Raw genomic sequence first — 72,089 nt, forward strand, 5'->3', positions numbered from 1 at the left:
GGGCATGGCCTGATGCAGGAACAAGGGCCAGAGCTGAAACGGAGCCCCGAGCTGGAGGATGGCCCTGGCTGGCATCTCACCACCCTGGCTGACACAGCTCACCCCACTTCGTCCTGCTGTCAGCTATGTAGCATCACCCTTGCAGCCCCAGCCTGGGGCACAAACAGCCAAGCCCCCATGGGGCTGGGTTCTGAGTGAGGGCCCCACACCTTTCATTGGGGAAGTCTCAAGCCTGTGGTTTGTATTTGGAGAATTTAATCTCTCCAGCCCCACTTCTGTTAGGAATCTAATGAGCTCTCACTGCTGTTGTTATCACATCTTTTCATTGATGTTTTCTAGTATTCCCCAATGTTGCCATCAGCTAACAATATATCCTGTATGTCTGCCTAATAAATGGTGCATTAAAAAATACCATTTTTTTCTGACTGTAAAGTTGCAACTTTATTTTTGTTTTTCGAAGTTTCTTTTTTTGCCTTCCAGTTTTAACTTGTTCATGTATGTTCCCTGAAGGCTTTCACTCCTTCTTTTCACTACTATTTAGGAAAACCACAAATACCATACTGTATGATGCTGTCTTTGTAAAAGTGCAATTAAGCCTGTCAGTAGTACAAATGAAATTGTTACCGATGGACCATATATATGAAAACATCACAAGGATAATTCCCTGCAATGTCAGCTCTTACGCCTCAGTGACAAAGCACTCTAATAATAGTTATCTACAGAGACATATTCTATACTCCAGTGAGTTAACAAATTCTAACCCACAGACCCTAAAATATAAGAATAAGAGAAAGAATTTTCTCCATCTGTTGAACTCTCTTCTGCTGCTTCTATTAACTATTCATTTGCTTTGAAACAACTATTCCCACTGCATCTTGTGGAAATATCACATCAGCAAATATCACCACTCTGTTTTCTTTAATAGAAGTTTAAAAAGCATTTTGAGGTGTGTCCAAGGCATATTTATTTCCAAGTTAGGATTAAACTGTGTTAAAACTTTCTTAAGGAGCAAAATTATCATTATCAATATCTACTCATTTTGCCTCTGTTTTAAATTAACAAAATTCTGGAAATAATTAGTGAGACGCAGCATGACTCAACTAGCAAACTCTTATTGAGTAACAAGTGCAGATATGGAACTTCTACACTTTTCTGTTTGTTAATTAGTTTATAAATCAAATGGTCTTCAGAGAAACATTACAAAAGTTTTAAAGAAATGAAATAACAATATGGGAATAAACACAGCAAGTGCATATTGAATGTTATTGTGCATCAAAATTCTGAAATTCATTGTGCCACATGATATAAAGATTTGGATATTCTACATTTAATTTTCTAAAGTAAATGTCAAGGTAGTAAAAACTGCAAAAGGTTCATAAAGAACTCTGAATGATAAACCTACTATGGTGAACATCAGGATGACCTCTACCTACACTGATTATCAAAAGCACGAGAAGTAACTTCATAACAGTATATAAGTATCCTCACACAGAAAGAACACTAGATACCAAAGGCTATAAAATCTGTCAAGAAAGAAGAAATAAGTAATGGAAACTTAAACTGAATATGTTTAAATATCAAGGTAAAGGATGATTTTTTAAAAACAGGAATAATAAATAATTATAATAAAATGCCCAGAAAAGTGTTAGACCTTTACATACTTTGATGTCCCAAGAACTGGATGCATTTCCAAAAGATATGCTCTGGACAAATAAAAGGGCAAATTCTATGGCCTGTGATATATAGAGGATGCCAGACAGAATTACTGAATGTTCCCTATTGTCCTTTCACTTTATGAAACTGTTTTATAGTCTTGGTGAGTAGGGCTCTGCAAGGTGCAGGAAGAGCAACTATAGAAAAGGCAGAGAGAGAAAGAATAGATAGATAGCTATGGTACTTGAATGCTGCAAGTTACTATGCATAAATAAAGAAGGTGACAATATCAAGGAACATCAGTGCACACTTCTATTCCTAACCTGTATTTACTATGATGCATTTAATTGTATTATAATGTTGTTTGGTTGTTTGCTTTGGGGTTTTTTTGTGGTTTGTTTTTGGTTTTGTTTTTTTCACAAGACTACTGCCTCATTTACTGTGCACAGAAAATTGTGAATGAAATAGCTGAGCTACTTAATTTAATCCTAATTGTAATGGGCTGTTCTCTGCCTTTTGTGTAGTTTATCAGCAATCCGCATGAAGAACACTTTAAATTGTTCTCGTAATATTTTCAGGTTTCTACTGTCTTCCTTATTGATCAGATATGCTTCAAATGTTCATTATGGGAAATGCAAATAATATTTGGACAAAAAATTTATAATGGATCCAAAGGATTATTTCAGATTCCTATGAAGTGAGTCTCTGTCTAACATATTTTGCTTATTATTCAAGTTATCCACTCCATTAAGTAGGGTCTTGTGGATTTATTTTGTTTTTAAATCATATGCATAAAGAGATTTTGAAAACGAGTGCAATAGATTTAACCTAAACTGATTAATTCCCTTATCCCATAAGACTGCAATGCAAATACAGTAATGAAATTTTGGCTAACAGTTTAGAAATGTCTGTTTATTGGCTGAACATATACATTATAGTTGTACTAAACAATAAGGGAGAGAGAATATAGTGAGTACCAGCAATGGAAAACAAGAAAGTGACGGAGAATATCTCACATGGATTTATCAAGGCAAACCATGTCTGACCAAATAGCTTTCTGTGACAATATGACTGGCTTTGTGGATTAAGATAAAACAGAATACTGTTAACTTTGTCTTAATGGTGCAATATGGTTTAGATAGGTGAACTATACAACAGATGGAAGTTGTTGTAGTGTGGTACAAAGTCCATGTAGGGATTAATAATGAACAGAATTCCAGTGAAAGAAATGGTCACTATTCAACTGGATCTTGACAGTCTGTAGAAATAGTTTGAGAGTAATTTAAATTTCAGCAAAAGCAAATGTAAAATTCAGCTCGGGGTATGGAATAATCCCAAACTTCTTCATGTGCCAGACACAAACTGAATACAAAGAAGCTTTTCAACTGTCCAGGTGGACAAGGTGAACAGGATTCAGCAATGTCCCTTTGAGGTGAAGAAAGCCAACTTCAGACTCAGCGAGTGTAGTAAGCAGGGCTTACTACTATAAGTTGGCACTTGTGAGACCACATCTAGAGAGCTGTGTCTAGAATCAGGCTGCCCAGTAAAGGCAGAGGTTTACAAACTGTGGTGAGATCAGTGAAGGGTTACCAAGGCGAATGGGGGCCTGGAGTCCATAATGTGTGTCTGAGAGCTAAATTCAACTATTCTTAAAAAGAGAATCTCAGAGAGGAGGATCTTATTGCTGTCTTCAGTTACCCAGTGAGAGGTTGTAGAGAAGACAGAGCTGGACTCTTCTCTGAGTTGCATTGAAAAAGATACAACAAGCACAAGGTACAGAAAAAAAAATTCTGATTAGATGTAGCAAAACCCAACATTCATAGTGAGGGAAGTCAAACACTGTAGCAGATGGCCCAGAGAGGCTGAGGAAGCTCCATCATAGGAAATTTTCAAAACCCCACTGGAAAAGAACAGTATCTAGTACTGATCTAGTCAGTCCTTGTTTGAGTGGAGATTGCACTGGATGATCTCCAGAGAGCCATTCCAGACTGAATTATTCTGTGATTCTGTAACACTCAGAATCATGGAACATGGTCTTCAAGTGACGATCTCTGACCTGGTTCAGCTAGGATACGGTTAAGTTTCCCCAGCAGGGGGAAGGGATCTCCAGCCAGGTTATTCATACCATGCTGATGTCAAGTCCGGTATTAGAGGGCAGGAACCCTTTCTTTTGTGGCTTTTGTAGCGGGAAGCACACACAGCGGGTTGGCTGTGTCCATTGCAGTATTTCTCTGTATATCTTTTGTCTTGTTTACTGTTATTGCTGTTTATTGTTGTTATTATTGCTATTGTTGTTGGTCAGATTGTTATTTGTTACACTGTTGTATTAAGTCTTTCCTTATTTCAACCCTGAGGTTTGTGCCCTACTAGGTTTGAGGGTGGGGGAGGGACAACAGCAACATGGTCTCTGGTCCCGGCAGGGCCTAAATCACTACAATCTCCAAGAAACATTCCACTATTTTTATTTTAAAAGACAGTAAAATAGGAGAAAACCCCCCAAATTTTAAAGGTTTATCTTTCAGAAGTTTAGCCAGAGATTGAGTAACAAGCTTACTTTTTCAAGCATTTAGTGAGGGGCATTTTTGAATTTTATTAAAGTTTGAGGTAAATTTGGGAAAAATAGTTGAACTGGAATATTTTAGTTGTTTGCTGTTCAGGAAGTAAGGCTTCATATGTGTGATTTGCAATTAAATAGAAAATTGCTTTGGTTTTAATCAAAAGCACATTGTTCATATTGTGGTTGGTAATTTCTGACAGGTAGGAGGAATTCAGATTTTGCAGTTCCTTTCTTTCCTTATTGAATGCAGAAAGAACCCAGATTGTCATCTAGCAGTCAAGATTTTCATAGTCAATGAACTTACAGAATCACAGAATCATTTGATTGGAAAAGACCTTGAAGACCATCCGGTCCAACCATTAACCTAACACCGACAGTTCCCAACTACACCAGATCCCTCAGCGCTATGTCGACCCGACTCTTAAACACCTCCAGGGATGGGGACTCCACCACCTCCCTGGGCAGCCCAGTCCAACACCTAACAACCTGTTCTGTAAAGAAATGCTTCCTAATATCCAGTCTAAACCTTCCCTGGCACAAATTGAGGCCACTCCCTCTTGTCCTATCGCTTGTTTCTTGGTTAAAGAGACTCATCCCCAGCTCGCTGCACCCTCCTTTCAGGGAGCTGTAGAGGGCGATGAGGTCTCCCCTCAGCCTCCTCTTCTCCAGACTAAACACCCCCAGTTCCCTCAGCAGCTCCCCGTACGACCTGTGCTCCAGACCCTGCACCAGCTCCGTTGCCCTTCTCTGGACACGCTCGAGTCATTCAATGTCCTTTTTGTAGTGAGGGACCCAAAACTGAACACAGGAATCGAGGGGCGGCCTCACCAGTGCCGAGTACAGGGGTGAGATCCCTTCCCTGTCCCTGCTGGCCACGCTACTGCTGACACAAGCCAGAATGCCATTGGCCTTCTTGGCCACCTGGGCACACTGCTGGCTCCTGTTCAGCCGGCTGTCAATCAACACCCCCAGGTCCCTCTCTGACTGGCAGCTCTCCAGCCACTCCTCCCCAAGCCTGTAGCGCTGCTGGGGGTTGTTGTGGCCCAAGGGCAGCCCCCGGCATTTGGCCTCATGGAAACTCCTCCAGTTGGCCTCAGCCCATGGCTCCAGCCTGTCCAGGTCTCTCTGCAGAGCCTCCCTGCCCTCGAGCAGATCAACACTCCCACCCAACTGGGTGTCATCTGCAAACTGACTGAGGGTGTGTGAGAGACTGAAATGTCATATGATTGTCTCAGAGCTTGCTTGTGTCTGTGCAAACTTCAAGGACAAGTTTCTGCAACATGTGGTTTGCTCTGGGGAATGTCACCCACAGACGCTTGAATGTATTGAAGGATTCACCCCCCACTTCTTTGCAGTTGTATTGTCGGACTCCTTAGATAAGCCTCAAAGGGGCAGAAGTGTACTGATCTGGCCCTATGGTGTAGCCATTTGTGGCTCTATTCTGTACCCAGACACCATGCATGCATTGCTAACAAACTGATAAGAGGTAAGGCTTTCTGCCCCAGAAGCCAGATGCAGCAAAAAACCTGTGGGATCAGAGAAAAAAAAAACCTAAAAGTGGGCAGATATGCTAATCAGCAGATACAATGAATTCTAAAGGTGACAGAAAACTTTGCTCCATGTGCATCTACCATCTAAGCCAGATCCATGCGCCCCCACCACCAAAGAACTGAAGACTGAGGACCAACAGGATGCAGTTGGATCCATGGTGGTGACTATTCTATCCCACATCCTTGCTTTACGCCTGTCTTTTCCTTCCATTCTGTCCTATCACTAACACTCTTCACTTTTTTAATAATAAAAAACCATTTTGGGTATATGGCATTTGACTTCTTTTGTGTCTTAGTATTGATCTTGGGATCATATCGAAACTTCAACATGTCGTCCCTGTAATAATCTTCAGTATGCTGAGGTGTTGAAACCACCAATGTTATTATCATTGTTATTATATGTAAATTATATTATTTCATTCAGTAAGATTATTCTCTTCTAATTTTGGTCATCTAGATGTTAGAAATTCTCACTGAAATTCCTGTGTAGGAAATGTAGATAAACAAGGACTTTCAGAATGGAATTAATCTTATCTGCCTTATATATTTCCTTTAGACTTACATTAATTACCTTTGGAAGATAATTATCTAAGCCTTAGAGATCAAACTTTAATATTTCTTATCAATGAATCCTACTTGCTGGTTCTTTGTATTCCCACAATATTTTATATCCTTTGCCATATCTTCTTTTTCTTGTACATGGTTCCAAGATGATAATATAAACAAAATAATCACATTTTTTCAGAAGACTAGCTGTATCTTCTGACAATATAATATGTACAATCACTGCACACACTAAAGAATTTCAAACATTGGAACAAACTGCCTGCTGGAATGGTGGATTGAAGTCACCATACTCAGAAATCTTTGCTTGTTGGTCAAACAAATTTTTGGGCATAGTGCAGGTGTAAATCGATGAAGGTCTATTGTATGGGATGTCAAGACTACATGATTAATTTTCCCTTCCAGCTTTAAAATGATGAATCTTTCTTCATTTCTTTTCACTTCCTCCTTGATACTTAAACTACTAGACTGTGAAATGTTCTTTCATCATTTAAAATCCTTTTAAATCTTGCTTCCTTTTAAATCTTTATGAGAAAGAGCAGAGAGATGGAAAAAGGTGGAAGATTTGCAAGATTCTTTTAACTGATTGCCACTGAAAAATACCTGTAGATGAAGTCCCTCGTACTGCTTCCATAAAAGCCTTATGTGAGATTTATTTCACCTAACATTACATTTTAAAAGTGATAAGCTAGTTCTTCAGAATCCCTTTGTCAGTAAACTTGAGATCTCTCCTGAAGGTGATGTCTCTCAATAGCTAGATGAAATATATGACATATCATTCTACCTTTGTCTTCTATTTTTTATTCTAAATAGAGCAAGACCAGACAAATGGCTGTTCTAAACAACGGCCGTTATTTTTAAAACTCCTGCACATAAGTCTTTGATCTTGACAAAATTATTGTTTTTCACTTGTTTTGCAACAACCAAATTCTAGTTATCATATATTATCATGATTTCAATTAAAATCCTGTAAAATTGCAAAATGTCTTATACACTACAACAAATTTATCTTAATGATGTAACATTCTGATTGGGTAAAATAAGAACTGTGTATTACCCCTTGGTTTCTAGTGAACTGAAATAATTCCTTTAAAGAGATGTCTCTGTGGTCTAGAATTTCCTTGACTTTGATTTAAGGGCTATTGTGGCGGCTGCCAAGCACCCACCATGTTGCTCTGTCTCACTTCCTCCTCAGCAGGACAGGGGTAGAAAATAAGATGAAAAAGAGCTCATGGATTGAGATAAACACAGGGAGATTTCTCACCAATTGCCAGCATCTGCTTCTCTGTGGGCTTCTCAATCCATGGGCTGCAGCCTGCTCCAGCACAGGCTTTCCACAGGGTCACAGCTTCCTTCAGGGTATATCCATCATCTCCATCATAGGGTCCTTCACAGGCTGCAGTATCAATATCTGCTCTGGTTTGGTCCTCCATAAGCTGCTGGGGGACAATCTGTGTCACCACGGTCTTCTCCATGAGCTGGCTGTAAGGGAATTTCTGCTCCAGCACCTAGAGCACCTCCTCGCTGTCCTTCTTCACTGACCTTGGCCTCTGCAGGTTTCTCTCACATTTTCTGTCACTCCTTTCTCTCACAGCATTTTTTTATGCTTTCTTAAATATGTTATCAAAGACACACCACTAGCATCACTGATAGTCTCAGTTTTGACCAGTGGTCTGTTTTCATAGAATCATAGAATCACAGAATGGTTTGAATTGGAAGGGACCTCAAAGATCATCTGGTTCCAACCCCCCTGCCATGGGCAGGGACACCTTCCACTAGATCAGGTTGCTCAAAGCCCCGTCCAACCTGGCCTTGAACCCTTCCAGGGATTCCCATCCATAGCTTCACTGGGAAACTTGTTCCTCTGTCTCACTACCGTTACAGTAGCAAATTATTTCCTTCTATGTAATCTAAATCTACTCTCAGTTTACAGCTGTTATCCCTCATCCTATCACTACACTCCCTGATAAAGACTCCCTCCCCATCTTTCCTGTAACCCCCTTTAAGTACTAGAAGGCTGCTATAAGGTTTCCCCAGAACCTTTTCTTCTCTAGGCAGAACAACCCCAACTCTCTCAGTCTATCTTCAGAGGGGAGATGCTCCAGCCCACTGATGACCTTTGTTGCCCTCCTCTGGACCCACTTGAGCAGGTCTATGCCTTTCTTATGCTGGGTGCCCCACAGCTGGACACAGTACTCCAAAGGTAGTCTCAGAAGAGTAGAGTAGGGGGAGAGAATCACCTCCTTCAACCTGCTGGCCACACTTCTCTTGATGTAGCCTAGGATCTGGCTGACTTTCTGGCTGAGAGAACACATTGCTCTCTCATATTCAGTTTTCCATCAGCTCCAGTATTTGGAGATGGCTGGAACAGGCTCTGTCTGACACGGGGACAGCTCCTGGTCTCTTCCCACAGAGACCACCACTGCAGTCCCCTCACTACAAAAATCTTGTCATGTAAACCCAATTTTGTTGCTTTACTAAAAAAAAAACCCGAAACAAACAAACAAACAAACAAAAAGAAAACAAACAATTTATTTTCTAGTGTGCTTTGTTATAGTTTTCTTATTTGTCTGTAGTTCTAATTTATTTAATTTAAAATTGTATATTTGCCTTATTTTATGAAAATCATCTCAAGAAAACAAAATACTGAGCATTTAGGAAAACTGGACAATAATTAGATTGTCTTCTCATGTATTTGGTTTGTTGCTGAAAACAAGGTCAATTTCAATGTGCTAGGAGATTCACATGTACAGATTAACATTTTTAACTTTTAAAGAAGATTCTCATCATTTTGAAGGTGTTTTGAAGTTCAATTTCTTTATCAGTAAGGAAAGACATTTTAGTGTATTTCATACCTATCTTATTTTAATTGGTTTGTTTGGTCTGGTCCCAGATCCTTCAGCCACGTACCAACATGGGTGGATATGTACCCACATTTGGGTTTCAAAAACAACCAAGTCTGACATGATGTCCCTGGCTTCTAGGATTGACAGTCATAATCCCAGGTTTCAACCTTGTATCTAATTCCTTTTGTAAGCCAGTCAGATCCTAATAAGATGTGAGAGTTCCTACTTCTAACAGATCAATGATCATTTATGTGGTTCTGGTTCATGAATGCAGGGTCATCACTCTAGTGCAGAAAAACAGTGAGTAGAGCAATGGAGAAAAACAGTGAGTGGAGTGAGGTGATGTAAACAGACTATATTATGAAGTAAGAATAAACAAACAGACTGGAAAACTATTTTTATTAAAACCAAACGTGACGCAATTTCAAACTGAGACAGTACTATGCGACAAAATAAAAGGAGAGATTCCAAAGTTTATTCAGCTTTTCTATATTTCTACAAGTAAAATGAAGTGGTATATTCCTTAAAAATTCACTCCATTTGGGAAAATGACAGGTCCATAACTTTGTCAAAGTATATTCCATCAGATCACAACATACATCTTTCGTCTTAATAAAGACACAAGAGTTCACAATAAACAGAGGGGGACTGCTTTAAAAAGTTAAATACAATATATCTAAGATGTTCACTCCAGACTACTTAATAAGGCGATGACATAAATCACCAAAGCATCAAGAGTTATCTTCAAAAGCTGGTAGCAGATAGGGGGATATTCCGTGTAACACAGGAGGAGGACAGCCCAAGATGTACCTCTCAAATCAGGATAAAGGAAGGAGCAGGGAAGGAGGAATAAAGCATTGTGACTTTCTTAGAAAAATCATAGGGGGAAACCTTTAAACAGTTTGCAGAAAGCTAGGTGATAATGAGCTGATTAGGAAATGCCAGCATGGATATATAAAAAAGATCATGTCAAACTAGATTAATTTATTGCCCTGACAGAATACCTAGTCTAGTGAAAAAGGGAAACAGTAAAGGTAATTAATGTATCTTGACTCTAAAAGGCTTAAGGAATTAATGAAATCTCCCAATAGCTGAAAACCTCTTCTCTAACATCTGTCACTTTCTTTTACTCTGAAATTATGTTTTGAATCCAGATAGGTCCAGAATTTAATAAAGAGTAGAACAGACCGGTATATTTGAGAGAAAAAAAGAGTGAAAATACAAAGCAAGGAACAAATGGCTAGGCAGGAGTATGGCAAGACCCCCTCCCCAACCCCCATCCCAAAAAAGCCAAATCCTAACAAAACAAACTTTCTACTACATCACAACATGTCAATAAAGTCACTTTTCAAAAAATAAATTTTCATTCTGCAATGTGAATATTATCCATTAGACAGAAGAATTACTCTTCTCTGGCTTAGTGAGTCTTCAGCTGAAGTATGTAATGAGTTCTCACATTTACGAAAGAGCATAGCATAACTGGTGAGAGAATAGCAGAACAACAATAATGATAAGAAGTTAAGAAAACATGGTCTACAGTGGGAAGTGAGAAATTGGTTTTGTTCAGTCCAGAAAGTAAAAGACTATGGTGATATATTGGTGTTTCAGTTTAAAAATTATGTTTATAAAGATTTAAAGTCAATAATTTCATTTTCAGCAAATATTTATATTGATTCATAGAAGAATCCTACTTACTACAAGGCAACTAAACCCTGAAATGATACACAATGGGATCAGGTGGAATATTGTTCCATCTTTATTTCTTAAGGAAAGACTAAATACGCACATGACAGGGTGGTTTATCAGCTTTGGACAAAACTGTCCTCCATGAACTTCGGATATTTCCTCCTTCTGATATTTCTATGATTTTGTAATTCTATAATTGTATAGCTCCTCACTGACATCGTTTTGTAGAAAGGTATGGTTTGGTCTTCAGTCGCTGCAGCTAGTCATGGTCATGGGGCCTTGCTTCACTAAAGGTGAATCGAAGTATGTGAAAGGAACTTATTAGAAATGTGAAGACTGAGGAGTAATAGCTTTTTGAGAAAATAATTACAGAATTAATTTAGAACCAAATCAGATCCATAATAACAATTAGAAGAGCAGAGAACTACCAAGAGATTATTCATAGTAAAAAGCTAAATTACTTGCAGCACAGGATTCGAAACAATCTACATTAAAAAAAAAAAAAAAAAAAATTATAAAATAAAAAAAATAAAATTCTACGATAATAAAAATAGCAATGAAAAATACAACTTCTTTTTAAGGAAGAACCAGTTTTAAAAAAAAACCAAACCAGCTCATTTTCATTAAGTTCTAGTAAGTTCACAAGTCAAACTTTTGACAAATGCTCTCTATCACACTAATGTTTTATCAATTAAGCTTTGTCTTCTGGGAGCCTAGAAATTGCTTCTAATGATGTGAGGCAGCACTGTCTCTTCACTCACAATAAAAGTAGCTTTTATTGGCCTTTGCTAATACCAGTGAGATCTCTCTTTTAGTTAAAGAAGAGAAGGGAAAAGCATTCAATGGAAGTTATTGCTGTAAAAGCCCGAAAAACAGACTGCCATCGTTCCTAAATTTTAATTGCATTTACACAAACTGGTGCCATTTTTCTGTCTTGTTTCACGCACTATGATTTTAAAACTATTTGTATTTAAATATTTTCTTTATTTATGTTCTTTTATTGACATTTTTTAAAATGTAAATACATACATGCAGGAATGACTATTAGATTTAACTAAACAATAATTAGTCTTGTTTTTCTTTCCCCCTAACAATGTAGATATGCAAAATCTTAAAATATTATACCTTAACACAATGTGAATTACAAACAGTAATGATTTGTGTTAAATCAGCAGTGGCAAGCTAGAGAAACTGGCAAAAAACTCCCACTTAGCCCAACCCAGCTGGTTCAAGCCCAGGCAAAGCCAACAGTCTTCAAGGAGTTTCTACATTATAATTAGCTTCCACTGACCTCTCTAAATTAAACTGTCCTAGTTGTGGTCTAGTCTAATGTAAAAATCCTCCTTTGATAATATAAAGGCAAAAATGAGATTTAATTGCTGTTTAAAGGTGGTAGAAATTTCTTTTCCAATAAATTAAATATAGTAATAGTGTGGATGCCATATAGGATGGGTGTTCCCACTTAGTGCTCTGGTTTGCAAGCTCATTATATATTTCTTTAATACAGGTGACTGTGATGCAATTAAAGTTTAGTTTAAATAAGGCTGGGAGGAGGGAGGGATAAAGTGTTTGGGAATAATAACAAGAAAAAGATTGCTTAAACTTGCAAAGCAAGACAAGTGAAGTACATCAAGATAAGCCGTCCCAAAATAAACTTCCAGAGGATTTACTGGGAGACTTTAGGTCTCTTTTACATTTTGTTTAGAGTTTCTACTATATAATACATATGGCACAACACAAAAATCTTAAAACGTAGACAAATATTTGTTTTAGAAACACAAAATGATACGTTTTCACTCCCTCACAAAATCATTAGTACAAGATTTTGACAGTGTCCATGGTTCCTGCTGCTGTTCCTAATTAATCGATAGATTATTTGATGCTTTGAAGAGACAGAAAAAATGAAGCTAAATGAGTACACGAAGTCTATGCCTGCAAGCCAAAGCCATTAGGAAACAAAAACAGCCTTAAGATTTATTCCTTGTCAATCACATCTTTATATTAGCTAGAAAGTGCACTCTCCCCTTAATAAGTTACTTTTCTAAGTAGTTACTTTTACTGTAGTTACAGGGCTCAGTTTGGATGTCACTGTGAGTTTTAGTTCCATATTCCCTAAATATAAGCCATGAAACATAGACTCATGGAGTCAGGTAATTTTTTCCTGCAGGTGAGACAACCAAACTGGGTCTCCTAACAGGAAGTGCAAACTCCCTCTGCTAAAATAGTTAAGGAAATATAATTACTATTTTGGTTTTGTTAGAGCCAAATAATAATTCCTTTGCACATTTGTGTTTGTTTAAACATGCTATTTATTAAGAAGATATTCTGTTCCAGATTTAATGATAGATAATAATCTATAGTTAGAGTGCAGCAAACATTTTATGGAATGTAAACAGCACTACATATCTGCTCAAAATAACTAGTTAATCCCAAACTGGATTTTTAATTCAATTTCCTAAGTGAAGGAAGCTTACATAATAGCTCTGTCTTTTTGTCCATCTTTACTTCTGTCAGTTTCCTTTAATAACTTTCGATCTCTCTGGGCATTTTCCATCAGATTTGACAGGTGAATTAAGGTCTCAAAGATGCTAAATTTCGAAGTGTGCTTGAGGGCTGGGAGAGAGGATGCAAATTAACACCTTCACTGAGAAAATGAGTGCAAGAGTTTTCTGGGGTTTTTTGGCCAGTGTATCTCCATATTAATTTCTCCTAGCCAGCTGCAAGACTTCCTCTCTTTCAGGTAAGCCGGGTAGAAAGAGAATTGAACGGGACAAAAGGAAGGAGGGAGATGGAGATACTTGTAAATTATTCTAATTAATAAATTTTTAAAGCAAGAAGATGGGAGAACAGCAGGAACAGTAAAGTTGAAAAAGATATGTTGAGGAACCGGAGTTCTCCGCAGAGCGGAAATAGACAGCAGATGCCTGGGACAAAACAAAACAAAACAAAACAAAGCCGTTTTCTTTCTTTCCTCTGTTCACATACGTTACACATAATGGTTTGTTTTCTGATGTAGTGTAGAATATATATACTGTCATTTGACTTTGACTGTACCAAATGTTTATATGTAGTTATATTTGTGAAACTTCCACAGGATATGCAAAAGTGTAGATATTTTTCCTCCTTGAAGAGTGTGCATTGCCCAACTTGGATTTCTACACAAATGCTCTTTTTAAACGGAAGACATCCCCTCTGAAGTATAAGCAACAGAGAACACAAATAAGATCTCACCAAGACTTTCTTATTCTTTAAGTGCATCAGTGCAAACAGCTAAAAAAGTTGAAAAAAAAGAGCATAATGACATAATTTTAAGAGTTTTTTGTATTATTTTTCTTTCAAATGATGATTACATTGTTGTAGTATTTTATTATATTTGAAAGTATAGTCTTTATTCAGAATTATGTACTTCTTTATTACAATGTAAGACCATTATTAGAATGTAAAACTATTTCCACAATATGTAGATAATTCCAGTTTAACATTTGAAAACTCATAGACTTAGATAATTGAATATATTACAGAATGGGCACTGCTTCCTTCAGTAACTGGTTTATTCACTGGTACTGGAACAACCAGTTCCAGACTGGGTTTGACTCTGCTAGCTTCTCTGATTGCTGGAAAAAAAAGCTTGAACAATTGTGACACTTTTTGAACCCAACAGGAATCCTCTCACATTTAACAGCAATTCTACCTATATATATCACTAAACAATAAAATTACATATTGATTCAGCAAAGAATATTTATTAGGGGGGTTTTCAATGCCAGTGAAGTGCTTCCTCAGTATGACACACATATTTGAAGATGCACTGCACACAGAACATACACAGGTGATATACAATGCACTACAGAACTGACTTCACTACAGTGCCAGAGCTCTTCAGGTTTACACTTCTCCGTAACCTTACTGTACTTTGTCTTTCATCTGTCTTTATAGTAAAATCGAGTGTTTTAACAAATAGACAACTAATAAAGAGGGTAAACTGTCATTTGCTTTTAATTTTTTTTCTTTTTACCTCCTTCACTCTACTGTCTTCTGACTGCTTTGGTTCTGCATTCTGGTTTATAACCTTCTGACAAATTTAGTATTTTGCAGCAGTTCAGGGGCAATCAACAGAGCAGGAACATTAGAAAAGTACAATTAAAATTATATAAGTACTCTTGATCCTTAATGTTCAAAAGTAAAGGGTCAGATCTGCAAAATAATGGGATAGTTAAAGTATTTAAAAATAAATAAATAAAAAGGAGGTTTGGGATTATATATTTATAGGATTACATTAAGTTAAATTTAAGTTTTTCACTGATTTCTTAAGACCTATTTCTTCCTTCTAAAGAAATATAGATATTTATTCACCCAGATATCTTGAGACCTCAGGCTTTAAAAAGAAGACGCACCAGCTTCTGTGAGATTCAAGATATATGTTAAGCAGGAAAATCACACTGCACATTCCGAAGGAATCTTTTTCAGTACAAAATATTTTGTGTTTGAACAGAGGCATTCACATTTTAAACTATTCAACTCATGGATGCTCTTGACAGATTTAGCCACAGTGGGAGCTGTGTAAGTTTCTGATTTGTCAGAAATCAGAAGTGTCAGTACTATCACCTTCAGTTGAAATGTATGTGACTCATCTAATTTTAATTAACTAAAGATTAAACATATAGTCTAAGTTTATCTTCAAATTTTTTTGCCTAGATAAATATATATCTAAGGAGCAATATAGATTTTAGGATGGTTGAACTTTGATGTATAGTCAGCAACAGAAGTGATAATGAATTTTTTGTTCCCTCCCAAGCATCTTAGGATATCTGAAGATAAAAGTTCTTCCAGAGCTAAACTGAGAAAGAGATTTAGGTATACATAAATTTAGCAACATAACATCTCCCTTTTAAGGTCCTAATTTCTGAAATATGTACATAAACTACCTCTATTATTCATAAAACAAAAATGATAACTCACAACATCCAGCATGACTATGCAATCAGTAGGGAAAAGAAAGTAGTGACTATAATTATGCACCCCTGATGCCCTCACAGCTCAGATGTCTCATCCTCAACTGGGGAGGAGGATTGGTATCTGAGGGATGACGAGAGGTGAGTATCACACACTCATTCTTTTTTTTTTCTTTCTACCAAGGAAAGATCTAAATATGTGTAATTAGTAAAGTATATATAAAAAATAACAATCTTGAGAGCAAAAAATGAAATTCTGGTCTTCCTCTTTCAGGTGAGTTAATTGCTTGCTTACAGGATAGAGTTGGTTCTCTCTGCCGCAGTGAACCTCAAACTCCTGTACTGAAGCACAGCTTCTGTTAGAAATATCTCCATCTTGAGGCAGTTTCTACTGGAAGATGGAGAGCTAATGAGGGAACACCGAACTGAACTTTTCCACATCTTTGGTGAGTATAATTCTTACCAGTTTTTAATGGAAAGATAAAAGGTATGGGCTGAATTAGGTTTCTACAGAATACAGTGCTGCTTATGTTTTAGGTGTCATCTACTTGCATGTAAAATATTGGATCTTTAAGTCAAAGAAACATTTAACCTCAAGGTCCTAACTGGACTTACCCATAAGTTCTGAGGTGTTTGGTGTAGGTGGTGTGAGTTCTGGGCTGTTTTGCAAACAGAACTGTTGTGCTAACAAAACTGTGAAAATATGCACATCTGTGGGATGATACAGTGCTTCTGAAGTCTTTAAACTTCAACTTTGGCATCTATATCTGCCAAATTTCATTTTAATCTCCTAAATCCTTTTGTGGATGTCAGTTCTTTACAACTGTTGTTTTGAAAAAAACTGGTCACTGCTTTTTTCTGGCCACTTTAAACTATGCTGGAGATGGTAAAGTGCCTTCAGTACTGTCACGTAAGAGCACATGTTACTTACATAACAAATATATATATATATATATATATGAACTCAAGATTTTCTTAAGGAGCAACAGTGATTCAGTGGGTATGTTGTGCCAGAAAGAGGCTAAGACAGAGACAGATACATGCTGTATGACGAGGAACCCAGAGGGTAAGAAGGAACTGACTGCTGGATTCTCCTATTCAAAAGTACCTTCTGTGAGTTAATGAGCTCATCAGTATTTACTCCAGAGTGGTTCTAGGTGACTCTGTAGTTGGCTACTTAGAAAAGCAGTCTTCTCACCTACATCTCTAAAACATATGTAGCCTACTCTATAACAGCCTATGTCTCATCACTGACCCACGGGATGAGTGATGTAGAATGGCATGGATTGCCTCCATGGTGGCAAAATCATATTTTCTCCCCAGTATAGAATGATGTCCCAACTATCTAGTAAGAATGGTCTCTAGCACATGCTGTTCCCGGAACTAGACTGGGGAACACCAACTGATCTGGGTAAAACCATGACAAGGAGCACACTAATATCTGCAGAGTACTTATATCAGACAGTAGCCAAATCAATGTCTTGGCTCTGTGCAGATGAACCCAGTAAGACATTTTCCTCATTGCATCAGATCCAAGGTTAGAGGTTGTTTTGGGTTTCTTATTCTGGCATCTCTTGGCAAGCTTCCTAATCAAGGTTACCATGAAAGTTTTACAATTTCTGTGAATCTGAAAAACAAGACAAATATTATTTGTAAATGTAAATGGTTGTTTTTATTATTGTTGTTTTTATTAATTTTTATTATTACTATTGCTATTACTATTTATATTATTTTATTATTACTGCAGACAATTTTAATTGTACACTTCAAACATAGTTATTGCTGGGCAAGTCACACATTTTGCAAGCACAGCCTACAACACAAGAGTTTTTGAGTTAGACTCAAACATTCTCTAACATCCTAGTGATGTTTAAACTGTTCATGTCAGTTTGAATAGGTTAATTAGAAGTTACTGATTAGTAAGGGTAATTACTGTGTCAGATGTAACTAATTTACTGATATCTGTGTTAGAATGTTTAAAAAGGTATTTTTCATAGAGTTTAAAAATAATTTGATGTAATTATATTAAAATATGGGTTTATTTTCTGGTTATCATCATAATACCATATTTTTCCCACAAGGTACAGACAGGACAACAAGTCAAAATAAGTTTCTGTGAACTGATCAGCCACTTACAATGCATCTACATAGGTAGGAACAGAGACTATCCTGCAGGCAATATTTTTGGTTTCATGGTATAAGGCCAAGAAGATACTTTTTATCGTATCCAGTGATACTGTTAGTACTAAACAAAGAAAATGCCACGGTACTAAGAGATTGTTCTGGCTTTGGCTACCAACTGTAGTTTACTTCTGCTTTCTTTTACCACAGGTGTAACAGATTTAAAGATAACCTTTAGTCAGATGAACACACATTTTCTGGAAATCCCTAAATATTTTTTTCATAGTATTTCTGATGGAACTAATTTGAAAATTAATTATAGAATACATATTTAATGATGTAAATCTGATAGGAGACAGAGTTAGGTCAAATATGCTGACATATGATCTCAGGCTGTCTAGTTTAAGGGGTATCTGTCTTGAACGGTATGTGCATGATCATTCTGCATCACTCGGGCAGTTACCCTTAATGGTACAATACAGGCAAAGTAATTGTATTTCTTTTTCCATTTTTCCCAATATTTTTTATACATAATACATGACAGTTGTGAGACCAAAAGAAATAATGACTGGATCTTCTATGATTTTTCAGACTCAAGGTTTGTAATTGTATGTGAGCTGTCACACCTCCAGAATGATAATTTTATACTACAGTAAAAATGATACAAGTTAAATTTGTTAGGAATTATCATGAGGGCATGTGAGCAGTGCAAAAGATCTGCTGGAATGCTGTGATAAAATATATAGGTGAATGGCATCACTCTGGGTGTGCGAACTTCCATATCACCCTTAGAAGCAGTGTCAGGAGTGAACTATCACCCAGGTATGACCTGATCCATTGGAAATATATAGTTCACTCAAAAATAATGCCCGGTGGTTAATATGCTGCACAGGGAAGACTGAGAGAGCAAGAGCCAGGAGGAAATGGAGGAGAGAACTTATTTGATGTTGCAGTTTATATATTGACACCTCATGACAGGAAACTGTGGAACATAAGGAAAAAAAATCTAAGTATAGAAGGACCAATTTGATACATGCATAATTTTTTTATAAGTTCCTTAATTTTAAGACTAGACATCATGGTCTAAATGAAACCCATTAAAAAATAGATTACTTCAAAACCATCAGAGTACCACATCCAAAATTTTGAAATAAACTCATATTTGAAGCTGAAGATGCACCACAGTGCTGAACAACCTATCTTGGAAGTAAGGGAAAATGAAGGAAATCAGGTATGGAAATATTCAGGCTTGTAATCCCTTACTGGCAGACAGAAAAAATTTATGGGAGAAAGAGTTATTAGTCAATCCTTCTTAGAGGATTGAGGAAAGAAGAGAAGGATAAAGCAAATTGAACTATTAAAGCTCTTTAATTACATCATTTGATTGTTAATTGTGAATTATTCTTTAGTATGATAGTGTTTAATAATGTATCTGAGCATTTTGACTGGTTGCAGGTTTTAGCACATATTTTTAGATGGGGAAATTTGAATGAATCTCTTCTGGGAATCTGTTCCACTGAGACTAGTAAGAGTGTTTCTAATTTACTTATTTTTCCTTTTGAAACACTTGTACTATGCTTCAGTACACATCCATGTTCCAAACTGAAGGTGTAGATATTGCCAGACTATCAAATGAACGATTACTGCACTGTTACAGAGGCAAAAATCCCACCAGGAAAACTAATGTTAGCTCTGCTGTCTGGGCTAAATTCAGATTAGCATAATTGTATTTCACCTACCTAAATTTGTCCTGCAGGGGATAAAGCAGGCAGTTTAGTCTTCACAGTCATTCAGGCTACAACCTCATTGAGAAAGGCAGCAAAGGTGCTAACAGAGCTAGTTATGGGGAATATGAAATGTTAACATGTCATTGTTTAGCTAAGAGTGCCTGTACATGCCAATGCACTTAATTTACCAAAATCATGACTATAATGTTATTAAGAAATTAATTGTTTTCAAGTCTAACGGAAGGATGTCTGGAGATCGATAATGGTCATTCAGTAATTGCACTGAACTTGAATCGTATCTCTGTGCTTCTTTGCTGTTATTTACATGACTTTTCCATATTATTCCTAGGACATAGAAATTTTGATCACCTTTCTCAACTGGAGGAATCAACGTACAGTGTGCAGAAGAGCACATTTCCTCAGGGAGACCTATGTCATTACTGAGGTAGGGATCTAGAATATTATCCTCCGCAGAAGGGTTTGGGCACTGCAGCTAAATATCCACTTGTAAACTTGCAGAGTGTTTGTTCTGAGGTCACCTACATAGTCTGTTCAAATCTGTAGCCCAGAACATTCCCTAATCCTCCAATATAGGGAAACTGCATCTATAGTGATTATGGGGCATGGCACCTGACCAATACTAATTCCAAACTTGTGTGTGGGAATTTTGTGAATGAGTTTTGGACGTCTCAAACCAAAACGGAACCAGACACCATTTAAAAAATTTCACAGAACAGGGAATAAAATTCATAGCCTGAGTCATTGACCTAAAATCTAATCTGCTACATCTAGCATAGTCTAAGAGATTAGGGCAAAGAAAAATCCTGAAATAAATGCTCAAGCATTCAGTTGAGCCTTTCACAAGAACTGAGAGAAATCTGAGATATTTCTGTTCAGATATTATCTAATTATAGGTTACATAATTTATAGTAGCTCTACTCCAAAACAAACATAAAATTTATCACATCTTGGGAATCCTGCAAGATCAAGAAAGAATCAGTGGAAGTAGAAAGCATATCTAAAGAGTCACTAGAATAATTCAGAAAGCATTGATATACTTCATACTAAACATCAGAAATATCACTACTTTATTAACTACCTTTAATCAAGACTTTGATCTAATCAGTAAATCAAGATTATCACACTTTTTCAAAATTAAAGGTATGTCCTTGACATCAACTAATACTTATGAGAAATGAATTCACAGTCACATATAATATATGCAAACACTGTAAAAGGAATAGCTGGTACCTGTAAATCCCAGCTGTTGGGACTGCTTATTTGAAGTGTTCCACCTCCTTCTTACTTTCTCCTATGTGAAATCAGCTAGGAATAACTTTAAAACTTACTTAGAGACCTACTGTAAGACATAGTTAACTGCCTACCTTGAATAGAAATGTCTTGCATTTCAATTATTTCTAAATTATATTTTTAAAATTAAAAATATAATCTGGTACTTAGAATTTAAATTTAAAATTTTTATAATAGTATTACGCAGAATCCTTCAAAACAATACGTTTCAAATAACTCTTCTTTTGATAAATGTTAAACTATCTGAAAAAATTTTAAGCACAAAAGTAGAATAATGAAGTTGCTCTCTAGAGTGAAATTCCCTTAAGGTGGAGAAATTCTCAGAAAAAATCTTATTTGACCCATATTGTTGCCAAAAAAATGTTTGGCCTAATTGCAAAAAGAATAATTGTTAGTGTTTGTCAGTCTTGCTTGATCTCATTTGTACTGGTGTAAACTTAGAGAAACTCTATTAAATTCAATGGACTTGAACTTGTATAAAACCCTGATATAAAACTGGGATGAGTAACAGCAGTGTCTCGGGTGAAATATATAAACTTTATAATCCATGCAAAACTTATGCTTCAGTGATTATGGTTAATACATATTCTTGCGACAATGTGACAATTTCCAAAGATCATGAACTGGATATTTTATGTTCATATTTATTTCAAGCTTCATTTGTGGCAAAGGATCATTAAGATCAGAGATGATTAAAAAAGAAATAAAATAAGAGAAAAAGAGGGCTATACAGCTTTTACACATAAAATTCTCAGTTAACTTTTGCCAACATATTTTGTGAAAGTGGATTGGACTCAGTGACAATTTTAGCAGGAAAGTTCCTTATATCCAAAGTAGAATTTATCTTTGAGGGAAAAAAAAAACCCAAATAACAAGACATGTAGGACTCATTTAAGACCCTTACTCTGTGTGTTTTCAGCATTGGGTTGGTCATTTAGAGTAGTGAAGTTTTTTCTTTTCCAACCTTTATCCCACAAAGACCACTCTAAAACATTAGGAAATGTCCCATCTTATGGCAGGGATGAGAGAAGACAATCATCAAAGTTGTCAGAAAATGGAGATCCTATTTTACATCTTGACTCACTGAGGACAACTACCTATCTGTTCTCATTCATAAATATGCTTTTATTGCCATTTTATTAACGCTTGTGATGTCCAAGTTGTAAGGCTTTGTTGATAGCAGAGAACTGACTCTAGATTAACTAGCTGCTCATTACAATGATATAGTTGTTCTCTGGGGCTTCTTCCCTCATATGTCTGCTTCTTTAGCTTCATCTCACTAATTCTTTTATCTCGTGCTAAGATTTACTTTTTAAAAGGAGCACATTTTTTCACAATAATGTATTTTTATATTGCCAAGAAATATTTATTCAAACATTGCCAGTTAGTGCTCCTCACAAAGCAAAGTAAAAGTGGAACACTGTCTAGGGAACGAATATCTTGCAAGTATATAGAATGTGAAAAGATGATGATAATGTTTCATGTAATTTGATCTATATCATATCATTTTTTAAATGGCTCAGTAACAGATATTCATTAGCAGATATCACAGTCACAATTATTGAATATATACATATAAAATCTTTGCCTCTTTAGAATCAGTGGGAACTGAAGAACAGGTAGAGTTTTAGTCAAAGAATCTTGAAATAGCTTATTTCTTGCATAAAGCATGAGGGCTGTAGCATCTTTTACTTCTATTATAGGTAGAAGTTTTCATTACACCTGTAGTCATCTAGTCTTTTTCAAACACGGTTAAAATTTTGGCCTTGTGGCTTTGTTTTCTACCAGATTGCTGTGCATTTTATGTAATCTATTGTCTTTTAGTATTGTTGTGTTTGTTGTACATCAATTTTACTGGACACGTCTGTTCTTGCAGTATGAAAAGGAATATAAAAGCACCAGTTTACAGATTCTAGAGCATTGCTTGGTTCATAAACCTCTGTCATATCCTGTTTTACTCCAGTCAGTCTAATATGAGCAACATCATACTTTTTAAAAATACATCTCTGGTAGACTTGCATTAGCCATTTTTGAGTGCATCAGTTTAAACCCCCTGCAATCAATTTGTTTAGCAAAGAATTACATTTAGCTTGGTTTAAACCATGCTTTTTCTACAAGCAATGCAATAACTCCAGTAGCAACACTAACCACCTTATAATCAGGTCTAGATATGTACTTTAGAGCAAATGTATGAAAGAAATATATATTTTTTGTTTACAGTTCAAGAGTTTCAACTTTCATATATTTCTGAAAAACTTCAAGATAATTCATGGCTATATAGCAAGACAATGGTGTATTGATTTACTGAAATGCATTCAATCACTTGATAAAGCTGCTGGTCTGGGGTTGTCTGTAGTCAGTATTAATCCTTTTGATGGAAATTACAAAACTGTTTCTTCTGGTTATCCTCTGAAAATTATGACCTGAAGAGTAGTCTCTTTCAGGCATAATTACAGCTCTATAGATTCCATACTATAACATTACGACTATTTTAGAGATACTTCACTACTTTAGATCTAAAAGCTTACTTCTCTTAAATCAGTTGAATTAACTGAATTACCAAATGGTTTGCATTTCTATATTTGGCATAGCAAATAGATAACTGAGAAGGTTTGTCTAACGTTAGTATGTGAACAATAAAACCATTTGTCTTTGCTCTGTTAACTGAGGTACATTGATACATGCTATGCCAATGACATAAAAAATCAGACGTATTTATCAGCATTTTTCTGATAATAGTTGCAGGACATACTGGCTTCCTAAATGAACTTTTATATTTTCTGATTGAAGTTCCATTTCAATGCCGTAATATACCAAAATTTGGGTTATAATATCCCAGTATGTATTTCAGAAACTTCACTTGAAGTTTTATTTACTAGCCTATGGAATCATTTGGCTGTATTTCACCCTAAAATTGGGAGTTGTCTGCAAAAAGGTTTCATTAAAAGGCACAAGTTACAAGATATATCTGCCTCAATAGATTCCTAGAGAGAGAAATATATCCAGTGTTCGTGATTTTTGTATAACAACTCTGAGGCAACTTCTTTCAATGGTCTTCTGACCTCCATCCTGTCCATTCAAAAACTGCTTTATTAATGAATAATATCCATACATTATAGTCTCCATACATTATAACACAGGAAAGTATTTTAATCAATTCAAGCTGGCCCAGGCATGCAGGTAGGGACAAGAGAGTAGAACATGCTTAGATGGGCACCATATGTGTTCTGGGTTGAAATATGTTTCAATATAAAAATATGTTTCAATATTTTTGAAAATTGAAATTTTTTTTTTTCAAGTGAAAAAAGCTATTGGTTAAGTACAAAAAATATAAGAAGTAATACTGTCCTAATAGTTCAGAAAAGAGGGAGAGTAAATTACTTACACAGTAAATGACTATGTATACAGGGATTTTCTTGCTAATCTGGAAACAAGATAATTTTGATGTTCCCCTTTACAGGACTGGGAGTTTCATCAGAGCTCTAATTTACTGATTTCAGTTGAATAAAAATAGCCTGAGAATCTGTTATATGATGGTAAAAATGTAAATTCTATGTAACACCTTCAAGTCCATAAAAATATTTTTATTACAATAAACTCTTCTCAAATACTGTTCATTTGGTGAATGCAAAGTACATTCAAATATCATTTTTAAAAAATAATGTAGATTTTAAAATTTCAACCACATATTTACAGAGCTGATATTTAGAACTTAATACTAAATTGTCAATATATCCCAAATATAGAAAAAGCGAACCAACCAAAATTGGTTTAATAGGACATTGTAGTTTATGATTTAACATTTACAGTTCAGTATTCTTTATAAGGTATTAATGTTTAAATTGCTATTGTTTTCAGAATAAAGGAAGGGATTGAGTTACATGGTTGCTACATCATGCTGAAAATCTGCCTCAACTGTATACTACATATTTTCCAACTGAATGGAAAAAGGAATAATTACTGTTTATATTTCCCAACATGAAGACATAATCTATATGCATTTACAACTGTTGACAGACACACAATCTTGTCTGAGAACTGAAGCAGACCTAGTAAGTATTATATCAAGCCCTGGATTTGCTATAATTTGAACTTCTCTTACTTATTCCAGCCTGATTACCATTTTACAAAGGTTTGAAATTAACATTCAAAACCATACCCAACACTACTGTAGCACTTATACTGGAACTCATTTAATGACAAGTTCTTTTTACTGCAAATTTCTTTAAAGTATATACAGACTTTCTGAGCAAGCCTGAAGAGTACTCTTTTTTTTTTTTTTTTTTTTTTTTTTTTTTTCCCTCCAAATTAGGGAATCCAGAGAAAATTAAAATCAAATGGGAGGTTGTATCAGCTTTTTTTTTGAACACTTGGAATTGGTTTTACTCCTTGATAATGTCTGTTTGCACCAATGTGATGCCAGTATAGAGATGCTAGACAAGACTGCATAGTAGAAAAAGGTACTGGAGCAACCTTGTAATTTCAGATTTTTCAGGATTTTCATCTCCTTTGCCGTTTTCATTGTGTTCACTTGATAGTGAACTTTCACCTCCTTCAAGTGTCTTAGACTGTCAGCATGGAAGAAAACTTACCTTCAACTTCAAGTTAAGTGAGGAGTTGGGGAGGGGAAATGTAATAAAATATGTCTGAAGGCTGACTTTGCTGCAGTGAGAGGTGTAGCAATGTAAGATTTATTTCAGTTTATTCATTGAGAAACAGCAACATCAAGAGTTTGCTCCTCCTACAACACTCTCCAGTTTATGTGTTCATCTAATATCTAGACATTTCTAGATATCTAGAATATTCAAATAGATTTCAAAACGATTGTGGGATGTGTTTTTTGAGTAAGCTAAGGCTACAGAACACTGAGCTTCATTTACGTGTGGGAGGGAGACATTTCCTGAGTACCGAGAGTATAAGAATATATGTGCCGAGATACAGCAACAGATGAGACCAGCATGCTGCCTTTATCCATGACTCACAGAAAGTATTTAGGTAAAAAAGCACACAACAAGTGATAATTTTGCTACATATTGTGAATATACATCTTCCAATTTTGTACAATCTGCATCTTAAAAGGACCTCCTGAATGAGAACTTGCACTGAAATTTGAACAGAATTTTATGGGTTTCTTCTTTCCTAATTATTTTTCAAATACAAACTATTTACACTTGTGTAATCCACAGCATGCTGTGGCAGCAATTTCTATAATTTAATTATGTATTAGGAAATAAGACCTTTGGCATATTTTTGTAGAATTACTTGTTTCTCCTGATGCCTATGGTAGTGTTTTAGTTGAGGTTATGGACAAGCATTAGTCACAATTTCTCCAAGTAACTCGATTTTCATTTCTCTTGCCACATACTCTTATCATTCACCTCTTCTTTCACAGAAGTTGTTTTTATCATTCAAGTAGTCTTCTCTGTGTGTTTATGGTATGCTTTGCAAGAACAATCAATTTGGCTAGGTACAGTAGTTCATTTCCTTGGCAGCTTCTTTTTTTTTTTTTTTTTTTTTTTTTTTTTCTGGTGGATGTTATGATAAAGAATATAACAGAATTATAGAAATATAGCAGAATTGAACAGCACCCTGAAAAAAAAAAGTAACTGTTCAGAAGCATCCAGTGTGGAAGAAGGAAATGAAGCAGATCAGTAGAGTCATTATCACACAGACTGTTTCACAGACATGATGACTGGTGACCCTGGCCAGCTGTGTGTCCTGAAAAAGTTTCCTATTGATTATGTAAGTGCTTGTCTGGTGGTTACAAGGTTTGCTGAGGTTCCTTAATAAGACTGTGAGTGAGAGACACATCACAAATTGCTTGTGTTTGTCATTATTCCTACTATAAACAGGGACCAAACATTGCATGCTGTCAATACTGTCTCCTCCTTCATCCTCCTTCTCATCTAAGTTTTTCCATGAATACAGACAGTGAGGTCAGCAACAAACAAATATTGTAGAGTGGTGGGATGGGCTGTTGACAATAGTACAGATGCATTCATAAAGGTCAAATTCAATATCAATGAAACTAGAGAGATCAGAAGGATGTTGACTTATGAGTAATACTTGTCCATGGATTGCCTCTATTTCTCCAGCATACAGAAAGCTGATTTTGTCTCATCCCATGTGGTGGGTTACGAGGGGGTGAATATTTTGAATTCCCTGAGAGCCTGTGTGTCAGTAGAGGAGCCAGTCTCTGCTCAGCAGAGCTGCAGGGCAAGCCAAGTTGCCACAATGACTCAGAGGAACAATTGTGCTTGTGACTTTGATAGCTGACTCTTTAGTGAGTGAATGGAGACAATCCGGCAACAGTCAACTGATAACCATCACGGGAAATGAATAAAGGCACTTCAGCGATGAGACCTGTCAATGATCAACTGATTGCAATTCAACTCCCCCAAAACTTATACACATGATTATATGTAAGAGAGAGACAGCATAAAGAGGAAAGAGAAAAAAAAGGAGGAGGGATAGGAAAAGGAGAATCACCACCCTTGGATCCCACATTATCACAGAGTAACCAGCGTGGTCTGTAGGTGGCCAGTCAACCAAGAAACACGTGGGGTATTGCCTTTATATAGTCTTTCTTATGCATGTGTAGTAGGCTGTTCCAGAAGGTTCCCATTTTCTCTGGCTTGTACCTGTACAATTAAACAAGTTCTGTTTCTGGGCAACAACAGGGGAGAGGGGGAGAGAAATGGCCCATTGCCCCACTCCACAGAGCTCGCAGAGCTTCTCCCCTACAGGGCATCCCACTCAAATTGTTTGAGACATCCACTTTACAAACAGTTTCTTGTTTAGGAACAGTTTGTGACAGCTTATCAGTGCTTTGCTCTGTACAGCTATACCACATGCCAGGCAGTACCTTTTGCATTATATAACTATAAACTTAGAGCTATAATCTATAATGGCAACGAAGCTGGTGCAGGGTCTGGAGCACAGGTCGTACGGGGAGCGGCTGAGGGAACTGGGGGTGTTTAGTCTGGAGAAGAGGAGGCTGAGGGGAGACCTCATCGCCCTCTACAGCTCCCTGAAAGGAGGGTGCAGCGAGCTGGGGATGAGTCTCTTTAACCAAGTAATAAACAATAGGACAAGAGGGAATGGCCTTGAGTTGCTCCAGGGAAGGTTTAGACTGGGTATTAGGAAGCATTTCTTTACAGAAGGGGTTGTTAGGCATTGGAATGGGCTGTCCAGGGAGGTGGTGGAGTCCCCATCCCTGGAGGTGTTTAAGAGTCGGGTCGACATAGCGCTGAGGGATCTGGTGTAGTTGGGAACTGTCAGTGTTAGGTTAATGGCTGGACTGGATGATCTTCAAGGTCTTTTCCACCCTAGACGATTATGTGATTCTGTGAACTTGATCCACAAAACTTTATTTTCATGTGGGAAATGATGTTCCATCATGGAAGACAGGCTGCATACCTGCTCCTGGGAAATGCGCAACATATGCAGTAAATTAGTAAAACCTTGGGATCCCAGTCAAGGTCCCCACAACAGCTCATGTCCCTAAGCACCAAGTCTACATGTCTTTTTAATATCTCCAGGGATGGTGACTCAACCACTTCCCCAGGCAACCTATTGCAATGTTTGACAACCCTTTCCATGAAAAAAAAAAAAAAAAAAAAATAACCTCCCCTGGTACAACTTGAGGACATTTCCTCTTGTCATTTGTTACTTGGGTAAAGAGATCGACACTCACCTTGCTACAACCTTCTTTCAGGTAGTTGTAGAAAGATATATGGTCTGCCCTCAGCCTCCTTTCTCCAGGCTAAATAACCCATTCCCTCAGCCATTCCTCCTCAAACTTGTGATCTAGGCCCTTCATCAGTTTCATTACTGTTCTTGGACACGCTCCAGGACCTCAGTGTCTTTCCTGTAGTGAGGGGCTCAAAACTGAACAGAGTACTAGAGGTGCGGCCTCACCAGTGCCGAGTACAGGGGTAAGATCCCTTCCCTGTCCCTGCTGGCCACGCTATTGCTGACACAAGCCAGGATGCCATTGGCCTTCTTGGCCCCCTGGGCACACTGCCAGCTCAGCTAGCTGTTGACCAACACCCACTATTAATTTAACTTTATATATCCTCTGATCAGAGTTTTTAAGTGTTGAAGTTTAGATTTTTTTATTTTGAGTAAATGAGAGAATAGAAATAAATTCTGCAGAGAGTTCACACTGAAGTATCTCACATAAATATATTTTATGTATACACAATGTATATATTTATATTTTTTTATGCATGAATACCAGTAAATGGTAATAATATACCATTCCTTTAAATTATTGCCTTTTCTTCCACTATCTGGTTAGTTTCCACTAATACTCATAAGGCTAGCAAACCTCTTTTTCCAGCACTTGACATTACTACTCCTTCAAACTGACTCTTACAGGTAGAAAACATATCCCAGCTTCTGTCATTTCCAAACTTTGTTGTCATCCATAGAGTGTGTAGGTGCACACCACTTTATTTGGAATTTTTATCTCTGTTGAAATAAAAGAACTACCTGTTTGTTATGAACTTCTGAATCCACTTTAAACTTGAGACAGGCTCACAATGAAGACAACTAGCTTTATCTGACAAAGCCAAGGTGCCAGCTGAACAGTTTTTCATTTCAAAATTAACATCTCTCAGGAAGTTTCCAAATAAACCTGGAGGTTGAGAAATCGTTACTGAGTACAAATTGAATGTCTGAACATTTCCTAGGACTTTTTCTTCAACTCCATCTATTTCTTTTCAATTTAAGGAGACTGGCTATGTTCTAGTTTGGACTGACATTGGTTGTTTATGAGAATGCAAATCAAATGCTATTTAAACATTTCAGGTTTGAAGAGCTGTCAGTATCATCTACTGCTCTCTAGTAAATCAATTTAAATAAAATTTCATCTAAGTTCTCCATTTCTGGACAAAATGATCTGTCATTATGAAATGTTTTAAGCTTAGATAAGCGTTTTAGGTATATCTTAATTTACAAATTGCATACCAGAAAATGAATTAACTGTATAAATGATCTTACCGACTTATAATTCTCAGTAAGCTATCGGTTTTTTATAGACACCATACATAGTATGTTCATATCTGTATCTCTTACCACCTTTGTATCAAAAAGATCTGTCTAAGAAAGAGCTTTCTTAAGAAATTCATAACTTTCTGTGACATTTAAGCACTCAAAATGCATTCACTAGTTTAGACCTTGTAAACTTTAATCAGGAATCTCTGTTTTTGAGATACACAACATGAGTTAAAGAAACTGAAAAATGGAAAAGCCATTTTAAGGGAAAAAAGTGCATAGTTCTCTACCATAGTTTTTCTATGAGTCTATGCAGTCCAGTGTTAAATGCTTATGTGAGCTACTGAAGAGTACACTCTACTACATAAGTCATTATAGATGTGTGTCATCTCAAAGACAAAGTGAACAGCTTTTGAAAGTTTTTCCCAATCCGTTCCACAGTCAATCTTCAAAAACTATGTGATGGTGGATGTGAAAACTGCAAGAGAGAACATAGAAAAGATCTAAAATTAAGATTCAGGGAAACAATGTAAACATTTGTTTCATCTAGAAACTAAATATATTTTTAAATACCTCTAATGAATGACTTCTAATTTTACCAATTTTTAATATTTTTTTTTATATTAAAGAAAGATTTTTAGTGGTTTAAATTCAATAATAAAAAGTCCTTTTATTATAAAGTTATTGAACCACAGTTAAGAAATGTTTTGTCTGTCTGTCACAATGATGAAACAAACACAGCATGTTTATTACTCTGAGTCACCTCTAGCTGGATTTCTGTGATGGGTTTAATGGCCCATGCTATAAACATCATGTTATTATCAATCTCCAGGGTTTCAGGTTGACATTTTCACATTCTATGATAACACCACACTTAAACATTGCTACTTACAAGTGATTTATCTTTTGTTTTCCCGCTGAAGGTAAGACCTACCATATGATGATGTTACTAGGCTTAGATGCATAGGAAGGGATGACTGATCTTGTCCACATGTGTCTGACCTGCACCACTGCAGGAAGAACCCCATTGCTCACCAGGCAGCACCCAAATTGCTGCAATTACAAACCCAGGGTAAGAACATAATTGGCACCAATTTCCCTTAACATGTTGTGCCAGGCTTGTAATGTGTGGCAGACTAACAGCTCCTAATGGGGCAATAGAATTATCCCTGCAGTAGAAGTACAGACAGCTAGGTCTGCGTGGAGAGGGTCTGCACATAACCAAGAGGGAAGGTATGCATCAGAACAGTCTGGTACGCTTTATAAATCCCAGGAGTAGTGGGACTGGGGAGGGGAGGGAAGAGGAAAAAAGAAAAAAAGAAAAAGAGTGTTTAAGGTGGTCCAGGAAGACACAGGACGTTTAGATCCATCAAACAAATAAACAAAGAAAAAAAAACCACAAAAAAAAAAAAAAAACCCAAACCAAAACAAAACAAAAAAAACCAAAAAACACAAACAAACAAAAAAACCAAACCAAAACCAGAACACACACCCCCTCACCTCCAACTCTAAATATCATGGATTAAGCCTGTCTAGTCATTTTGCGGAGCAGATAAATATGGTTGTGGGAGGCATAATTGAGATGGAGTTAAACTGAATCAAGTAGTGTATGGTGGCATCTCTGAATCATATATTTTGAGATATGTTTTTGAAATCCAGTCTAGATGATCTTTCCTGCCGACCTGAAAATTGTCACTACAAGAGACTAGATGGCTAGATTTTGGAAAGGAATTCTTCTGATAGATACAAAGTACTGCTCCTCTTGTGGAAGCTCGGAGAGACATTTTGGCTACTCATATGTTAGGAAACTGTACGGTGGCAGGGCAGGTCTCCAAGCATGGCAATTACATCAGCTGGACAATTAAATTGTGAGACTGGTCCCTGGCAGGCACTTGGCCACTCCCCCATTCAGTGTCTTAACATAGTAGTCAGTCTAGATGCAGCCACCTTCTTTAAAAAAGCAAGACTTGACACTTTTCAGATTGTTGGTCTGTACGGGACTACACAAAGTCTTCCTGGTGCAAGGAAAACCTTTATTTCTCCTGTTTTCTTACTTGAAAATCAAGTTTAAGCCTTTTCTTAAAAAAAAAAAAAAAAAAATTCTTCATCAATACTTTTTTCTATCTATAGCTTCTGCTGTATTTCAAGATAGTATTAATTTACATTTGTAATGCTGAGGTCACCCAGCTCAAGAAATAAATAAAGAATTCATAAAGCTATAGTATTGCACATAATGCAGAAGATAGTCTGTCAAAACTATCATTCATATAGCCACAAATTTATCTTAAAAAATTCTAATATTAATTTTCCAAAGATAATTTTTTAGCTTTCTATAGCTCTTTTGTGAATTTTTTAAGGGTGGGAAGAAAAGAAACAACACTCTCTTGTCCATTTAGACTTCCTTATAGTAATAATAGATATATTAATTAATGAGAGAAGAAGGGAATGAATCAGTTCATGTTTAAAAGTTGGAGGTTCCTTTGTTCATCATATGACAGGAGATAAATATTTTGCACTGCTTCATCAACAAAGCTAGTAAGGGTTATTAGACAATCTGGAGGAAAAAAAAGTATGTTTTGATTTTAAAATCATAAAAGCTTGGATAATTTCAATTTCTACTCATTTCTATGTCTACGCATTACTATTGGAGGTGCTTTACTAATAAAGCCCTACAAAATGAACACTTACAAAAAGAAATGACAAATCAAATAAAAAATTTCATGTATTTCTTTGACAATCAGAATGTCCCGAAAAAGGTATCACTAAGCAGATAAAGTTTCAAAGCTCAAATGAAACCTCAGAGGCACAACTGAGAACAAACCCAGAGATTTTTAATAACATTTCAGAAAGAATGGTGCCTGTGACATTTTTGTTTTAAAGATACAATCCATTCCAGATAAAATACAATTTTCATAAAAAAGTATCTACTGCACCACTCTTAAAACAAGCACTTCTTTTCCTCCTTGGCTTTTCTCATATAAAAAAAAAAAAAAAGCATGTATGAGAGATTATAGTATTGCATAGAGACCAAAAAATCATTATAAGCCTTGTTTAAAGCTTTGTATGCTACACCTTCCAGCAGAGAATCATGGGCATCCACTTTTTCTTAATGGAATGTTTATTAAATTACTTGAGGGATGAATGTCTCAGAGAAACACCAATGGGATGTGGATGCTGCCTTGTTACTTGCTGCTTGTCTGCAGTAAGTTCTGCTGCTGAATCCCCTGGGCTCTCAGGGGTGACATACAAACCTGCATGTCTCACCAGTCTGGGGTCTCCCATCGCAGACCCTTTCCCACAACTCCCGGGGTAGTGTTTTTCTACAGTTTGGAATATTTGCATGTTCTTGTTTGTCCCCCATGAGTCTCTTACTCTTTCTGGGGTGACAGGTTAGACAGGGGAACTTGGCTGACATATAAGTCCAAGATATCTACAACTACTTAAGAATTTGTCTTCCTAATTGTGAAGAGGGGATATATTCAATATACAGTTGCCATCCTACCTTGTGCATGTTACACCATTTCTGTTGAAAGCAGATGTTAATGTACTACTAGCATTTCAAAAATATTCAGAATGCGTGCGTAAAAGGAATGTGGAATATATAGAATGTGTAAATGGAACATATTTTTTTCATCAACAACAACAAAGAAAGAGAAAACTGGAATATATGAGCTCTATAAGAAGAATGCTGTAGGGTAACAGCCAGCCTAAAGACCAATAGAAGAGTCACGAACTGCATAGGTCTTAGTAAAAGGAATGAATAGACATGATTCATTTTTAAATTGGCTATTTTGGCATAAACCTACAAAAAGATTAAGAAAGTTTACTGTACAAATATGTCATTCCTTTTCACATACAGCAGAATTTTCATATAGGTCAAATGATATGTCTGATAATGCAGGTAGGGTCCTGTATAATTTTTTAATATATAATTCTTTGTGCCTATGGAATTTTTGAAGGATTTTTAAATTTAATTATAAGTCACAGAAAAAAAAAAAAAAGAAAAAAATATGAACCGTTGAATACTAAAGGGAAAAGGATTAATAAAAAAATAAATTGCACTAGACAGCTAAACTGGGCTTGACATGACTGAAAGTAGACATATGCCTGTGAGCTAATCACACTAATTCTTTTTATGGTTAATTGAGAGAAATTGGCACTTTCAAAGGAAGATTTATATCTTCCTGAAATAAGGATTTGGACAAGGTCAAATGAACTACCTTTTGAGCTGCCTTTATTCACCCATTGATTTTAAAGGGAGTCTAAGGTGATTATGTGTAGACCGGGATGACCAAAATTTAAACATCCAACAATAAAAGAGGCAAAGCTAACATTTTCACAACTCTCAGAGAACATAGCCATGCTGTACTAATGAGTTTACAAAATACTCACAATGTATTTAATATCTGTTGTGATTTCTTCTTTGGGAAATGAAGTAATTTCGATTCTGAATAAATCACAAAGACAACCTAAAATCTTAATAAGCACTGAACAAAATTTACCAGACCCACAGGACTAAGGAGAGATGATGTTTTACAAACAGTGCACAGGGGATTTAGGATCTGCTTTACATTTAAAGATTCTGCTGAGGGTGAACTTAGGACAAATAACTTATATTGATATTGATATCAGAAAATTATAGTTGAAGGTGGGGGCCAGATGTCTACTGTTTTCTAGGTAAATAAGTATGACATCGGAGGTGTTTTGAACTAATCATGAAAGTATTTTTAAGTAAGTATAACACAAACTCTGAAAACAACAAATGCAGGCATCATATTGCAGACACCAGATTTTGTCATACACAATTTAGACCACATAGATCTTTACATTCTCTTTTTCTATTTTTTTTTTTTTTAAAAAAAAAAAAAAAAAGGCAAGTTAAGTTTTATGACAGGATTGAAGATAATCACCTTTCCACAGCTCTTCCAGTGTAAACCGATTTAATTAGCTAGCCAGAGGATGGTACTACTGAATGCAACAGTGTGCATTAGACACCTTCCTACAAAAGTACAGGCAGCACAAGCAATGTGAGGATGTAGTTCACCCACGCTCTGCCTGTTCTCACACCCTGAATTCTTGGTACAATTCAGAACTCATATTTATTCAATAGTTTCCAGTTGTGGTTTCAAATCTGTACCAATCACTTACTCCTTTGAATTTGCACCTGCAATTTAGTCTAAGACCTTAAGCCTGAGATCATTCATAACAAACCAATAAAATTATTCATCTGCATACATTTTTCTTTTCAATGAAAATGCTCACACAAGAGAATATCAACTTGGAATAGGAAAGACATCAAGAGATTATTTTTGTGTGTTCAGTAGAAATTACACTTTGAAATTACATCCAGAAGTACACAAGTATGCATAAATGCTATTAAAAATAATGAGATTTAAAGGCACGATTCAAATTAGACATATATTTGCAGATTTTAATGAGTTGAAATTGAATTAATCTTCCTTCAGCTGGACCTTAAATTGCATTAAAATTAAATGAAGGTCTAAAAACGTACCCCTAATTATTTAAGATATATCTTTTAAATGTGTTACAGGACATAACTAATTTAAAAAATTGAGCATAGGTCAGTTTTATAACCTATAAAGCATAGTAAGTCTTGAATTTTTTTCTAAGAAAACATAAATAACTAGATTCATCTTGCAAAACCCATACAAAAGAGGAGTTAGGGGAAAGGCAAATGATAGATTACTGAAATTAAGTCTATTCAAACAATGTTGAAAAACTCCCTTTTATTCAATCTCCTTATGTACTCTCATCTGAAAGCAAGGCATTGATCTCTGTAGACTTTAATTACATCCAGATACCTTAGATGTTTCATCTAGATTTGTTCAGACAATTTGATACTTCACAACTGTGAGGAACAAAGAAAGGATAGTTACAGGACAGTGCGGATCATCTCACCAAACTTTAGATGTCAATGGTGGGATTCAGTTCAAGATAAAGGCATGCAAATAGAGATGTTTATATGAAAGCATCTATACCTGTGTGAAGTGCATGAGAGTCTACAAAGGACTGACAGATACAGCTTGAGACCTATGGGATGTGGATGCCCTGTTGGAGAGGCAGACGCAAACCAGGAGATATAGTACATTTCAAATAGCATTTTAGATCTTTGGATTGACAGCTGAATTGAACTTTGAATCAAAAGTTGGTCATGTCCTGGTATGGATATTCAGCTGTTGTCCAGTAGAGATATGATTCAGTTTCCTATACGTAAGTATTTAGTGTAATTTAATTTGGTCTTGGAAACTCAATGTTCTCTCTGACTTATGTTCCTAGAGACTTTTGGTCTCCTATGATTTCTTCATACATCTGTGAACCCTATGTGAATATCCTGGAAAACTCAAAGCAACTTAAGAAATACTACATAATTCCCTTCAAACAAACTAATTAATCTGTCATCATTTACTTTATAATAAGATGAATTATCTTCCAAGATAAATTTACTGAGAGTGGGAGACACATAGCATACCCCTGTGCAGATATACAAAACAGAGCTTCTTAACCTGCAGCTCAGTCCCACTTTCGAGGGCACATCATAGCTAACTTAGACACTCTTCGTAGAAACAGATAAAATGGAGCATCTCCATCATATGGTTTAGAAGTTTCTTTGAAATAACCTGAGCAATAAAAAATATGCTCCTAATATTTTCTGAAGAGATAAAAACATCACGTCTGCAGTCCATTTTCTTTCTATAAATCACATAAACTTTCTTTTTTATGGGATTGCATGAGCTTCTTGACATTGACCAATATGATTTTAAGGTTAATGTTATACTACCTATGAATTAATTTGGTTTAAGAAGTTTGTATAGCCATATACCATGCTTATATCCTATATACCTTTCCCTCCCTCCTAATTTGGCTTGATGGCAATGGGTTATACTCAGGAAAAGAGAAAGTGTGTTGGACTTACTTACAGTTATTGTTTTGTTATTATGCTTTCTAAAACAAGATTAGCTATCAATTAAGGTGTGAGATATACGTAAAGATACTGTAAACCCTTCTAAACCAAAAGTCATTATTTATATAAGCAACCCCAAAACCAATTTGTGTGCACAAGACCAGTTAAGTAAATGCCAATGACAGCATAAAATGTATTTTCCGGTTTAATGGTATATACATATATGTACAATATAACTTTTTAATATGTGTTATGGAAGATTTTACTTTTCAGCGTTATTAATTGTATAAATGGTATACTTTCCATTATTCTGAGCTCTTTAATACCATTAAGTAGAAACAGACTACACGGGAATCACCAGAGCTGCAAAGGTATGGGAGAAGGAAGCATCCAAATGATAATTACTGACACTTTGAAAAGGAAATTCATTTCATCATAACCAGGTGTTTAAGATAAGTGGGATGAATAGTTCTCCAGCTTTTTGTTTTTCTTTATTAGCTTTGAAGAGATCCAAGACCACTAGCACAGACCAGTTTTCTAACTTTTGGTTTGCTAAAGTTAGTGCGATGAATCCCAATCTCCAGGTAGAGAATATAAGATCTTTTTCAGGAGTTCAAGAAATAAGTTTACAAAGCATTCTAAAGTGCCACTCCTTGCAAGTTGTAGCAGCCATTCCTTTTGCTCTTTTTACAAAAACACTTGTCCATTTGGTCTGATTTAAGCATAAGTTTGAATTCTGGACCTGAAGGACAACAGAAAACCTCTAAGAAACATGAGTCTCTTTGGCAATAAGACTGAGGAGTATATGAATTGACTGTGTGAAGTTCCTCACATGAAGTCTCCTTTTCTTCACTTTTTACAGTCTTCTAAGTTTTCTTAAAACATTGTCATTCCTACAATTGAATATATCTCAACTGACAGCTCATGAAAAGATTGTTGCCTAGCTAGTACTTAAATATGCATTAAAGACATATTTCTATGATACTGAAAATTGAACTTTGCCTGATTGCCCTTTTTCAAAAAGTGTTTTCTTCACAGTTTGAAAATGCTCAAACTAAATAGTCCTTTCTCTTTAATGTGTGCAGCTGTCACAGCCGCAATAAAATTGACTCTGGGTTAGTGGTGTAAAGACAATTTGCCCAGTGAGTTCAGCTATTTCTAGACTCATATTACGATATTATTTCCTCGAAGTGAAATCTGTTTCTCTGAATTTATTTTAAATTCAGTCACTAACTTTCAAATTGTTTGAGTACAGTGTAAGCTGTCTAGGGATAAGGAAGGTCTTTTTTCCATGTTTTTACATTGTCAGCCTGAAAGGCCTGATTACAAAAACACAGTAAGAAACAGGATTGACTATTCTTCCCATTTTATTAAACCAGTCTAAATGGTAAAATATGAAAATAAAAATTACTGGGTGTCAGAGGGAATGACTGCCTCCACTAATTTTTTTAAGAATAAAATAAATTTAAAATATCAAGTAAAATATTTCAGAATTTCAAGAACTGTATCTGATTCTTCCCTGTTTAGCCAGGTTCAGGAATCAGATCAAAACATTTCTACTGTTTGTGTGGTACAGTGGTAATCTAGATGGTGGAAATCTTCAGCATATCAAGCTGAGCATCCTCTCACTGGCAGCATATCCATATTTGATTTTGAAAGTGCAGATCCTAAATTTTCCGAGCATCCATCTTTTCTAGGCCTCAGACTGCTCTTCCTTCCTATGCTCTTCCCTTTTATTAGTCCTGAATTGCAATGTTGGAACCCTGCATGAGGACAAGATGATTGCCCATGCACGTTTCTTTGTCTCTCCTGCATCAGGAACTTGTTGGCCCTTCAACTTTTCAAAACAATTACAATGAGTCTGTGTTGTCCCAGGACAGCAAAACTTCTGCTGGTATCAGAAAGTATGACACATTTATGTGCTTTCCCAGACAAGCTTTGTCCTCTTCCAAACTAATCTGATAGCTACCACTGGCTGATTTAGCTCCACCTCAGCCTGTTTCACATGTGTCTGTGTCTATGTAAATTCAGTTTTCCAGGAATGAATCTGGATCTCAAACAATTTTAGGACTAGTATACTGATATGTGCATCAGATGGTTGAAGAGTAGAAGCAGAAAGCAGACTTTTTAGTAAAAGATTACAGTTATCAGATGTTTGGGACCCCCCTTTTTGTTACAGCAAATTTTTCAGCTCCATAGTTTATCCTTATTTTAAATAAATCATTTAAGAGCCACAGTTAGTAAGCAAAGCTCCTTGTTCCTTAAATGTTTGTTATGGACTATAATTATCTCGTCACTTCTATCTTCTTTTTCTGAATTCATTTTGTTCTTAAATAAGTATATATTGTCAAAGTTACATATAAAATGCACAAAACTTAGTAGTCCAAATTTTCACTGTAAAGATCTGTGCTAAAATGAGGTTTCATGACTAGTTGATCCATTTTAAGAGTCCATAACTGCCAAAGAAGGCATGTCGATCCTTCTTTCCTCCCCATCTCCTTCTTCTCTTCCTTCTTTCTATTCTTCCTTCCCTCTCTGCTGCCAGGAGCATTCTGCTGGTTCTTCTTTGGATTGACTCAAATGATTAAACTCATTAATCCCTCAAACCACATCTTTCATAGAGGCCATATACATTAGTAAACTGAAACGAACAAGGGCCATGAAGCCCAAGTGGAATGATTTGGCAATATACACATCATTAAACACTCTTACTAGCCAAAGTAAGGTGGTGCATCCAAGCCACTCTCATGGAATAGTCCCTGTTTACTTATCCATGCTAACTCTCAAATTGGGCCTGGGAACTTTTTGTATAGTTCTACTTCACCTCAGTCAAACCTATGCTAGGGACCTCTCTAATAAAGTAACAGTATAGGTAATCCAGTTTCTCATTCTGTGTAATTTACTGTTGCAGGTATATCCCATTTATCCCTAGTATGTCTGATTGTAGAGTTCAGTAGCTTAGCCAATAGCTGGCAGAGGATCATCCAAATACAAACGTGCTAAATGAAGCTCAGTTTGAAGAAACACCAAAATGCTAACTGATTTGAGAAGACATCTGGAGGATGCTTCTTTTCAGACATATATTTTGCCATTGTTTTCCACAAATCTGTTAACTTAAACTTTAAGTATTACAACGCACACCGTCTTAATGTTGTAGGGAGATAGATGATGTGTTTGTTGTGAAGGTATATGACATCACCTGTAATGGATGTTTGCTGGGTCTCTATACTGTATCTCTGTATTGCCTAAAAAGCTTTTCAAACTCTTTCTGACTGCAAACACAGTTAGGTCTGATACACCACAATTATATTCTTCAAAAACACATGATTTAAAATACATCATTCAGAGCTGTGAGACTGATTCCCCAATTGCATTGAAAAGTAACCTAAAATTGTTGATTGAGCAGACATAATGTAGCTACTATTTGTTTGACCAGATTTTGGAGAAGACTAAGAGTTTGTTTGCTAAAACTATGAAGAAATAGAAAAAGTAAATTTTTGTTAGAATAATCATGTAATGCTGCATAAAATCTCTGTATCATATAGCAAATGTGTATAAATACTGTGACTAGAGACCTGAAGAGAGGTTTATCATTTTAAATTATAGAAATTAACAAAATATTTTTCTTTTGAAAAAGTCTTTCATCATAAAAATGACAATTTGCATAAAGTGAAGAGATTTACTGAGTTTTGTAGCATGGCCAACATCATCTAAGGTAGTAGGCTAAATACATTTTTTTTCTCTTCTAAAGAAAAAGCTATTACAAAAATTGTTGCTTTGCTAAACTTATAATGTTGAACTACAGATATATTTTTAAAAGCCCCAAACTATGCCCTAAGACCAGCATAATTACATTTATAATTAGGAAACACTTTTTAGAGGTTTAACTCAGTTCTTATACTTTTATTTCTAGTAAGGTGCATTTTTGTCTTACAGTTTTCACCACTTAAGGACCAAATTAATTTCTGCTATATTTTGATTTTATTTTTTTTTTTCCTAACTGAACATGGAATTTGCCATGATTCTTTGATACTTTTTCAATGTGAAGAATATTATACACTTAGTTATATATGAAGAACTGGATATTTGATATTCTGTAATTCTCATTTAATTTATAGTTGAAAAACTTAAATCAATTTTAATGTTCATTACTCACCAAATGTAGGAAAGCAACAGAAGAAATCCTGAAGAATTTCATAGAAATAACACTTGAAAACAGTAAGTTTAGATACAAAATAATGAGTTAAAAAAAAACAGAAAAAACATTCAGATAGTAAGTCTGTTTATAATAGTTTGTATGGTCTTGAAGCACTGTTAAAGAATCATTGAAATGGATTGCAAATTAGACAGTGATTAAGAAATATGTAAAAGTAAACATTAAAGTTTGAAAACATACGATTCACTTCCCTTAACCAGCTGAAATTGAAAATCTGTGTTCAGCTGTTTGTCTAGATTCCCTCAAGATAATTGCAATAAATGGTGGCTTTCAGCTGCCAATTTAACAATTTATCCTTCCCTGAAAGAAGTGTCAGTGATCTCTGAGATGAAGTGCCTTAGGAGGTGCTGACTTCCCTCTGCTGACTGTAGAGGAAACCTCGACTGCTAGATGACATTAAAACTGACATATTTTTATCAATAGGGCAGGATTCTTCTACTGAACTTTGCAAGATAAATGCCTGTATCTCAACTAGTCATCCTAGACTTTTATTACTCATGAAGATAAATAAGCACTTCTGGAGTTCTTTCATTTAATCTTAGTTGTCTACCTTAGGTTGTAAATAAATAATCAGGTGCCTATGTAATAAATAGTAAGTGCTCTTAGAAATGCTTATTTCTCTTAATTTTCCATAAACAAAGTGAAATGACAGACTTAAATATAGACATCAACACTATAGAAAGCTAAATTTTGCCTGATGAGTTCCTCTAAGGGTTCTGCAGCAGAGACAATTACACTTTGATGGGGTACGTTAGAATTTTGATATGCATTAAACAGAAACAGGCCATGCAGAGGGACCTTGACAGGCTTGAAAGGTGGGCCTGTGCAAGCGTCATTAAGTTCAGAAAGGCCAAGTGCAAGGTTCTGCAGGAGTCAAAGTAATCTGTCACATCCCACTCAGATGAGAGAGACAAGTGACTTAGATTCATAAATTCAGGGAGTTACAAGTCACCTCTCACACAATCCCAAGCACATATACAGGCTGGGTGATGAGTGGATTGAGAGCAGCCCTGCAGAGAAGGACATGGGGATATTAGTGGATGGAAAACTGAATATGAGCCAGCAAATGTGCATTCACAGCCCATAAAGCCAACTGTATCCTGGGCTGCATCAAGAGAAGTGTGGCCAACAGGCTGAGGGAAGTGATTCTCCCCCTTTACTCCGTGCTGGTGAGATCCCTCTCCTGGAGTACTGTGTCCATATCTGGGGCCCCCAACTTAAGAAGGACATAAACCTGCTGGAGAGAGTCCAGAGAAGGACCATGAAGATAATCAGGGACTGGAGAACTTCCCTTATGAGGACAGGCTGAGAGAGTTGGGGGTTTTTCAATCTGGGGAGGAAAAGGGGTTTTCTACTCTAAAGTCTTTCTTGGAGACTTTAGAGTAGAAGGTCTCCAAACCCCAGAAGACTGGCCTTCCAGTACTTAACGGGGTCCTATGGGAAAGGTGGAGAGGGACTCTATCAGCAAGTGTAGTGATAGGACAAGAGGTAACAGTTTTAAACTGAAGGATGGTAGATTTAGATTAGATAGAAGGAAGAAAATCTTTACTGTGAGGGAGTAAAGAAAATCTTTACTGTGAGACACTGGATCAGGCTGCCCAGTGAAGTTATGGATACCTGCTCCCTGGAAGTGTTCAAGGTCAAGTTGGACGGGCTTTGAGCAACCTGATGTATTAGGTGTCCCTGCCCATGGCAGGGGGATTGGAACTAGATGATCTTTAAGGTTCTTTCCAGCCCAAACCATTCTACATTCACTACTATTCATCTAAAAAAAAAAAAAAAAAATCTAGTTACCCACAAAGGACATAACCAGTTTTTTCTAATCTAACTTCTGATACAAAAGGAAAATTTTCTGGGATTTCAATCTGTCATCAGATGAAGAAAAGACAGATATCTGTTCACAAGATAAGGCCTGTATGAAGGCTGGGTTTTTTTAATAACTGAAATTATACCAAAATCTGTGTAGAGTGTCTCTACACTTTCATAGGATCTTGGGTAGGAAATTAGTGAATACATTTCTGAAACATATGTAGTTAGGATTAGGTAGTCAGAACTTGCTGTACAAGATTCCTCAACCAGAAGATATCTAATGCCAGAATATATACAATAAAAAAGATATAATTCTGAGTGGGCCTCTACAAGAAAAATGCTTCACCAACATTGTGTTTCATTCAGAGGTCTAAATGGATATGGCAGCAGGTGGAAATCAGATAGCTAAATTTGTTAACACTTTAGCCATCTCTGTCTTTCACTCACAGATGTCTTTACACAAAGATACAGATGACTGAGCTGCTTGTGTAGCAGGTGTTGCACTGCTGAAGTTTTCACTCTCATAAACAGAAAGTAAGATTAGTTCAATTTAGTAGTTAAATTAGAAATTTATTTTTTCTTTAATATGCTGGGATAGAAACTTTCTTCCCAAGATATCAATCATTCTTCTCAGAGTGGCAGTATCTATCAGAAGGGCAATGTGAGACTGACTGGTGGCTGTAGCTGTTTCAGCTGTCTGATTTTAATCTTCTGTCACCTGTCTGCTGGAGTCTTTAGTGAGATGAAGCACTGCCAAGGATTAGACACACTATTAGTGAAATAGATTTTAATTAAGAATATTGACTTATTGTGAATTTAGGTCTATACCTTTTTCTCCTGTTTCACCTTGAAAATCCAAGGACAAAGCAATTCTGAGAGGGGATGTTAGCTGACTTAGGTAAAACAACAGCCAAGTATGATTGTTATTTAACTTCCTCAAAAAGGTGCTACTTGTTTCTACTCAGTACTTCATCTTAAATTGCACTACATTACTTGATGAATTAAAAGATCTTAAGTAACTTCCCTGAATATGTTCTCTAAATTAATCTTTCCTGTAATCCAAACATATTTAACGTTTGCATTAAGATTAGTGCAACTGAAGCTCCACAGAATGTGAGGTTCATTGTTTTACACACTGTCCTGATGCAATTACCTTCTAGTCTATATATACCAAAGTCAGGCTGAGGAAAAACTATAGGTGATATAAACTGGTAAGAAAAATGTGGCAGACTCACTTCTTCCCCAGTTCACAGTTCAAAGCCTGTCTTCTGGATCACCCAATTCAATAAAATCAATTTTATACCATTAAATATCCATTGACCATCCAATAACTTTATGATATCTGGAGAAAATAATGTATGGGTTATAGACCATTTATTTTCTATCCAATCCAGATATGCTTGATCCCTAAAGAAAACCCTATCCTTATTTCTATAGAGGCATAAATTCTGTAAAAAATCCTCTGTGGAAACTGTATACAAAATGAGTTTATGTGAGAAAAGTTTGGCTTAGAAAGACTATCTGCTCTGGTGTTAATGGAGATAAGAATATACATAATACAACATAAGATGATATAGGCAAACAGCTCTTTAATACCCTTGACGTATAATAAACACTGTCACATGGTAGAAAAGGAGGAAAACAAGTCTTTGTATAGAATATAATATATGAAGCTATTAAGTTTGTCAAAAAGGCTGGGAATGTCATTAAGAAAAATACAGACAATGACTATAATGTAATTTCTTTGGAAAAAATGTTCAAAAATGGGAAAGAATTGCGTAAGACAAATTGGTAAAAGCCTATTGTGTTCACAGTATTAGAAATGTGGTTTCCAATAATCATGCCTGAATGTGCTATTTAATCCATTCTAATGAATTGGCAGTTCACTGAGGAAATGCAGGAAAAGGTATATAAATCAGTTTTCTCCCATTTTATTCTCACAATATTTCTCTAAAACTTTGTAACATCAATCTTGCTAAATAGTTGAGACATGGCAGTATGGTTTCTTACATGACTTTTGCATATTGAAAGATAACATTACAATATTTCTTTATAATACAGTTGACTTTGAATGTTGGGTAGATCTACTTTGGCAAAAAGTCACGTTTGCTATTGCATAGTTTTGTTAAGCACATTTTTACAGCTGTGTTACAGTCACAGATGAATACACTTTACTTGCTTCTAACATGGGAAATATAGAATTTATCTTTATACTTCCTGGCCTGGAGAGTTATCTGCTCCTTCATGTATACCACAACAGTTCTGCATTATTAACTTGCTCTTTATCAGCTTTTATCCTCTAGTGCAAAGTTTGCTAATCAGCCATGTGAACCCACACACGAAGGTAGTTGTATGGATGGGTAAAGCCACGAATACCTATTTCATAACTAGAGCCAAAGGGAAGAGTTTCTGGGTGTATTTCACAAATGGAAAATTGTAAAGGTTTCTGGATCTTCCACTGAACTATGGGGTTAGACTGCCTTTGTACCAGAGAGGGGACCAGATCACTTATCAGTCTGGACAACCTCACTAGTGGCATGATGTAGATCTGAAAAGCCCAATTTTAACCCTTGTTCCATGACCAACATGTGGCTCAGGATCCAGAGACTGGTGTCTTCTGCTGTACATAGGAAGCATTATAGTCCCGTTTGTCTGTTTGATTCACACAAAAGCTGAAACACAGCTGGAATAAAACCCAGTAAGAGTCACCTGGCTCAGAACAAGGGACAGATGGTTTGCTTATGCCCGAAGTATTTGTCATATATTTTCCATATATATACTGCTGAATTTCTTATGATGGACTCAGGTTGTACAGAAGAAACGTTATAAATGAGAGATGAGCCATACCTGCAAGTCATGTTCAATTACTTTTTCATGTATAACCAGACAATGCAGGAAACATGCTATTACATCATCATATATGCATCTGAATCTTGTAATGTTGGTCTTCACAGATCCAGCTCTCACTTGAAGTTCGGGGGGGGGGGGGGGGGGGGGGGGGGGCGGAAGCCATAAGCATCCAAACTCAGCTTTTGGAAGGATCCCTAACAGTATGAAAATTATCCCTCTCAATGAGCCAGAACAAACCCAACTCATCAAACATAATTTTGATAACGAACATCACCATTTTACATTCAAATACCTCCCAAAATGGTGGCAATTTATTAATGTCAGATTAAAGGGCTTAATTCATTATTCCCTTTCAGGAAAGAGGCAGTTAATGAGTGATGCATGCACATGGACAAGCTTCTAATTAGAGCTTCTCTATGTGTTGAAAGCTTGGTGCTGGGATACTGAGTGGCTGCCAGCAGACTATTGACTTTTTTCCCTCTTTGCTGAACATGACTATTTATACGGCTTATTGCTAATGAGATGATAATTGAGTCTGCCATATCTAAATAAAAAAAAACCCTTCTGTTTATTGCTGAATCCTCTAAATGGAGTTCAATTTCAGAATATTCTCCCCTGACTCATTTTAGTCTGCACTCTCTGTGCTCTGATTGAAAAATAATTTTGAACAATAGGAACAGGATGCCAATTTAAAAAAAAATCACGTTGTTTCTAATATTAGTTTAGAAAATAATTTAGTGAATTTATGCCAGGGTATTTACATTTAGTTTTACTTAAAACAATGCCAAAATGCACTCAAATATGTGGTGAATGCTCCGTAGAAAACTCAGAAAGTTTCTATGCCCTGGAGAGGTTCCAATATAATCATTCTGTATGGAATGCAAGCAGACTAAATGATCACCACAAAACCAGCAGCAAAGCACATTAAAAAGAGGAACGAAGGCAAGAGTAGGATTAGAGCAATTAAATCATTTGGTTAGCTAGTTTAGGTTTGCATAGGAATGAAAGCTATCTAAATGTGAAGATAAAGAACTGTTTTTATGATCTTCAGCTTACTATTCAGCTGGCAGTAAATTCAGTCAAGTGCATTCTTACACTCCTTTTTCTGTATAATGTATAATTTAAGACAAATTTTGGAAATATTTTTAGCACTGATTTTGGCAATATTTCTCTAAAATGTTTGATGTTTCTTCAGGTATCATACAGTGGCTGAAATGCCCATTGGATTTTTTTTTTTTTTTTTCAATTTACTTATGGGGTTTTTTTTGGTTTTTTTTTTTGTTTTTGTTTTTGTTTTTGTTTTTTTGTTGTTGTTGTTTTTTTTTTTCCACTTCTGTTTTCCAGTTCATGAACAATACCTCTGGGATAAAATCTTTTCTAGGCATACCATCTAAAACATCTGAAAAACTCTTCAGTGTTTCATTCATCATCATCTTCTGTACTGACAGCAGTTCACTGTTATGTGTTTCATGATGTTGTTTGCATGATTCTCCATGGTTTGTGAGTTCTCTTAGGTTAGGTGAGTGAAGGCTAATCACAGTGAATACAAAGATCTGGAAAGGATCAAAGGACAATGACAAGTGGAGAAATTGTAATAACCTAATCAGGAGCACACTGGTTAAGCTACTCCAAAAAACAGTAGAAGGAAATAAGATCACTGACCCTGCTGTGAAACTCACCAAGATGCATCAAGAAAAGAATCTCTTTGGAAGGCCATCAAAACTAGAAGAGTTATTGCCTAAAAATGTGTAGGACTTACCTTGGAATGCTGTGGGGAAAGAATATTCAGTTTGTCTAAAACTTATTATGAGCTGTTTTAAGAGAATTATGGTAACATGTGACTTATGTTGAGGGGAAGGACCAAAAAAGGGAAAGTGAAGTCTCAGGGTATGAGGGACAGCTGAGCACGCACACGACCAGTGTGATCAAGCAATGCCCGTTTATTACAACTAAGAAAGCCCTTTTATAATGTTCTCCCGCACACGTGAGTATCATGCAGTACAAGTCCTCAAGATTGGACAGTTAACTTAGCCCGCGCTTTAAACCTTCTTACGATTGGATAAAAGGTGCCTCATCAGCCTTGCCAGGCTTCCTGCCTTGTGGAACTTCCTCTTCCGTCCCAACCCCTTCCAGGGGTTGTTTGTCTCGTCGAGTTTCTCCCCCCTCATTCAGGGTCATATCCTTATCTCATTCTTGCTCATCTGAGGCTCTTATCAGTCTTGTTCTCATGCAGGATTGCTCACATGTCTATTCTCTCACAGAAAGCCCTCTAGAATCCCAACAAGGGTAAGGATAAAGAGAGAAAAAATAGAGGTTAAAAGGTCATAAAAAGGGGTAATTACCTGTAAACAAGTGGCTGGTCAGTATGCTCCTCTGGGAAGTCCTGCACCTCATCACTGCAGTCTGTCCTATATTCTTATTAAATGCTTTTCCTAACTATCTTTGGGGTGGATGCATTTCCCACCTGCTGCTCTGTGTATACATGCTAGAGTACTTAAAGATAAACATGCTGAGTACTGGGGGAAGAGATCTATGTGACAACCTCCTGCAGTGGGAAGCTGATGCCTGAGGGGCCTCAAATCTGGGTCACAGCATCTAGAGGAGATCGGGGTCTAGGATCCAGCAGCTGGGTGGGCTGAATGTGTAAGATCGGGGTCTAGGATCCAGCAGGTGGGTGGGCTGAATGTGTAAGACCAGCTACAGGAAACAGCCCATGTGTATATAGATGTGTGTGTGTAACCATTTATTCCACTAGTAAGATTTAACCCTGATATGCAGGAAGAGAGGAGTGGGGTTGAGCCATTGGTGGTGTTCACTGTGTTTCTTTGGGTGGCAACACAGGCACTGCTCTGTGCGCTGCATGTGTGGACTGCTCTATGTGCCATTTGTGGTGTACATGCCTACGGAGATGGTGTGCTCATCCTTGTTGCTGGTTGGAGCTGGGGGCATAAAAATGCAGGAGCCCTGCAACTATGAGGCTGTAACAGGAGAAAATTCCCTGGGCCCAGAAACCTAGCAAATTTGTCTCTCTCTAACAAATTCTAGAAATCTCAGTTTATCTCCAAAATAGAGAAGCTAGAGAGCTTCCATCATTGGAAATGTTTAGATTAGAGAAATAATCTGTCAAGAATGGTATAGATGCAATTGATCTTACTTGGGGCAGAATGAACAAGCTAAATGAGGTCACTTCCAGCCTTATGATCTCATTAATCTCCATCATTTGGATCATTATTCACACTCTTGGAAATAAAAACAGCCATTTGACAGAGCTGGTCTTGTTCTGTCTGACAACAAGGAGACTAAAGGGCAAGCTTGCAGCATGGGGGAGGCTTAAAAGGTGAGCTGCAGTTACCGGAAAGATGGTTACAGACAAGAGAGTCTATCTCTGCTCAGTAAATAAATGATGGTAAAAACAAGGTGAATGACAACTTGTGGATTGGTGGTTGAGATTAGACATTTAGGAAAATGTTCATCATTAGGAGGGTAATGCAGCACTGCAGCAGGTTTGCTAGAACAACTGCAGAAAAACTCCCATCTTTAGTGGAATTTAAGGTTCAGTAGGATAAGGCTACAGGTGACCTGATCTATTATTGGCAATGGTCCTGCTTCAAGTGGGAGCCTAACTGCATGACCTGCATCAATCCTTTATAACCAGAAATTCCGTAATTCTGTGACCTCTGCAGCAGCTGCTTTGAATGACACTGTTTAGGGCACGTTATGTTCCAACAGTTTGTTAGTAAGACTGACACAGACTGTCATGACTTAGCTAGTTAGCTAATATGAGTGTGACTAGATTTTTAGTACTCATGTGTGATCAGTGATACACTTTTCCGTTTCATCTTGAGGATGACACCTTTCTCAGCACTATTGGGATACTACTTCACAGCTGTTATATCTGAATCAGCAATGTCAAGTTTTCCTTAGGATACTATTATCAAAAAGAACTGCTGATATAGTGGACTATCCATGCCTTACAACAAACCATCAACTCAGTTTTTTAGTACTAAAATGATGCTTGTAATAGCACTTTGAACAAATGTGTTTGCGCAAGGGATGTCCATGGCAGTTCAAAGTATTTTAGTGTAAGGACAAAAGGCCAGTTTAGAGTCTTCAGGTACTAAAATTAAAAAAAAAAAAAAAAAAAAAATTAAAATTGGCTTCCTATACTGGTTGCAGTATTCATCATATAACATACACATGTGTATAATGAAACAGGCTCCCGTTACAGAAAATAGACATAGACACTGTGAAGGCATCATTTATCTCACACTAAAGTTTATATTTAAAATGAAAGAGAAGAATTATATCCATTCTTTTCAGTTCCCATAAAGGCACTTTAGGGTAGGTAGCTTAGATGCATTTGTCTATATTGTAGGTGTCTTTGTATGCGTAGATGTAAGATGAAGTAGTAGTCTTTGAAGTGTTACAAGATAGATGAAATTATAGCATAGTGTTTACAGTAAGATGAATCTTATGATGGGCTTCAGAATCCTGTCCTCTTAAGAACTGAGCAAATTAAAAAAACCTTCCAGGCATTTTTTTCCTACTCTTTTATAGCCTGAGAGGTAATAGACAAGTTTCACAGAGGATTTTTGTTACTCACTGGTGCTCCAGGGTTTCCTAATCCATGATGCATGAAGCTTTCTTTAGCTGATGGTGAAAGTTTAAAAATGGTAGAAAATTCCCTAGGCTTTTTTTTCTCGTCTGGGGATGTTTTGGGGCAGAAAAATAGTGCAATTCTGTTATTCCACATCTATCTTACCAAGCCATCTAACCTCTTAAAAAAAGAAAGAAATCTTAGTCTGATTTCCAAAGATCTGCATACTAAAATGAGATGGCTATTTAGGGAGGATACCAAGCAAATAAGTGTTTCAGAGTTACAATAACAACTATGTACAGCATCCCAAATGAGCCTTTTAGTGCCTTTCACACAGCACTTTCTTTCCAATTCTACCCTCACGAGCCCATCAGTTGAAATGAGAAAAGGGTTGCCTAGTTTGCAGATTCTGATAACGTGTAAGTTAGGTGCAGTCAAGACGTGAGTTCCTTCTCAACGTGTCTACAAACTGAAGCTTAGATGTATGGAAAATTTTGATGCTAGATTCTTAAGCTTCTCCTGAAATTGATTTAATGTATCTTTGTTTATGTAACAGTCTGGCACATACTTTGAACAAGTCATCTGCTCTGAATAGAAAGAGACAGATGGCAATTCGTCGCACCTATCTTAGACACCTACATTTTGACAGGATGAAAAACCTTCTGGAGGTGCTTAACTCTTCACTGGATCTAACTTCTGTTTATGTTCTTAATTATAAGTCTGAAATTTGTCACTGAAATTGTGCTTGATATAACGATGTGTCTATACCATAAAATGCACCATGTTTTAACACAGTATGCCTTCCAGGGGAAGAAATACCATATTATGTAGTGTTCCTCCATGGACACCAAATGCTGCAGGACACAAAAAAAAGACAACCTGTTCAAGTTTGTTCAAACATAATGATACTACTTCTTGATGTATGATACCACATTTCTATAATACATCATTGTTCTGTGGAGTGAATTCTTGTGAGCTGGACCATATGTTGGGGAACTTTGCTTCACACCTCCCAGTGTTTCTGATTCATAGAGTAGTCCACAAAATTTTTTTATTTAAACCTGCAGGGTGGGCTTTCCATAGTTGTCACTGAAAATAACTTGGAATTATGTTCTCAAGTCTTTCAGGTTCTTCTGAAAAAGTTATTTTATAGTGCAGTCATATGACTGCATGTAGCAACTGCTATATCCAATATCTTCACACATTAGCCTGGGTTCCCTTGGGAAGCAGTGAACCTTTGGAAATAATGGAGAAAGGATCAACAAGTGAGATAAATTGTCCTAAATGTTTCACCCAAACATCTAAATTTATCTGAAATAAAACCCATCCTCATAGTTTTATCAAAAGAAACCAAATCCTTTTTACATTTAAAATGGCAGAAATGCCATCACAAGATAATATTGATTTATTGTACCTTGCCTCCCTATCTTTCTTTGAACAGGAGAAAGACCTCTAATTAATTATCAGACATAGCATGATGTAATTTCCAGAATGATATCAAAGTAAAAAACCAAGCTTGATCATGTATCACATGACATACATATTATAAAAGATCTCTCCAGGCACAGTATTTAAGTAGTAATGCAGCTGCAGAAGTTGCTGGTGAGAACTCATCTGAATTACTATACATTTTTCATCATTTATCATCAAAACCAATGAATCTGCACTGGAAGAGGAAGAGAAAAGAATTATCAGGATGATCAGCAGAAAAGAAAGCCTGATTACAAGAGGACAGAGGAAACACATGAAAGTTGAAGTGACTGTTAATGCTCACACCAGGAAAATTTGTCCCAGCAAGATACTTACAGCATCTCTGCATAACAACACCTGCCGAAAGGGACAAAGTGCTACTAAATCCCTCAGCTTCATTGAGAACTTCTGTTTCAGGGACTGACAGAGTGCACATGAACACCACCTCACATTCCCATTGGCCTGGAACATACGTATTGATCCAGAACGCATTGCAGGGAGTGTTACAAACTTTGTTGCCTCCTCCTCTGGGATACCTCCCAGTCTGGCTATGTAAATAGCTCTCATTAGTGACGTTTAGACCCGGTTGAACAAGCCATACTTTTTCTTTGTTTGGATGTTTGGGGAGGGACAGAAGAGTGAATCGCTGAAAAGATCCTGATGAGTTAGTCTGAAGGTAGATATCCTTCTAGGTGTCCTTAGCTGCAATGTGAGAGGAAAGTAATTTCAGCTCGTTAATCCTGATTTGATGTTACGAATATAAAAAAACTAAAGAAACAGCAAAGCGAGCTTTTCAATTGACTATGACAAACCCAACACATTTTAAGAGTAATATTGCAATCTTAAATGTTGCAAACATAATAAATATGATTATAAAAAAAAATGGTTTGGGGAAGGATCTGGATACATTAAGCAGTCAGCCTCAAAATAGACTTGTGTTAGATAAGTTTATCAGCTTTCCATGTGTTATCTAAGCCTCCCTCTTCTTTCTACTGGGAATACCTGTAAACATTGAGATAATGCACTAAGAATCTAGTTAATTTTTATCTCCTGAAAGCATGCTACTTCTTAGAAGCAAACACTTTATATAACAGGTTATGCATATGGGGGGAGGGGTGTGTATATATGCATATATAAAAATATGTTTTTTCATACATGTACTTTTATACACAGCAAGAAAATACATAATAGCTAATCAATTTTATTTTTATATGTTTTTAATTGGTTTATTTATATTCTCAACTTTTTGTTCATCTTGTCCCTCATAGCTATTGACTCCACATCAGTTTATCATTATGATGTCATTATCATTACAATACATCTGGAGATTTAATTTTTAATATATCTGAAATTTCAAAACTATTCTCCCAATAATTTATGATTTAAATACAAATAATATTGAAATACAGTAAATCTAATCTTAAACCTCTTTTAGGTTTTAAAATACTTTTAGGGTTTTAAAATACATTAGTCAATACACACACCCCACACACCCCACCCCCGTAGGGGGGGGAAGGTGAGGATTCTTCCACCATTATGAATAGTACCTCTTCCACTTAGAGGTAATCAGCTGGGTCACCTTCATTCTGTTCCCTGCTACCCCTCCTATCAATGGCTGTCCTTCAACCTCTGCATCACCCTTAACCCTTATTAAGGGTCAGAGCTTTCCCAGTCCTTTTTTTTTTTTTTTTAATGAATTCTAACAGGATAAAGTAACCCAGTCTCTGCTGGATTCAAAGAAATGCCTATTAGAAACTAGAATGAACAAGCATGTTAGTAAATACAGCATGTATTTGGAAGACTGAGATTGAAACTTACTAATACTGAAAAAGATTAATAAACTTGGTTTTTATTACATAGGGTTGCATACTTCAAAAAGAGATGCTGATAGTTCCCAAATTTAAAGTAATCTGCAGATCAAGCCATGCTGGTAGGAAATACCAGCTCTAATCTCAGCCCAGATGAATTAAACTATGTGTTGGAAGCTATATTTCCCCAAACCTAGGTTAAATCTACCACCAATGAGCTATTTCTGTATTTTGATGAGGTTTAAATGATATCTGTGCTCTGAGAACTGCTGCTCCACAGGTAGTATCAACTTTCTGACAATGAGCACATTGGTGCCATTAGGATTCTACCTAGAGGCACAAATTTAAGCTACATCTATACTAGTAAATTACAAAGTGGCAAGGACCATTCCCAGCACCGTTATTCAGACATCTAAGTGTTCAGTTGTTAGAATTCTCCCTAATACTGTTGGGGCTTGGACCAATTCCTAATTTTAATAACTATTTTTTGAATACTTACCCTCTTTCAAAGGCCAAGAGACTTTAATAGCATAGATTTAGGCCATTTAGCACCTAAATCCAATTATGGGCACAAGTAATTGACTTGTATATGCTATACACTGTAATTTAATGGTTAATACTGCAGCTCAGATGCCTGGGGAGCTTTAAAAAAAATAATTGAGATAACTATGGAATTAGGCAGTTTCACAAATAGGTTGGAGTTTGAGGAACAAACACATCTAGACTCATGACATCTATGTCTTATTTTCCTCAGGGAACTAGATAATTAGACTCCTGAATTTAGGATGCGAGTAATCTCAAGTATTTTTTTTTTTTCTCCAGTACATTAAGAAACTTAAATTTGAAGGTTACACATAAATGTCTCCCTTTAGTAGATGGAAAAATTTTAGGTCTTCTACTTCCCTTCAAGACCACTTCCAACAGTAAGTTCCCTATTAACCTTCCTCTTCATTGGATTGTAGTTTTGAAAAGATTCATTTAAACTCATATATCATTTCCGTACTTCTAATTGAACTTTATGGACAGATATTTTTGCATTTATCTCCAGGATATTACTTCCAACAATCAGTGGCCTAGAGTTTTAAGACTATTTCCCCTTTTGTTTGCTTTTTTTTTAGCCATATATTTCTTAAGTTTCTAGCACACTCCTTCTACTGCCGCAGGAAGTCAGGTTATTGTTATTTCACTACTATCTTTTAGTGGTATGAAGAAGCTAAATACACCATTATAAGCCAAAAGAGCCCATATACATGACAAAACTAGTGTATCACGCTTGCATTCTGTTTAGGACACAAAGCTTATAATGCAGCATTTCCCACAGGGAAAAAAAATCACTTGTTAACAGATATTAGTGCAAGACACAGAGCATCCCTGGGACCTGGAAGTTCTGCTGTGCTTGTAGCTGTTATTTCAAGGTTCCCAAGCTCACCTGTAATTTATGCTTTCTGAAGAAATGCTCAATTTCAGATTTTATCCTTATTATCTTTATCATTTATTGCTTTCCTTGTCATTGGGCATAGGATGTAATTTTAAAAATACTGGGAAAAAAGATGTCCCATTTGTTCATTTTCTGATTTGTGGGGGTTTCCTAGTTCAGCAATTTTGCATTTCACTTTCTTTTTAAACAACAAAGTTGGCATGAATTTAATATTGTATTTTGTACTAAGCATTGGTAGTTTTACTTTACAAAGAATAACAGTTGTAAACAAAGACTTAGAAGCCATGTTCTTTGCTCTGAATATTTTCTAAAAATCGAAAAAAGAAAAATATTTCTGTGAGAGGTTGGAGGGTTTATTATTTATATATTTAAAGCAACAAAATAGTACTTAGGAGAACCATGTTCATAAACTAATTCTTATGCAGACTTTCTTAATGAAACTGAAGAAATTTATGTTTAATTTCTTTTAAAACTTTTCCTCAAATTGTGGTGCTAAGATGGCTTGTGTGCTGCTCAGACCTGGTTATGAAAGAGGTGAAGGCTGAACAAAAAGTCAGTTTTTTATTAGACATACTGTTAAATTACAGATTCCTGCTTGCCATGAAAAATGTAAGAAATCCTTAGAAAAAAGGACATCAATATCTCCCCCCCAAGAATTTGAAAACCAAAGAAGTCATATGAATTATAGCTCTGTTCTGTACTGTTGAACTTCCATTTAAAACTACAGCCCAAATCGCTTCCATACATCACCTCCACTTACAAAAAAGTATGAGAAAGATGGGAAAACAAGGCATATTGGAAAAAAGGTGAATCAGTCAGGAAAGAAGCTTCCCCTCTGCATAAAGAAACATGTCATGTGATGGTATTAACTGTTATCAAGACTCTCATAACAGTAGTTTTAGTTTGGCGACTTTTATTCTGAGAGGTTGTTCTATAGTCCCTCTTCTCTTTCCAAATTCCAAGGTAAATATGCCAATGATCATTTTCCCTGAATTAGAGTTGCCCACTTGTTATTAAACCAGAATTGGTTTTCAGCTTAAAAAAAAAAAATTACTTTTCCCTTTCCATCATTTATCTCACTTCAGATACTTATATATGCATCAAGAATAGTCCTAAAATATTGGAAACAGGAACAGAATGCTACAGGTGTCATAAGGCATTCTGACAGCAATAAGGTATTCTCCGAGTCAATAATTTTATATTTGTCTTTTGCAAAAGGAGAAATCATATGTATATAAAAAAGCTACCCAAAGCATATCTAATAATTACATATACAAAAAGAACAAAACCAATACTGAAGTTTTGATGATTTCAGCTATTTTCCATAGACCTTTTAAGTCTCCATAGAGGTTCCTATCAAAACCATGACAAGTAATGGTTTTCTGATAAATATATTTTAAAAATATTTTTTTCTAGATATATTATTTATTAACAGAGGGTTTTTTACATTATATATAACAGTTATTTCCTCTATGTTTCAGATCCAATTGGATTTCTTTGAAAAATCTTACTCTATTCTATGTTATGCTATGATATGCTAATGTAAATTATACTGTTATGCTATTCTTTCCACATTTTTTTCTACTGAAAAAAATAACTTTAAAAAATCATTTTCATAAGTTGCACTATATTTTAACAGATGCACATCATAGCTACTTCCCACTTTTATTAAATGAGAGACATGTAGAGATTAGGAAGCAACTCTGAGGCATGTAAACAGATTGACAGAGCTTCTGAGAAAGGCTTGGCCTGTGATTAATGATCCCCCTTGCACATGAGTGCTTGTTTTGTTCAGATACATGGTATATCTAAAATTTAATATTAAATTACAAAAAAAAAAAAAAGTGTTTACTTTTAGGAGAGCTTTGGGAACAGGAGCAACTTTCAAAATCATGCCTGAATGCTTTTATTGTCATCTATAATAACCATTATTTCTGGTTTATTTGTCAAGTTAATGCAAGATGTTATAAATATTATTTCAGTCTCATGTGCCCAAACTCATTTCTTGTATAAATGTTTTTAATACTTGCATTTTATAAGCTGATTTTTATCTCATAGTGTAATGGTAAGATAGGAGTAAATTATTCAAAACTTTGGAGGTCATGTTCTGTCTTTAACCTAAATCTGAAAGAGAGAAATACCTCAGGAAAAAAAAAACCTCCCTAAACCTGAAAGAGAGAGAAAATACCTCAGAAAAGAACATCTTCCTTCAGGTTCTTTGTTGTCCCTTGGTAAACATAACTTTATATAGAGTATCTGCTTCAGATAAGTGACAGTGGAGAAGTGTGAGGCACCTACATAAAGAGAATGCACAATCCTCTTATCTACAGATGGGAGGTATGTTATGCCACCATACTATGAACAAAACCAGTGTTGTGTAGACACAGACAATGGGTACTTTGGTAGATTTTTTTTTTTTTAATACTCTCAAAATTTCTTATATAGAAATCAGTATTTCTTCAATCCTGTGCTTATGGCTCTGTTGGAGCACAGATGGTCGTATAACTTTGATAATAAATGTAAATGTTCAGCTTTCATGCAGTTGGAGATTTTAGCCTTGAGTAATGAATAAAACTACCTGTTTCCATCTAGAATGTTTATTATTCAATTTATGTCTTTAAAAGTATAATTAATATCAGAGCAACCCTGACTTCTTCCTTCTGCATGTATAAAGTTAATGGAAACTCACCTTTGGGCATTAGAAATTAAAGGGGAATGGCTTTTCTGATTACATGAAAGAAACGTTTATATGCTGTTAGTTTTAAATTTATTTTTAAACATATAAATTTAATTTCTATATAGAAAAAAATATTATATGTGAGAATATTTTGGTTTATAGCCAAGGAAATAAACCCTTCTGTAAGACATGCTTTAAGGAAGAGTCTGTTTATCACTTAGGGAGGCCAGAAGTGCTTTATGTCTTCTAGTAATTGTTTTCATGCTGATACCCAGGATGACTTTTAGCAAAAAGAGCAGTCAGTGAATGCGTATATAAGGTTTGTGCAATTTTTAGTGAGATATTTTGAATTACTTTTCAGCTGATGTAGAATCATTCTTGGGCATTATGCAGTCTAAATGTTACAGTTTTTTAATAGGATAAAATATGTGAGAACTCTATTTTGAGATATTCAAGTGTTGAAAATTATTTTTTTGTAGAATTAAAACTACACCTTTAAAAAATAATGAAAAATGCTCCAAATAAATCTACAGATGTCCAGAATGGCTAAGAACATTCACTTGAGCATTCATTTAAGGTGCAGAAGAACCAGAATCAAGGTTCAGTTTTGCACAGTGATTTGCCTCTGGCCCTGAGAAACTCCATGCCAGTGTTCTGTACACCCCAAGTTACATTATTTCTGTTTGATCTCTTCTGCTTCCTGGTAGTGACATTCTTTTGGCTATTCTGGAACTTTGTTATACAGGGCTTTCACCTATGACATGTGAAAACCTTGGTTTAATCCTCTACCTGAATGAAACATGACAAATTTTCAGGCAATTTATTTTTTTTTTTTTAGGGGAGTGAGTTAAGCACTGAATGAATGACCAAGTTAGGATGGATTTCTCTCTTACTCTAGTGAGAACTTTCAAACTGAATACAAAAATCCTGCAACAGATCCAAAATTCTTGAGACAACGAGGTTGATTTTAAAACGTGTTTTTCAAGGACAGAACATCTTTTCTTCCAGTTCTAATAATCAATACAAAAGACAGTGTCTTTCAAGGAAGAGCTTAAGGGACTGAGTCATAAGATAATACTGATCCTCAATTAAAAAAAAAAAAAACAAAAACAAACCAAACCAAAACCAACCTCAAAACCCCAAACATACTATTTGAATAATGAAAAAGAATTAACCAAGATTTTGTAAACTACCTTATGCTCCCATTCATAATAATTAATTACTTTTTTCTTTTTTACTACATCCTTACCTATGAAACACATTTACATGTCACATTCCTCACTGAAATATTTTTAATCTCTGAAATACAAAAAAGGTTCCTTTTGCCAGACTTTATAATTTTTGTGATTTTTATAAAAAATACGTAAAATTTAATACCAAGTGATCTAAATGTTACTTCAGGTGTTTTTTAATTATCCCATTTCTTTAAAAAATATATCCCATTAATAATCACAAATTTTCTTCAAGAGAAAATTGCAGTGTAGGATCTTTTTAAGGACACGTGATCAGAAGGCTCTGTGCTTTTTGTTTGTTTGTTTGTTTGTTTGTTTTTCCCTTAAACTGAAATGTGAGTTTTAAAGCTTCTTTAAATTAGGCTATCTGAGCATCATTTTATTTTTGAGTAGACTACTCTTGGATGAATGATGTAAGAAAAGGACCTCCAGTGTTCATTGACTTCTTCAGAGTTCATTCTCTCTGCTTTACCACAGGTATTAACTATATGCAACGTTCAAGATTGGTTAGCTTTGATAATGTATAAAAGTCTGAGAATATTTCATTTCTAAATAACATTATTAGGGCTGTTCTGGGATAGTGAATGTCCATTTGTAAACAAAGTGCTAACCCGTTTTCAAAACTATCAGAAATCTCATCATGCAGTAATGAAGTCCAAAGTAATCTGTATTACTGTTCACCAGGGACTACTTTTCTGCAGCAGTTACAGTGAAAACCCAGCCAAAAAGTCTTTGAGCTTTAATTAATAATTGGGTTGTGAATCAGAAAGACACTGGAAGTCTAAAAGCCAATCCCCTGTTCTGTAAATTAGCAGCTTGTCTTTTTTTTTTCTTTTTTTTCTTTTTTGATATTTTCTGCACCCTAGTGTATGCCAGAAAAGATCTATTAGCATGCTCAGAAAAAAGATCTGTTACAATCTATGAACAAACCAGCTCTGACTGAGTATTTGAATGGGTCTGTGGTTCAGTGTTTTATACACCTGTGGAGGTACATTAGAGGATCGAGACCCCCTCTTGCCCTGCTATCCCACATGTAGATAACCTTCTGAGGCTACCCTCTGAGAGTAGAAGTTTCAGGTGGGTAATTGCTAGCACTATTAGCAGAGACAATTGCATGAAAAGTCTAAAAAATATTACTACTATTATTGAAGGAATTAATGTCCAAGAAGCATTGTTCTTCTAATTCCTCTTTATACTAAAATCCCTATGTTATATGTAACTAATAAAGACTGGACAGAGACAATTTATGAGTTTGAGTAATTTCACTTTTCAAATTTCTGTAGCTAGGTTGTAAAAAGACAAGTTTGCTAAGACAGATAGTAATATTTTCCATTAAATTATTGCAAAGTCTAATCACTATTTTATTTAATATGTTTTCTCAAGAACATTTTCTGTTCCAATTCAGCATACTGGTTTGTTGAAAAGATAGAACAAGTTTGAAATTATATAAATTATCCTGATTAAAGGAACCTTCAGTTCAGGAATAGTTAAAGCCTAACACTAAAAGTCAAATCAGCAAAGACTGAGAAGTACAGCAAAGGGAGAAGTATAGTTATAGAAAATAGTGGCTCATTAGGGGAGGAGATCAAGAAGAGAATAAAGGAAGGAAAGGTGTTAGGCACAAAGACTAAAAATCAATATTAGGATGTCTTGAAACATTATTTTGTATTACAGTTTGCATGTCGGGTTTAGGGTACTTGTTTTCCTTATATTGGATTTAGTAAAAGGCTTTAGTAGCTAGAACATAGTTCTTCTTTGAATGCATGGGTCACTAGTATGAATATCATGTATTTGCAAAATGGAGATCCAAAGTAACTTTGATAGTTTGAATGACCACACAGCTTTTAGTTCTTTAGTTGTTGGTTGGTTTTTAACTAAGACCCTTAATACTGTTTTATGACAGCTAGTAGGCTCTGTAGATGTAGAATGTTACATGAAACTTTGACTTTTTAAAAGACAATTAAGAAAAAAAAATAAAGAAAATAAAAATAATTTATTCTTTGCTAGCGTTATTATCTTCTATCATATGTCTAGATAGACACTACGCTCTATTAATACTAACAGAAAGTTTCTTAGCTATGTGGAAATGCTGTTGTGGTCAACAAGTACAATTAGCTTCTAATTGCTTACATACCTCTCGGAAAAAAAAAAATCAAAGGAATGTGTATAGCATTAACAAATAACCGAGTTATTTTTATGAGAAAAATTTTCTTCCAGAACATTGAAAGATCAGCTGAGATAATAGCTTAATACTAATGAACATGATTCATTTGGGACCTCAGAGATATTCATAACAGTGTTTTTGAAATGTGGAGGGCATTGAAATACATTAGTACAAAAATATAAGAGAAGTAATTTGATTATGATAGACTTGAAAAAGGAGGCATGGAACAAACAGTGTAACTCTGTGATATCCTACAAATGGGGGAAGTTAAGGAAAGAAGCAGAATAGAAGGAAATTCTAGTTTTATGATAGTCCAGTTACTACAGGAAACAATCTCAATGGCAAAAAGTATTTAAAAAATAAATTGACATTACTTCAAAGGACATGGATATGAAAAAAACCACAGGTGCCTAGTATAAAAGGATAGTGCAGATTTGCAGTCAGAATTAGAAAACTGAAGCCTCAAAATGAGATAATATTAGCAGACTGAAAAGGAGAAGAACAAGTTTTTTAAATATGTAAGAAACAGGAGATGACATACCAGAGTAGGTCAGGACATCCTCACAGAAAATATTCTAAGAAGGATTTACAAATAATTTATATTCACAGTCTAAATATTATTAATTTTTTTTACTGGTCATGTGCACTGCACACGGGAATGAAGGATACTGTACAGTTCAGATCGCATCCATTTGAAATTTAATACTATTCAACACTTTCATTTATGAGCTATAAGTTGAAGTGAAAAGACAACTAATCAAACCATAAATGTAAAAGATACAAATCTGAGAGGCATCTCAGATATTTTTTGCAAAAGGCTTAAGAAAAAACTTCTTAATCTGCAGACACATGCCAGAAATCAAAGAAATTAACATCACTACAGGCAAAAGTAGTTTGTAAAGTATAATCTTATAATGAAAAAAACAATAGAGAAGATCTCGGTAGATAATACTACCTATAGGAATAATCTAGAAATTTTAATCATGAAAAAAAAAAAAAAAAAAAAAGAGGTAATATAAGGTTATTTCAAAAGGTTATGATACTTCATTAAGCACTATTAATGAAAGTAACAGCGCAAGAGAAATCATAAAATTATTTCATTGTGCTTTACACTGATTTAGTTTTAATGCCAGTTTTTCCTCAGGATGTTCAGAACAGAGGTAAACTGCTGATAGCTACTCTTAGGGTAAATGAAAAAGTTAAACGTTTCGAAGTTATTGAAAAAACCCAAATCATATTATTCATGTAGGAAAAAATAAAGACTCAGGAAAATGTAAAAAAATAATTTCATGATAAAAATTTAAAACTAAAATATTTTAAAAGGCCAGCAAAGAACAACCAGGAAACACTCTAGCAAGAGAAAGAATAATATTCATTACTACTGATAATCTTCTTAACTGTTATAAGAACAGAGGGAAAAATTTTATTTAGCAAAAATTGTAGTTCCCAAGGTCACTGAAAAGAGACCTGAAGCTTAGTATGAGTCAGAACTATCATCCCAGAAAACACTATACTGTGCATATTTAAACAAGAATGCAGACTACAAAGCTAGAGACATAAACACTGATTTATTCAGTATTAATAAAGTATTACCTGCCTGTGACTGAATTTAGATAGTTACATAAAAATGATTCATACAATTTGAAGAGAGTTAAGAAGAAAAGAGGCAAAAATTGTCAAAAGTTTGGAAAACATGCCCTTCAAGAAAACATTTGAAAGTGTTGAACTAGTATTTTAATCTGAACAAGTAAAGACTGCATTTATAGGATACCTCCTTAAATTTAGAAAACGCACTTGCAAAGAGAAAGAAAAAATCCCCAGTGTCAACACTGATGACTGACATGACAGGAACAAAAGGATTAATTTGGGGCAATAAAGTTTCAGTATGAAAAACTTTCTAATAAGAAGAATACTGATGTACTGGAAAAGACCATTTAGACCATTGAATCACAAGCTTCCGATAATGGACTAAAGGAACATTTATCGTAACGCAGATCATGCTTTGGTTCAGGGACATAGATAGCATGATGTCTTCTGAACAATTTATAGGATCGACAATTTTGCATCTAAAAGTTTTTTTATGCTGTATTTGTATAAATTTGCCAAGCTTCTGACCAATACTTCTCAAAAATTTAATATAATAACAGAACCAAAGTGATCTCACGGAATAGTTGGAAAAGCAATATATTATTCATACATATATGGTCACTGTCTTGAGGCACTTTATATCTCATTAGGTGTCTAAAGCCTTGTTGCGGGTTAGATGGCTAAGTGAGGCAGATCAGGTCTATCTAGTGCGTCTTTTTCAACAATAAGGTTTTTGTATATAATATATAGACCATCCTCAAAGATCTTTTGTGTATTTATATATTCCATGTTGATTTAGTCTTTCTGGAATATGAGTGACCCAAATTATACACAATAAAGTTAACATGGATCTCACCAATTATGTCTCTGCTGAAAGTAACCCATGTCACACTTCTTATATAACTATAGTAATTATGTTGATTAGAAAAAACAGATAGAAATATTCTTTAGCACTTCAAAAGAAATAGGGCATTTATAGAACTGCCCAAAAGGAGTGGAAATGTTAGTAAAATAAAATAATAGGTAATCTGAAATACTCCTATTGATTTGGATGTCTTGAGATGTCTCCTTTAGTATCTTCACGTTCTTTGAAACATACATCAGTGGTAACAATAGAAGGGAGTATCAGAAACAGACCATATCTTAGTATTTAAAACAGCATCATCGACACATAAAAGTAAATTGCCTGAAAAAAAATCAAAATGCAAATGATCTCATCAGAGGCTTGAATGAGGTTTACATATGTGCAAATATGTATGCATGTAATATGAAAATATGTATTTTGAAAATGTAAGAGTGGCAGATGTAGATAGGACTGAAGTTCATTGAGTCCATCATACTGTTTCTAGAAGCAGTAAACAGACGCTGATCATTGCTATAAAATAAAAATAAAAACAAAAATAAAATTAAGGTAAAAATAAAAGTAAAATAAATTTTATAACTTCTATCTAAACATTAATTTAGAGTCACCATTGCTAAGTAGACTTCCATCATTCAACTGAAAAAATACTTAGATACAGAATTGGCAGTCTTTTATCAGTGGATTTCCTCAGCTTCAATACATCATTAAATCTTGCTTGCTGTTCACTTCAAAGAGCTAAAACTGAAGCATCCACATTAAGAAGAATGCTAATTGCATTTCAATGAAAAAAAAATAAAAAGGGAAAAAAAATCGATATAAACATTGCAAAAGAAGGATTCCAAAAAGGAATTTCACATTCAGGATGAAGAAATGGAAGACAAACAGTTTTAGTTTTGCAATATTACAGATCAGTCTTATGAACTATTATTGTACAGAGAACAAAATAACCTTTGAAATTAATTCTTCAATAATCTGCCAAATAACTTTAATCATGGGCACTCAAGGGTAAGTTATATGAAAAAAAGTGAGAATCATCACAATACTTTTTTGGTAATATATCAAAAAATAGAGGAATAGTGGAACATAAGTGTAATCTAGATGATAAATCATAAAAACACAGTGTTTTTCAAATGCAAATGGACTGTCTGCATAAAAGACAGATCACACACTTTACAGAATACAGGGTGACTGAAGAGTCAGAGGCAGATTTATGGAAAAAGGCATCTCTTCAGCATTATTAAACACACAGGACTCTACGACCTGCCAGGAAATTTTACTTTTAATCTCGATCTCTAAAACCTGTTGGGACAGTGCTTCACCAGTGAAGTCTTCCTGGTACCCTCTAGATGAATCTCAATGCGATGTGATGGTTATTCATAACTGCACACTGTGATACTACATCCATTGCCAGTGTCACATTTAGCACCCTGCATCTTTTGCAGCAGCATTCAGATGTCTGTTCATGAATCAGGTGAATATCAGTTCTACCTCATGAGTGATAATCATAAATATAAACTATACTTGTACCCTTGTCTGTAAGGAAGTCATGTTATGAAGATGAGTGATCAGTGGCCAAAAATACATTCAAATTCATACAATTTGCCAGTCAGAGAGGGACCTGGGGGTGTTGATTGACAGCCGGCTGAACAGGAGCCAGCAGTGTGCCCAGGGGGCCAAGAAGGCCAATGGCATCCTGGCTTGTGTCAGCAATATCGTGGCCAGCAGGGACAGGGAAGGGATCTCACCCCTGTACTCGGCACTGGTGAGGCCGCCCCTCGATTCCTGTGTTCAGTTTTGGGCCCCTCACTCCAAAAAGGACATTGAATGACTCGAGCGTGTCCAGAGAAGGGCAACGGAGCTGGTGCAGGGTCTGGAGCACAGGTCGTACGGGGAGCGGCTGAGGGAACTGAGGGGGTTTAGTCTGGAGAAGAGGAGGCTGAGGGGAGACCTCATCGCCCTCTACAGCTGCCTGAAAGGAGGGTGCAGGGAACTGGGGATGAGTCTCTCTAAAGAAATAACAAGAGATAGAACAAGATATAATGGCCTCAAGTTGCACAAGAGAAGGTTTAGACTGGATATTAGGAAACATTTCTTTCCAGAACAGGTTGTTGGGAGTTGGAATGGGCTGCTATGGGAGGTGGTGGAGTCCCCATCCCTGGAGGTGTTAAAGATTTGGGTTAACATATCTCTGAGGGATCTGTAGTTTGGAACTGTCAGTGTAAGGTTAATAGTTGGATTAGACGATCTTCAAGGTCTTTTCCAACCTAGATGATTCTGTGATTCTGTGATCATCTAGTTCCAACCCCCTGCCATGGGCAGGGACACCTTCCACTGTACCAGGTTGTTCAAAGCTCAGTCCAACTTGGCCTTGAACACCTCTTGGGAGGGGACATCCACAATCTCTCTGGGAAACCTGTTCCAGTGTCTCACCACCCTCACTGTAGAGAATTTATTCTTTCTATCTAATCTAAATCTACCCTCTTCCAGTTTAAACTTTCCCCTTATCCTATCACTGTACTCCCTGATACAGAGTCCCTCCCCATCTTTCCTGGAGGGTCCCTTTAAGTACTGGAATACCACCATAAGGTCTTCAGAAGCCTTCTCTTCTCCAGGCTGAACAACCTCAAATCTGTCAGCCTGTCCTTATAAAGGAGATGCTTCAGCTCCCTGATCCTTTTTGTGGCCGTTCTCTGGACCTGCTTAAGCAGGTCCATGTCTGGACCAAATCACCAATGTGATTGCTAATTATGTTACTTAAATGTAGGGCAGGAAAGAAACAAAGGGAAGAGAAACTTAAAGGGAACAGGCAACAAAGGGCAATACAAGAAGGGCCACAAAAAGCCTTACATTTTTAGGACACAATTCACCTCATAGTAGAATAGATCTTGGAAACACACAAAGGGAAGCATACCCTAAACCTATACGTAGATGTCTAAAGGAAAGAACATGTCAATACATATTGTTTTAATTTCATTTAGTACATTAACAAATTATGTAATTGACAAAATACATCAGTGAAATATATATGATGTATCAGTGGAAGAGATTCAAACAAATTATGAGGGAAAAGACTTTTATGGCAATGTTTTGCATGGCCTGAAGCAGGCAAATGCACCATTAATGGTGATTCTTCCTCCAGAATAAAAAGCACAAGATCTATCAAGGAAGTGTCTCTGCCTTTCTTCCACTTCTATTTCATATAGGTATTCTTTTTCACCATGGACAATCTGAATTGCAGATCTATCCTAGTCAATATGTAGAGCATAGAGTGTTTTCTTCTTTCTATTTAGTTCTGTCATCAGCATATTCATTTTATTCTGTGTTTTAGTAATGTGTGAGCCTTCATATAGAATATGCTTGGTTTGATTACAAGACATTCCTGTAATAACTTTGAAACAAGAATAACCAAGGCAGTCTGGTGACCTCTTACAGTTTTCTTTCAGTGAATGCTGTGAGTCAGACCAACAGTCTTACCTGGATCTTTTTGGCAGTAATTTCCAACCTACTGGTTTTTACACAATTTAGTACCATTCAGATGGCTTTTGAATAAGAACTACTGTCACCAACCCTCAAAAATATTAACACACTTATGAATCAACAGAAATTTCAAGTGGTAGTGACTGATTTTGAGTACCATAACCTAGAGACAGATTTTAATAACATTAGCTGTTGAATAAGTAGGGCTACTTGTAGATTAAAATCATTCTTTGGGAGCAATTACTCTTTGAAAGCATAAAAATGCAACAATGAATGAATAACTGTACATATTATAAAAGCTCTTCTGATGACAGTATGTGACATGATGCAAGACCTACTTGCAAAATAGTCAAGCTATTCCACAGAGACAAGAAGCAGGCAGCTGTTCAACAGATAGGGAGGAGGTTGCACCTGAGTGGTAGTAAGCTCTGAAGGTCCATTTCAGAAAGTGTCATTTTCTGTTGCTGATGTTAAGTCCTATAACTGAGGTACAAAGTTCTTTCCAAAAGAATGGAATGGCACACTTATCTTCCGAATTTAAGTTTGGATTTTTTTTCTCACTTTACACACATATATCTCAACTTCTGGAAGTCTTACGTATATGTAACAGCTTTTAAAATGGAGGAAAAAATGAAAATATTTAAGATAAGGAATTTTTATCATACATGCATACATTATTGAACATACTGTTTTCAGACAATTGACTGTTTATTCAAGAACACATTTTCCTTCCATTCCTTTCATTGTGTGTTTTAGGGCCACCAGATTAGTCAAACATTCTCATCTCATCTAACCTGATTTAGACATATGTATGTCCAAAGGTTAAGCCATAGTGTTTAAATGCTGAAATTCCATTTTAAGTTAGTGGCTACAGAAAAAAGGAAGGGGAATAACATTCTTGGAGAGGTTTTTGGTTTTCTCTACCAAGAGATTTGTCCAACCAGTTTCAGATCGAACTCTTTCACTTATGCATCAAGAAAAGACGATATTCTCAATAGTTCAGGAGACTAGTTACTGAAGGGTTTAGACTTTTGAAAAAAATGGCTCTAAAAAAATTCGGAATCAACATTCAAGGTAGACTGTATCATGCAGATCATATCAACAATATACATGGAAGTGCAACAGTTAGTTTGATTTTTTCCTATTCTAAACCTAAAAAAAAAAAAAAAAAGTTGAATTAATAGGATTGACTCAAAGCCATTATTTAAGTTCTTTGGAGTTTGCTGAACAACCGCACTGCAGAAAAAATCACAACGTTTTTCAATATCGGAGTTAATGGATTTCATTATCTGATGTACTCCCTCCCTGTGATTTGTGTTCTGCCTTGTTGACTGTGATCATCCAACCAAAACAAATTTTTATCTGCTTTTTCCTTGGAATGAAAAGTTGTTAAACATACAAATATCTGATGTTTTATCTATATGTTTTGTACATATAGACATATTTAGTTTCCATTTTCTGTCAACCTTTATCTGTAATGGCACACTAAAAGGTAACCAGCTGTGGAGACATTGGTGGGGAGGAAATCAATGATTTGGTGCTCAGCAGTTCCCTACCAATTGTTGAACTATTAACTGACTACCAATCAATTGCTACACTGCTCCTACTGAGTCACATAATATAGATAAAGCACATGGCTCAAGGGAATTCATAAAACTGCAAAGGAACCTGAAAGAACATAAAAAAGAAGGGCAGATAGTAATGAAAGAATAGAACAAAGTGGGCAGAGTGAAAAACAAGGCCAGAAAGGAGAGTGGTTTTCTTCAAATGTGTAGGTAGAATCATGTGAAAGACAAAGCTGATGCTTAAAAATGGGAAACTGAAAAAAGGTAGAAGGATGCTGAACTAATGTTGGGTAACAACTTTCTCCCCTACCTCCTGCTTCTCAGTGAAGCATTAAAATTTTCAGGAAACCTTATACACTTTATTTCTTATGACACACAGTAATAGGGGGATGAGATAACACAGAAAAGGCAAATATGAAAAATACAAAAAATAAAATATGAAAGAGATCTAAATTAGTTATAAGGAAGTACTACCTCCACTGTAATTGCCGTCAGAAAAAATTAGTGATCTAGAATGAAGCTATAAGTGCAAAGAATTGTGCTTCTTGAGGATTTTGGTTCTTTTCAGTTTAATGAGTCACTGCTGGCTACAATCCAGACTAATAGATAGTTGTAGACTCCTAGTCTACAGTTCAAAACTGTGTTTTAGGTCTTACCTTCACTATCTCCACCTATCCTTGAACAGGACAGAGAAAAATCAGGAAGTAGTAAGATTAAAATACACGCAAGGTTATCAAACATCAGTATCATAAGAATCACCAATAAGAAAGCAAAATACTGAGATTAATTAGCTAAAAAACCCTGAGATTAATTACCTAACATAAAAAATAAATTTATCAAGACATAAAGCAAGCTTACTATAATAGAAGATGAAAGGCACATACTAGAATACTGTTTAGCTGAAATCTGTCCTGAATTTCCAAAAGTTAATTAGTGTTGCAGTGATATTCTGATGGGTTTTCATTTATGAACAAATTTGCAGTTTCAGATAATTGGAAGAATAACAAGGAAATAACAGATCACATGGGGAAATAACACTGGAGAAAATGTGAATCTCCAATTTGTATAGATATAGAGTAGGTTCAGTTTCTTGCTCCACTACTGATTTTTACTGTAATGTTGGAATTCGGTCTGTGTGTGCCTCAGTTCACTATCTTTAATGTAGGGATAACAGCACTTGCATACTTCTCAGGAGTGCTGTTAAGATCAATAAATGCAATTAATGGCCATGAAGTCCTTAAACAATATGATATTATGATCATATTAATCCCTTATAAGTATGTTAAATAGGTGAAGTTAACCTACTTAGAGGTTTTCCAATCTGTTAAATATATAGTTTGATTCTGAAAGGTGGAAAGTGCAGGTAGTTTTTCTTGGCTTCAGATACAGTTGCTGAAGATCTGTACCTCTGAAAATCAAACTGTTCCTATTAATTGCTGTCTGACTTCTGGTTAGATGTGGTTTGTAACACAAACCCCTGTCAATACCTCAGTTACTTTTGCCAAGCTTTCCCTTTAAAATACTGTCTGTATTATTTACTTTCATTGTTAAAAAACAGCAGAAAAGTAGCAGAAGTCTCTCCATGTTAATCACCATCCCTTTTCCTATAAATATGTGAACTTTCAGACTCATAATCTCACTTATTACGATTTATTGAAGATTTTGGAAATTGGAATGAAATAGACTTACCCTGCTTTCAAAATCAGTAAAACAGGCAGATGGAATACGTTATTAAAATGAGAACTTATGTCTTGATGCTCACTTCAAAGATAAACATTGTACTGTCGGTACAGTGTGTGTGAGATAAGGCCCTTCACCTTATTCCTAATTGTTGCCAGTAGTTTTACAAAGTTATCTCATGACTAAACATAACAGAGGTGACTGCTGTCTTTTTCATCTGCTTCTAATTTCACTAGAGCATTAGCTCATCACTGAGCTTCCTTCCAGTGCTACATCCATGCCCCTGTATCTCCTCATCTGTTTAGACATGTATGAAGACTCCCATGAGAAGAACAGACCAGGGATAAAGGATTCCTTTGCGGATTTGGGGCACAAAACAGCTAAAGGAATGGAAAGAATTTTTGAACTGCATTGGAAAGTTAACAAGCAAGGAAGAACCCACCGAGGAATTGAAACAATTATTGACACTAGGGTCAAATCTTTTTTGACAGACATTTAAAATGAGACACAATCAAAGACAGAGTCCTGTCTATTCATCAGAGACAGGGATATTTACTACTGGGAGCAACAGCAGAGTTCAGTCTTCACTCATGTTTACCCTTTTCTGATGGTCTTCTTTTTACCTTATTGAACAGTTTAGAGAACTATTCACCTTCACTATTCACTGCTTGCTGCCCACCAGAATCCCATGGGCCTTTTCCACAGAGTCTCTTACCAACCAGTGAGTCCCGAGCCTGTGTTGTTGCAAAAGGGTTTCCTCTTTTCCAGGTGCAGGACTTCATATTTGTCCTTGTTGAACTTAATGAGATTTCTGTCAGCCCATTTCTCTATCCTGTCTAGATTGAATGGTACCACAACTCTCCAGCATGTTGACTGTTCTTCTCTTACTGTCATCTGCAAACTTGATGAAACCAGACTGCACCACCTCCTCCACACCACTGGTATTAGGCAGTATCCATTTTCACTATATCACCTATGCCATTCAGAAATGGGCTCATATTTTGCTTGTTTGGCATTTGGCTACTAATGCAGAAGATCTTGTCCTTGATGAAACTCAAACTGAAAATATCAACCCTATATGAGCTGTAGCTTTCCCAGCAACACTTTCTTTTAGTGTTTCTAAATTTCTTTGCAGGCTGTTCCTGTTTCTGTGACCTTTTTCTTTGTACTGAAACTCTACTGTTAATCCCCCTTTTTAGCTAAAACACTATTTTCATAGGTTTACTTGTTTTCCTGAGTATCAGAAGAGACCATTCATGTGCAGTTTGCAACTCACATGTGACAAATCTCAGAGCACTACCTTTAGGCTGTAATATTTCCACCAAACTTTCACACCATAAAAGTTAAGCATGAAGTTAATATTCTATCTTTAATCAGTAGAAAAAGAATGGGATGTTTAGATGAAAATTTCTCTTTTTGATAGTTTTCTAAAATTAATATGATCAAGGAGTAAGTAACTTAGTAAGTACTGTGTTCAGCTCTGGGGCCCTCAGCATGGGGGGACCTCAAGACCTCAAGACCTGTTCAAGTGAGTCCAGAGGAGGCCACAAAGATAATCAGTGGGCTGGAGCACCTCACTTACAAGGACAGGCTGAGAGAGTTGGGGTTGTTCAGCCTGGAGAAGAGAAGCCTCTGGGGAGACCTTATTGCAGCCTTCCAGTACATAAAGGGGGCCCATAGGAAAGGTGGGGACTGTAGTGTATAGGATGAGGGGTAATGGTTTTAAACTGAAGGAGGGTAGATGGAAGAAATTCCTTACTGCAAAGGT

Source organism: Athene noctua, chromosome 1, assembly GCF_965140245.1.
Source record: "Athene noctua chromosome 1, bAthNoc1.hap1.1, whole genome shotgun sequence".
In the NCBI taxonomy this organism is placed as follows: Eukaryota; Metazoa; Chordata; class Aves; order Strigiformes; family Strigidae; genus Athene; species Athene noctua.